At 35.1% G+C, this 72,089-nt stretch overlaps 1 protein-coding gene across 1 annotated transcript; it reads left to right on the top strand.

Annotated features, from left to right (window-relative positions):
* Positions 1–12,030: 12,030 nt before the first annotated feature.
* LOC150094893 (G1/S-specific cyclin-D2-like) lies at positions 12,031–65,241 on the top strand. Its single transcript, XM_090411342.1, has 5 exons — positions 12,031–12,464; positions 18,276–18,491; positions 34,084–34,240; positions 60,535–60,683; positions 64,201–65,241. The coding sequence occupies exons 1-5, from the start codon at positions 12,264–12,266 to the stop codon at positions 64,387–64,389; spliced, it is 912 nt and encodes a 303-aa protein (XP_090267468.1). The 5' UTR covers positions 12,031–12,263; the 3' UTR covers positions 64,390–65,241.
* Positions 65,242–72,089: the final 6,848 nt, after the last annotated feature.

The raw sequence follows: 72,089 nt of genomic DNA, 5'->3' as shown, positions 1-72,089 counted from the left end.
GAAATGACAATTTTTAATTAAAAACCTGTGTTTTCTATCAAAATTACTTCTTGCGTGAATTTTGGGACACCCTGTAGTTGCAGACTGAACCTGGACTCGTCGTGTACTAAAAAGTACACGAGCCCAATCCTTATTTGTCCAACTGTGGTGTTCCTGTGCCCAAATTCTTCAGGCTCTTTTGTGATTTGCAGTAACTGGAATGCAAACCATTGGTCTTCGAGCATAAAATCGTCTTTATGCCATAAACCTATGGCATAAAGACGATTTCGTGCTGCCTGTGTCGATACCAGCCTCCCTGTTGCTGCGGCAAGTGCGCTTCGAAGTTGTGTTGCGTTAAATGTTCGATTTCTTCTGGCAAGTAATGACAAATATTGATCGTCTCTTGGAGTTGTTGTGATGGACGACCTTTATCTTGTTTTCGGCAAACATTTCCCGTCTCCAGAAAGCGATTCCAAAGTCGCGAAATTACGCTTTGAGATACACGATAAGTTTGAGCGACAACATGCTGCTTTTGTCCAGCTTCTAATCGACCAATGGCTCTCCAAGACACGGATTCCGGGATATCATGTTGCTCTGCCATTTTTAACAAAATAATAGGTGGTAGGTGATACAAGTTTACGATTGAAGTGATAATTATGCACTGTGGAAGTGAGCGCAACAAGCCCAAATCAGCAAGCCACACAACAAGCCCCACATGCTAATACGGCTAAGACACGTTTCGATAAGGCTTAACATGATTTTGTACACAGTTGCGTGGTCTACACTGTTGTATATTAAAAAATATTTTAAAATAAATGTGCTACATTTGTAAATTATTTTGATAACTTTATAATTTACAAGAAAACCAAAATATTTCCCTAATTGCTTTGAGCAGTGTAGATTATTGTAAATAAAATGTGTGCAAAAATAACATTCCACAGATAAAAAATAGTTTTTGTATCAATTCAACAATCTTGCTGTTTCTGTGAACTCCTTCGGGATTTCAAATGCGTATAAAGTCAATAAATAAATAAATTTCGTATGATGATACAACGGCCGTGAGTCCCTTTTACGGGAGGTACGGCATTATCTTAGTCCCCCCCCCCCCAATTTTATCCGGGCTCAGAACCGGCATAGCTGACGAATCATATGGCTGGGACTTAAGTATTCCTGACTGTAATCCGTGTGTGTTTACGGGGCCGGTTTGCCTGCTTGCGGGATGAAAAACTCCAGATAAACTGGCGGAAAAAACCCTGCTGTCCACGCCCAAGACCGGCTGACTTGGTTATGATTGAGGAAGAAAGATCCTTAACTTCGTCGACGGGAATCGAACCTAGGACACTCCTTTCGCAGGCATATGGTTGCGAAGCACAAAGCCAGGGTGACCGCGCGGACTATAAAGTCAATGGTAAGAGACAATGGAAAGTAGTCGTTTTTTGTATTAGCTCAACGTTTCAGAATTATAAACAGTAATGGAATTAAAGTAGCCTCTGCTTCACACATACCCGAATACAAGAAGGTTATAGATGCTCAAGCATTAACTTAACCAATTACATTCCAAGATTAAGTTCAGCAGATCAGGTCCGTTCTAATTACGTAGGATTTCTTCAGGCATAAACATGCAAACTAGTAGACAAACAGTAAAAACTAATAAAGGTGACAACCACTATGTAGTTATACAAGATTCTAATGGTTTTAGAATATTTTTAATTGTGCATTGTTGCATTGCATTGTTGAGCACGTGTGCATTTAGCAATTCGCGTACACGAGTTGGCTAATTATGATTTGGATGTATTCCATCAAGTTAATAACTTGGGTTTATATTTAGATGTTTTGGATCCAATGTCATTTCTGAGGATTCCTAAATTCGTCTCTCGGTTATGTCATAGCAACGGTATAATAATTCAGATTTATCCCATAACACTTGATTCTCATTGATGAAGTGTTATGTGGGTCAGCTGAAGAGAGTATATATGATGTCAAAACTGAGGCTTCATTGGTAATCAATATCTCTGATGTTCTTCAATGCGTTGCTGAATAGATTTTTCCTTCTATTTATTGCACCATTACTTGCATTTGCACCACAGTTGACAGACACCTAGATATTTAAGTGGACCATGACGATATTTTGTGGATCGGAGTAGTGATAGAGTGATAAATCTTCTACTTTCCTCGTCATTAGAAGTATCTCGAATCTCGTGTTGGCTAAGCAGTCTTGAAACAAAGCATTCATTATAGCCATCTTCAAGAAAAAATGTTTTATAAATACTGAAGTTCTGTATCTAGCTCATCCTTGTCAGTAATGAGGAGATGGGATTTTGCTCCTATTGTGGAAATAATACCCCACCAATTTTTGAAGTCTGTAATGATGGGAAGAGGAAGTTAGATATCTGTCAGTGAGTGTAGGCTTTCGAAATATAGAAATTTGCCAGGTTCCTTGATTAGTCGAAGATCCAGAAACCGTTAGATTCTAATTCATGGGTGAATTTTACGTTAGGGTGTTGGCAATTAAGGTACTCGTGGAAATGTAAAAAATTGAAAGTAGTCCATGGTTCCAGAATATATCGTCAAAGAATATATCACCAATGTACATTTTCCACAATTTTGAATTATGATGGTATTCTTTTAGGATATAAAGATTTGCTAAAACTGATGAAAGAGGACTGCCCATGGATTGAACAGAGTTCTATTTGTATGTTGTTGTTATCTTATTTGAAATATCCAGTTTTTACAATTTTTTAGTAACTCGGTAACTCGGATCACTGACGAACAGCGCATATACGGTAGTAATAATACAGTGTAATACTGTAATAATAATATTAATACTCTTGTTCTGTAATAATGAGTTACAGAAACTATTATGCTCTCTCTTTTTTCAATTCAAACAAAGAGAACATAAACAGAAAATAGTCTAACATTAATCGGAAGATGATGATGGAGATGGTACTGGAGTGGATGAGGGAGAATCAGGATTTGATTCTGTTGATGGAAGAGGGGAGCAGAGCTTACCACTGAAGTCGGTTTCTTGAAAAAGGTATCTAGGGTTGTTTGCACAACGCCTTTTTCTTTTTTTCATCATATAACCTTGTAGCAGCTGATGTTCTCACTAACTGTACGCTAAACGTTTAGTAACCGCTCAATGTTAGGATCTTGCTCCTGAAGTTTTGCAAATCCTGCTTGAATGAGACGAGCGGCCTCAGCCATTTTTTTTTTTTTTTGTCATAAACTTTCTTTGTTCTGGATCTTCTGATTCTTCGTCGTGTTCTTGTGTTTCTATCAGCTCCTTCTCTATCTCCATAAGGTCTTCAATAACCAATGAAGACCTTATCTCCATGAGGTCTTCATAAGTTATTTCTTGTGAATGGGAGTCTAGTAAGTCAGTGACATCATTTTCATTGATGTCCAATTGCCGTGGAAATGCACCGCAATTGGACATCAATCAGACTAGCCGCTAACGTAAAGATGGTGCGCCAACGAACCGCTTACGCTATGCGGATTTCTTTACATACGCGAAGAAACTAGCTCCCGAATTATTAATTAATTTATTAATTATTCTTATGGGAACGCTGTAAGTCAGGTCGTCCGTAACCCACGGACCGCCTGTATGTGTGTATGTCTGTATGCTTTTCCTAAACCTCCGTAGCTCAGTCAGTATAGACGGAGCTCTTTTGTCGTAAAGACCTGGTTTCGATTCCCGTCCATGATGTGAGGAACCTTTATCTGGTCTCTTTCGACTAAAGGTGAGTTAGCCGGTCTCATACTGAGGCAGGGGAGAAAAACCCGTGTTTCATCCGGAAACTCGGGTTTTATCGTCCCCCAGAACAGGCAACCGGCCCGTGGACACACACGGCTACAGACATAGGACTAACCACCTTATCCCTTATACGGTAGCGATTAAATGTAGAAAAATCCCCAACACCGCAAGGTAAAAGAGGAGGAAAGGAATAATAACAAGAAGATATGCTTTTCTATAGAAGCACGTGATTGTCCGGCTAGCATATATTCTGAAGATATACATAGTTTCGTTTATTCTTAGATCCCCCCCCCCCCACACACACACAAAACCGTCGCATTCACTTATGGAGAAACCAAGAATTTATGAAATTTATTCAGCATGTGATATTTGCTATATAGGGCAGAAGGGTCAAACCGGCAGAAATTCACAAAGGTGAACACATGAAAGACATTGAGAAAAAAGTAACCATGCAAGTCAGGATTAATATTCCATACCACGAAAGAAAACCCATTTTGTCTGAGAAGAGAACAAAAATATAATACTTTGCAACTGTTAACAGACAGCTGCGTAAAAAGATTCAAAAGCGGCGGAATGATACATACATATACAAAATGATATATATTTATACACACACCATCGATACTAATCAAGCAGTTTAACATGGATGAAATAAGCCTACTACAGATGATATATTAAACTTACTAACAATGAGCTATTTATTTTAATACGCGAGTCGCGTATTTCCAGACATGAATTGAAAAAGCAAATCTTCCCCAACAGATGCATATTTTTATTCTTATTTAGTTTCATCTGTCTGCAGTTATTATTGAAATGTTCATAGAGACAGTGGCATTTGATGTTTGTATATATATATTTGGCACAGTATCATAATATCGTGTAGATATTACAATATTGTTTGTAAAGAACGTTAGCAAATGCAGTTATCGGGTATTGGGTATAATTTTATTTTTAATTTATATACCGAAGCGCTGAAATTTTGATATGACGACGTATAGTTGTCCATACGGTGAAAAAAAAAAAAAAAAAAGCCGAAGAAGATTCCAACGTTTGACCCTTTTATTATACATAAATTAAAACGCCCCAAGTATCAATACAACAAAATAGCAACTGAAGCTTAACAACGATGTGCAATAAGTACTAAGGCTATATTATATATTAGATCATAAATTCCCACATTATAGGCTTAGCCAAGAGCTGCAACACGGCCACTAACTGATTTTGCACTACTTATCATTATTTTCGATTTATTTGTTAAATGTAATAAATTCCTTGATGTCAGTACATATCCGAAAATTAACTGACCACGAGAGTAATGTAACAATCGTTAGAGATATTTCATTTTTGTTCGTTTTATTCAGAGGCATGAACTGTCTTTTTTGCTAGATGCAACACGGATTGACCATAACATAAATCCTTAATCGCTGTTACAAATTATGTTTATTTTATAGTGTTTTTTATGTGGCACACACACACACACACACACACACACACACACACACACACACACACACACACACACACACACACACACACACACACACACACACACACACACATTCAAAGTATGCATTTTTTCACTTATTAAATGCGAATGAATATCTTGCTTTGCGAATCAATTGGAAATTGTCCCTCTTCAGATGGAGAGAGACAGCCAGCCTTCGTTATAGTAAAGATTTTCGTAAGGTTTCAGCCAACTTTTAAAAACATTTCTTGTTTAAAAGTGAAATTTCATATATATATATATATATATATATATGTATTTTTTTTTTTTTTTTTTTTTTTTTACTGCTTGTCAATCAGCACTGAACAAGAATTTAGTTTGTTGGTTTAGAATTAGTAAGGCGGCAACAAAGAGCAATAAGACGTTATTGAGCTATGCCTATCAATTGTGTGTGTTCGAAGGCTAGTTTGTTTGTTTTGAGAGTTAAAAAAAGTTTCTAAGAAGGAAAATCTCTTTTATCACCACGTTGAAAAGGTTCTGTTGAATATTTCTGTTGAAAAAGTTTATTTTGTTGAACAAATTCTGTCGAAAAATGTTTATTTAGGTATAAACCTTTTCATCTGTAACGGCAGCTAAGTCAGAAGCTTATAGTAAAGAAATTATGACTTAATTAAGAGCCATGTTCTATAATGCGAATTCTTTGAATTCGCATTGTAAAATGTGAGAGAGCTGAGTTTGGTCGCGAGGTTTAACATCAGATTATGACCACTCTAGAACGCTTGTAACAGATATACTTGATTCTTTGCTGGACATTCTTATCTTAGTATTTGCATTTCTGCTGGAAAAATCCAGGCTAAAATAAAGGAATTTAAATGAAAATTAAGAATAAATTTTTCTAAAATAAATGAAAAATTATCTCTATAAGAAATGTTTCAATGCTGCTGTCAGTGAAAATATTTGAATTAGAAGTGCGAAAACAATAGCCAAGCCAGCATCATGAATTTAGAATAGGATTACAAAGATAATCCTACATGGTATTCTTATAATGTCAAACACAAGAATAAGGACTATGTAAAATGTGGTAAGAAGAAGAGGAAGAAATCTGTATCAGGGTACGATATGAAATGGGTAGAAAACAACTGCCATCCACGAGTTTACTCAGAAGAGTTACTGGTAAAAAAAAAAAAAAAGTATTCGGAAAGTGGTCATGATTCGTTATGATTTGGAGTTTTGGAAGTTAAAATTTCCGAGAAAGATGATTTCGCTGTAAGCTTCTAAGAAGCCAAGAGTTAAAGTGAGTCGATAGCGTCAGAGAAATGACGGAGGATAGCCTTTGAATAGCGGTTAGTAGAAAGCTATTCCTAAATGTCCAAAGGTTATTCCATTGAACTTAGAAAGAAGGTTAAGTAATTTTCTATGCATAATCAATATCATTTTGTTTGGTTTTTTTATGATTGCTTCAGATAAAATATAATTTGGAAAGACACAGAATATGAAGCGATAATTTTTTCAAAAACGTTGTAAGGAATTACATTCTAGCTATCAAAGTAGGCTCAACCGCCCCTTCCCCCCCCTCTCTCTCTCTTCCCAACATCAACAAAACATTTCCTTGAAATACATGAAAGAGAGCTGCAGTGAGATGAGATTATTATTCGCTAACTTGAACTAAAAGTCACCTAAAGCATTACCTTCTCTCGCAATGGACTTTAATGTGCTAGTGACTAACTGGTTGGGATTCTCCACGATGCCACGAAACCCTCCAAAAGTTATGTTAATATTACAGGACCGAAGGAATGAGAACCGAATTAAAAAAAAAAAAGAAAGATAGGTTTGTTCTGGATGCTAATGCTATTACTTCCTGTTTTAAGTCACAAAGTAGCGATATCAGCCTAGAAAGAAATTCACAGCACTGATCAGTACCGTAGCAATATTGAGTAGTGCTGCATTTGTTTGTTTGCATTTGTTTCCCGCAAGGTAAGACCGGCCAATAAGACCAGCTGGTCTCAAGTCCCATGGCCAACACTGAAATCAAAATAACCATCCATAGCTCAGTCCGGTATCGAAGATGCCCTTTGGCTGAAAAGACCTGGATTCGAATCCTGTGAGAACTCGAACAGTCTTTGTAATGGATTTTGGAGCGAAAGGAGTTAGCCGATCTCATATGAAGATTAAAGGTGTTTTTTTCCCTCCAACAAAACAGGCAAACCGGTTGGAAGAACCAGTTAACAGACAGAAATGCATTAATAACGTAGTGTGCAATGGTACAGTATGACGATAGGTCCTGGGATTCCAATGATGAATATTTTGAATATTAATAATAATACCTGTTCTTCTATGCGAATGCCCGAAAATATCTTCTATGCGAATACCCGCAGAGAACCTTGAAACTCCGAAAAGTTTCAAGGTTCTCTGCGCGTTGATCGTCGCAGAACAACTGACACGATTTCCACTAGTTATGGGCATGTTTCAGAAAAACATCTTTTGACGAATGACAAAGATTTCTCAGGGGTTTCTCGACTTTTGAAGCCGACACTTTCGATCGAGAAATCACGATTCTCAGCTGAATTTTCATGAGTTTATTGGTTGAAATTAGCGAACACGTGCTTTTCTAACCGGTTTTGCGGGGAAAAAAGAAAAAAAAAAAGGAAATCCCAGTTTCAGGGAGGAAAATCCATGCCACCTTCACATAAGACTTGGTAGCTCACTTTCAGGTGTAAAAATCTCTTATTGGTAAAAAAATTAGATTTTTGCATCCTAAATGAGATTCTAACCCCAATATTTTCAACCTAATTTTTAAAAAATATTTTTTATTCATACCTACTTATTTACATTATATACATGTGTACATATCGGCATATAAGTATCTTCACATAAGTTATACGCATCTACATTGTAATCTTATGAAATGAAACTTGACAATTTTACAATTCAGTACAATAATTTTGTATCACTTTACTTTCACTTTTTATTACTTCTCAGAGAAATGACATATTTTATGATATTTAGGCAACAGTACTATAATTTCTTACGTTACACATTTCACTCTTAATATCTTTATAATGGCATAATACGGAATTCACATAACAGAATAATAACCATCACAGTAATCGTTTGCAAATATGGTTCATAGTTACACAAGGTAGTTAATATGATTACATGCTGCATTTTACATTTTATTATATATATTTTTTCCTTTTTTTTTTTGTTTTTAGTTTGATAAAGTGTTATTATTATTATCGTACAGGCAATGTGCGTTTAGACTATTCACATACTATATTTTCGGTTTAGTACAGAATGTTATATAATAATAATAATAATAATAATAATAATTTTATTATTATTAAAATAAGCAATATTTTTTATACAACTAAGATAAGGTAACATTATTTCGTCTCTACAGGGATTAAGTGTACAACTCTGAATGTATTATTTTTATTTTATTTTATTTTTTTTTTTATAAATATACATTTCACAGAGAGATTATTATTATTATTCAGGCTATTTACAATTATACGGTTAACACATCTTCAGTCTGTTCGAAGAGTTCAGTGCTAGTGCTAAGTGAATAATAGCAATATTAATAACAACTATGATGATGGTGATTATGAGGACTAGTTGATTGAGGCGGGCTAATCCCACCTACTTCGAAGCTAGGGTTAGCTTTTATGAAGCGAGTGGGATTAGTATACACTATTTATGTTGTTTGGTCTTTTTATGGATGGAATGTAGGCGTTGGATGCTGGTGGTTTGTGAAGTGAAAATAGACGTTAACGCTATATTAACTGTGTTGGTATAGCTTCCAAAGTTCTTGTTTTAATGTTCTGTAATTGTCTGTGTTTTAAACTTTGTGATAGTTGTTGAGTAGCATGGGTATGAGATGTGATCTCACAGAAGAACCGTATGAGTTGTTGAAAGGTCTAGGGATGTAGAGAGTTGCTGTGGGTCGTGTTATGCGATATGCATCTCTTTTGTTACGATAGGTGATGTTAAAGTAATTCCTTAGTAACATTATGTAGTTTTTCAGATTTTTAATGCTCAGAATTCTATGATTCGTACATGAGTAAAAATTCACAGATACCGTGATATAGGAGTTTTTTTTTATGTTATATGGAATCATGTCTTTTACTTGGAAAAGTTTTTCTGCAATGATGCGGAGTTTAGTATGTAAGTATTCTATATGCTTTGTCCATTCACAGTGGCAATCTATGTAAAAGCCAAGGTATTTTGCATGTGTTATGGGACATTGACAGCTATTTTTGTTGTTAATGGAGCGGTATGTGTGACAATATAGCGATAGTAGTGCGGGGCGCATGATTACAATTGAGTTTTGGTAGAAGTAATTTGCGATTTCGTTTAGGTCTTGTACTTTGGAGAGAGCAGTGTTGATGTCTATGTGGACGCGGTGTCGTCTGCGTATTGATATATTTAACTTCGTGCAGCCAGGTTGTACGTCGTTGATGTATATGTTGAACAGAGTAGATAATAATATAGCGTCTCTTGTGGGATACCATGTTTTATTTGTATCTTTGCTGTTGGAAAAATCAATAAATCACCAAAGAACAAAACGCAATATACTCACAACAGGCTATTGAGACACTACCAGTTCATTCGTACTACGTACGCTATTGTCTTGAAACCGAATTTTCACACATCCCGATTTGTGACAGAAGATATGGTCCAAGGCTGTTCACCATAGAACAATCGTGTTTTACTATACTTATCTTTATTATCTCAAAAACAGACTCAAGCTACCGGTTGATAGTAAAACGTTTGAAATATTTATTCGTTTCTAAGGTTTGGATTGAAAAATATAGATTTAAGATCATAGTCGCACTTCTATTGTTATATCATTGAAGAAAATAAAAAAAAACCTAAGCTACAAGGTTAGTTCTGTACGATATCACGAAAAGCATTCGCACATATTTTTTGGCCATGTCCTTCATAGCTGGAAAAATGCGGTCTTGTTGAAAGTTTCATTGCTGTTGTCCAATCCAGAGTTTTCCATTAGATGAAAATGGAACGTTGCAAGGTTTCTTTGGTCCAACATATGCTTTTCTATTCATCAAGAGTCCACTTTTGAGGACAGTAAGATTGAAACCGTCACCGATTGTGATCATGGGTTTTCCGCACAATTCCTGTTGCAATACTCGCAGAGACGATTGTACTACAGGCCAGTTGAAATAAGGCGTTTGCTTTACACCTACTCAACATCTAGGAACTAAGTACAGGGCAGTTCTGTTTATACCCATCAGTTACTACAATTCCATTTATATCATACTTGCAGACTACGAAGGCATCGAAATCAGCTCACACATTTTCATTTAAACCCTCTTGATATTCGACAATTTCATAGAGGAATGTATCATTTCCAATATTCTGAAATATGTATTAGAGCGAAAAATTTGTAGCAACCAGAATACAAATCTTAAGAAGCTGAGGCCATATGAAATCCTATTTTCTAAACATTTAGATTAGGCTCTAGCAAGTCAAATTATGCTTAAAAAATCACTAAGTTTCGAAAAACAGAAAGAGGAAACTGCAGTGAATGGTTTTCAAAGGATCTTGAAGTGCGACAGTTGGGGTTCAGTACAAAAAAAAAAAAAAAATCATATCATAAAGTTTCCATCATTTATCAGCTGTTGAAACAAATTTCCTCGATCTCTGGGACAGGATCCCATTACTAGAAGGGATTTTGTCCCTCTTCTAGGTGTAATTCAATCTCGTCAATTGTAGCTGAACACGTCTGTAAGGTAAAAATCTACACCATAGGGTATAATTTGACATTTTGGCCAGTGTTCAATCATTTTAATGTGGTCAGGGGCAATCTTCTAGTCCAATTCAAATGAACGGTAATCTGGCAACACAATTCTTAGCTGTCAGCAAAACTCTCTGTGTTGGATATCATTTTGCGCCAGTGAATAATGACCTCACTGACATGGAACTAAATCTGAGAATGTGTAATTCTTCCACCTCTAAGCCCCCCCCCCCCATTATGACTCTAATTAATCTAATCACATTTAATTAGCAATGAAAAAGGAAATTCGTAAATAAATATTTGCTCACACATTAAATTAGCTTAACACTAGAGGGCGTAAACGTCAGCTACTCATGCTACAGTATTAGAATATAATTAAGAGTAACATTATGCAATTCGCAATGTCGTTTTATTTTTTAACAGTCGTCTGGATATTTTGAAATACTTATTATCAAAACAAACAAAAGAGGTGAATTTATTTTTCTAAAACTCACGTGGGAAATGTAATCTTTACGACATTACCATTATATTTCTCGCGATAACTATGAAGGAAAAATGTGTTATTGAGATTCTTTGAACCAGAAAAGGTAGGGAAACGTTTCTAGTATAATTGACAACACAAAAGAATGACGGAGTCTTGACACAAATTAATCGTTTCTGAGAATATAAAAGCTCAAGCAGAAATACTTTTATTGTAGGATATGAATGGCTAACCAAAAGTTATTTTCAGTTTTCAAGCTTGCGCAAATGAATGCAGCGCACTCTACAGAGTAAAACGGTGTGATCGTTTCTCCCACAGACACCTGTGAAAAAGCACGCGGCTTCTCCCAACCCTCCCCGCTATCGAGGGTGAAAAGGAAAGCTATCCACCTGACAGTGAAGACACGTATATCGGCGCTGGGCACCTTCTTGAATGAACTAGCCACCGGCATCCAGAGTAGTTGACGGACAGCCCGATGGGCAATAAGGAACGCCAGTCACTGGTGGGTGGGGCTGAGGAGCAACTGCGCAGGATAAACTGCCGTAGCTGATCAGCTGGCTCAGGGAAGGCAACACAGTAACGGCAAGTGTGTCGCTGGAGTAGACGCTGTAAACAAGTGCAGCAGCAGATTCTTTGGCGCGCGCATGTAAGATCTGCCGACCCTGGTCTGAAGGGTTACTTGCCCTCCGTCTTCTGTTTTTGGTATACGTGTAGATGACAGTAGTGTGGGTTTTCTTATCGAGTTGTTGATTTTTTTCTTTTCTTAAAAAAAAATGTCACGTTGCGATAAGATGTCCAAGATGAGTAGTGGTCATCGCTTGTAAATAGTCCGCCTCGTTTTTTTTCGATCATGGAACTGTTTTGTTGTGAAAGTGAGCCGAGTTTTGTGAGAAGGGCCTATGAAGATCGCGTGTTATTAGACGATGATAGGGTCCTTCAAAACCTTTTACAAACAGAAGACAGATATACCATCTCGTCATGTTATTTCAAGTGCTTCCAGACAGGACTAAAATCGTCCATGAGGGAGGTCGTTGCTAGGTGGATGCTAGAGGTAAGTCACCATACTCAGACTAGGTTTTAATAATAAGAAAAATGATTAGTATAATTTGTATAATACCTCGAATCTATTATATCTAGCCAAATCTAATTCATATTCTTACTATAGTTATTAAAATCCCCTGAATTCTCTGATTTCTTTAGTTCTCAAATCCCAGTTGCAGATAATTCAAAAAATTATCTGTAACAATTACATAAAGTCTCTAGCCGTTTAAAAATATATGTGTATAAGTTTTAAAAGAGGTAAACCGTGAGTAGACATAACTATACATAAAAATATAACGGAAAAATATATGTGTATATTATATAGGACTTATATTTGTTTCATCTGCTATTCAACTTCAGATAGCACGAAACTCAAGTCCGACATGTTGTTTGCTAAGAAGTTTGCGACTTAAGTCGCTCTATGGCATTAGTAATTAGTCGATATTAGACAAGTTTGTGTTACGAACGAACATAACTATCGTTATTTAGTTTACACAGTTCATATTATGGAGGTCATAAACAGTGCCATCTTCACGCGTAAAGATGAATATCTAAGTTATAAACACAACATTGTATTATAAACATAACATTGCGTTTCGGTTTTTCCAAAATTCTGTTCTATTGGTTTTTTACATGTTTAATTCTTCGGAAAAACTTATAAATATTCTTCAAAATATTGAATTATAAAAATTATTATTCTATGATTAAAATTGTTGTTAATACATTGCGGTAACATTCAGAAAACTATTCAGGCTTTAATAAGTGGTTTGTAGACATGCAAAAAATCCTTTTTTGATTACAGTTAGAATAACATTTGAGTTTATCTAAATTACACTTCGTTTCAAAATGGAAACTCTGAGTTTTGTCGTTTAAGTAATTTTTTTCCCCTACATAATTTACTACTTATTATATAAGAAAAAAAAATCGAACATATTAAAAATTGTTGATATCGTCTTTGTTAATATTCTAGATTTGTTTCATTCATTGAAGTTAGAAAAAGGTTTCGAGAATGGAAAATAACATAATAATAATAGAAAAACATTCACGAATAAAGCAAAATGATATTTTCTCACGGTAATATGTGTGGTCTAAAGGTCTAAAGTGGAAAAAAAAAAAGTCATTGATGTAGTGTTCGTCTAAGTTGGCGGGTCTATCGTAAGAATATATTAGTAAGCAAAGCATTTTTGGGGAAAATATTATAAGAATTTCCACTTTGTTATATTGACTTTGTTTTAAAATTATTGTCTTCTACTTTCTTCATTATTCCTTTGCTCTGAATCTTCTCCCACACTATATTATCAAAAAAGTGTACTGTGAACTTCCAAAAGATTGAAAACAACTCATGTAAATATTCCGATGTGTGATAACCAAAATTCGTCTAAGTTCCTAAAATCTTCTGATGAGTCCGCAAACTTGTGCCATTCTGAGAAGACATTCATCAATGTGATCTTTCAGGGGTGAAAAGGGGAAGACATAAGTAAAGAAAACTATTATCTCTTCATTATCTTGGCAATGGCAGCCGGAAACCTGGTGATTTTTGGACTCCGCTAACATAAAGTTGTATTTGTTGACACAGCGAGGTCAATAAATAATTCTTCTAAAGAACATGGGATACTTCTATATAGTAGTCATAAAACTAGGTCACTGCCAAAATAATTTAAAACAAAATTATTCCCAAATATTTTTTTTAAAGTTAACTTTTTTCTACTCCTATCTTTTTCAACAATCCTCATAATGACGTCATGCTAAAATATAAAATAATTCATTGACAACAATGAATTACTATTGTTATTATCAGTGAATGCCATCCAAACCTAATATTAAAAATTATTTTATTGTCATATAACAAAGAATGTTTATCGAAAGTGGAATTATATTAAAAAAAAAAAAAACGCTCACGCAGAAAAACGATTAGGAATTATATCCCAGAACTAAGCGAGAGAAAGCATAAACTACTCTGAAATGTCCAAGGATTTTTTCGGTGCCTTTCGTTAAAAAAAATAAAAGCTACAAATACTTTCAAGTCCATATTTATTTTAACTGTTCATCAACTTCCAGTTTATATCGATCTATCACATGGAAATCCGTGTTTAAAAAGAAAGACGTCTTGTACCGATTACACGAAAAAGCCGTGAGACATAGAAGACAAAGAAAAAAAAAATCATCCCCCCCTCTAGAAAATCCATCAATCAACATATAAATCCGTCTTTAGTGGTCCGGGAAAATACTTATTTGTAATTATGGCATCGCTAGAATATTTATGTTGGCGTTAAATAGATACGTTTCTAGAGAAACAGCCTAGTGGAGGGAAAGTGCTCTTTTCAGCTGAACAAGTTCGGTCGTTAAGTCATTTATGATTCTGCTGACATGTATTTTACTCAAGTAAAAGAACTTATGTCACAATACTTTTTCTCTTTCATTTTTAATAGATGACATGTTTCTCGCATGCTTGCTGTGCCGTGGGAATTTCTTGAATCTCATATTTGTCGAATACAAGGAGTCCGATGTTTTGTCATTGGGATGTTATTGAACCATAAAATTGAAGAGGCTAATTTTAGGCATTAGCACTCTCAAATATCCTCCACTTGTCCATTTTCTTTAATGGTATGTGAGGTCAACAAATTTTAAGTCTTCAACAAATAATAGTTATGTTATACGGAAACTTGCAGATCACTTAAACTTTCCCCGTGGGTCTGCTAGTGATTAGTCGGTGACAAATTAATCTTTTTCAAGTAATTAAAACTATGCCTTTAGGGATAAATGTTTCCCCGAAACCCTCAGACTCGGGAACCGCCTGTTGTTTTGGCACTTCATTTGCCCGGATTATGTGTCCATTAAACAATCGTTTCCTAGGAATGGAGCAGGGAAACGGACAAAGAGGGAATGAAAGAGAAAGAAAAGAGGAGGAATATTTGAAGGTACAGAAAAATAAAAAGAAAATACATAAAAATTCTCCGAATAAATAACGAAATTCCTGAACTATGGAGAATGCAGTATCTGATTTTTTTTTTTTTTTTAATAACTAAATTGAAGGACGATTTTAACTAAATTATCAATTTATCTAATTGGGCATCAGATTACATAAGAAATTATTGAAGTTTAATAAATAAAAATCTTATAGCTTAATAATCACAACGTTGAGTTACAGATTATGATATACTTTTACAAAGAAGGAATTAAGTTTGAGTTTCAGTATTTCATGTGATTAAAATAAGAACACGTATCCAGAGTAAAGAAGTTAATTGAAAATAAAACACTTCGGTTCATGTTTCATAAACCACCGGTAACGAATGAATAATGGAAAAATTTTTTAAATAAAAACGTAACTGCACGGACTGAATTTCCTAGGAATGTTCGCGAGAGCGTTACGTTTAATATCATTGCACTATTAGGATTTCCATCATTGAGACTGAGATTTGGATGAGAATAAAAACGCAATGGCGGTTCTAGTTTATCTTTTGGAGAAGATAAAAGGAACTAGTTTGGGTTAGGGGGATGGATCTCATTACGATACGAACAACAGAGGTTCCCTGAATATAAGAATAGATGAGCGATGAGAATTATTTGTTCTCCCAATTGCAAAAATTTGGAGGGAAAACGGTTAACGATTTTCTCTATAAGTTTTTGGTTTTAATCATTCAGGGAAGACCGTTTCTTACCGAAAAGACATTGTTGAAGAACGGAATTTAGAAATTTTGATAACTTCCTATTGAGTGAACATCGGCATGTCGAGATTTACGCGGATTAATGCTTTCCTGATAGCAATTCGCAGTACCATATTTCTGTGAATGGACTGATGTCTATGGATATAATTGGCAGGGGAAGTTGGTTTGCGGACGTCAAGAAAGAATAAATTATTGCTTGTTTATGTTTCTAAGGTAAATTTGATTGTAGGGTGTAAGTTATTTATTTTTTGGAGGAAGACTCTCCTAGTTCTTGAGCCGAGTTCTTTCAGGTGGCGAAAATATCACCCATAAATTCCCAAAGAACTTCAAAAGATCTACAATGTCCGATGGGAATTGATAAGATAGAAGTTCACGGGTGTCATTAAGAGGAAAATAATGGAGTAAGTTGATGTCCAAACTAGCCATTAGATCAAAGAATCACTTTTAATTTATTATCGTTGAGACGAAGTCATTTTCATAAAAAGGAGTATTCGTAAAAGAAGACGGCAACAGGTTGGAAAAGAATTTAGAAATTTTGATGACTTCCTATTGAGTGAACATCTGCATGTCGAGATTTATGTCGTTGCAAAAATCCTGGCTGGTCTGCCATGATAAGTTTTAAGTGTTTGAACAGCAACTAGATCAAGAGAAATGACGTTATCCAATAAAGTATGGACGGTATTCAGTTAATGGAGATCCTATAATATCAACGTTGATATAATTTCGGTGAACATGCATTGACATTAGTGACAATTTTAAGTTAGAGAGGAACATTAAACTTTGGTGTTTAAGAACCATAGATAAATTGACTGAGCGTAGTTTATTTGTCTTCATAGGAAAGCTGAGAGAGAAAGAGATTGCGTTCAATATTACGTAGAAAATCTATGCAAGGGAAACATTTTGGAACTGTTGTAAACTTATGTACTCGGGCCAAAAGATTTAAATTCCTTCTATGTTAGGGGCCGATTCGAAAGAATGAGAACTCATTTCTTGTTGGGAAGTTTGTTATAAAGATTTTCAAATTTATTATTGATATAATGAATACGTTTTTTAACAAGTGGTATTCTAGATTACTTAGAATCATGTACAAAATTGGGTGGTTTGTAATCTAAGGTTTGATAGTTCGGGTTCTAAAATGAAAATTCTAGAATTTCCAGACTGAGACAATTCCCAAGTTGGTCGCATAAAAAGAATGACTTGCTTTAAGGGGGATATTATGTGCACCTGAATATTTTACTGTTTTTTTTTACTTCTAGCGAAATCATCGGAAATCATGTTGACGAAACGTATTTTTGAACGCCGATCCTATATCGAATTAAATATACGTCACAAGTTGGGCTTAACATGGAGTTTATAACACTGTCCATAGGATCTAAGCTTTTAAATAGAAACACCTATAAATCTGAACATATTTTCATAGAAAGTATTAAAGTTTTTCATCATCATCCAAATCTCAATGATAGACAGGCGCTCTCGCAACTACACACGAAAAGATATTCTCCACGCGCTTACATTGTTGTTTTTGAAATTTTCATTATTTATTCGTTAACTTTGGTTTATGAGATATAAACCGAAATATTTGTATCTAATTTCTAGTTTTAATTAACTCCATTAATGGAAATACGTGGTTTTATTCTAATGAATTTTGAACAATATTACGCCATCAAAGAATTCCTGTTTAGGCATACCGACCTCTGTATACACCTATCATTGCGTTTTTGCAAAAGGTAATCACTTTATTTCTTTCAATATTTAAGGAGAATCTAGCTGTGGTATTTCACAATTGCAATGCGCTTTTATCATCTTATTTTTGGTCTTAATAACACCAAAAATAATGTCTTGGCAGAGATCTCTGTAATGAACTAGATGTAAAGCGTGTGTGCAGACATTAAATTACAGAGCCAGTAATACCGATAATAATTAAAAGAAATGATAACAGTCAGTCGATCTGATTACCTCACTAAGCCTGACATTTGGTTATTCTACCATTTAGGGACAGGTTAAATGTAAATTGGAGGTGTTCCAAATTTTATCTTGGCTTTAGAAGAATTAAAATATGTAAATGAACATTATTAGGCTTTGATGTTTTAAAAGATCTTTGGAGCAAGTAATAAGACAATAAAACTAAATTGTTTTCATTTTTAAATGTTTTTCAGGTGTGCGAAGCTGAGGAATGTGCAGTGGAAGTGTTTCCTATGGCTATGAACTGTTTGGACAGGTTCCTGTCGGTAGTAAAGATCAGGAAAAGTCAACTACAATTATTAGGAGCAGCCTGTCTATTTTTAGCATCCAAATTACGGCAAAACGTGCCACTTGTTGCCGAGAGGTTATGCCTCTACACGGACAATTCCATCACCCTCCAGGAATTATTGGTAAGTACGGATAAAATGTGGTCAGTTGTTGGAAAATATTAAGAGTGAACTAATACATTCAAGATCATTGGCGTCAGTCGGGTTTGTTCTCTGCTAATTTATGTTTTAAGGGGAGGAGGGGAATAATATCAGGGGCTTATGGTAGGAAAAACCCATCCGTCTGCGTATGAGAGATTGACAAATTCTGTGAGTTATCAAAAAATTCCTTGTTTTCTTCGCCACAAACTTAAATTTTTCCAGCTAAAAAGCCCGTATTGATTCTGAACTGCCGTAAGATAAAAATCATACATCCTTTGTTTTTAACTTCCTAATTCTTGACTAAAGAACTAGATAATGAATCGACAAATATCAATTTTTGTTCTGTTTAAAAGCAGATTACTGACCAGTAGAGAAACCGGTTGACGTAAAGACCACATGTAGTGGAAGAAGTGCAGTCGGAAGAAAAGAACTAGGTTCGATTCCCGGTTGAAAAGCGAGAACATTTGTGAACACCTCTTTTTCAGCTGAAGGATCTCCTTCGGCGGTGGCAGAGATTTTCCTCCCGGGAATTACATTTCCATCGTCAATCCCAAAACAGACAAACTGGCCAACGAACACACGTCGGCCAGTTTGTCTGAATAATTTCGACTGGGTGCCCCTTCAATGGAGAATAATAACCAGAGATAAACTACTCAAGAAAGTAGGATAAATATCGTTAATGATAGCTAAGGAAGGGTAATGCATGAAAGTGATAAACATTTTCTCTAAAGTTCTCATGTAACCTAGGGTTGGACTTCAGAATGAGTTTCCCAAGTAAAGGTTAAACCTATTAGTCCGTTATTTTATTTATTTATGTTTTGTTATCATGATTATTTCATAAGTCAAACAGCAAGGTAGAGAGTTGCCTTGGTATTAGTCTTTCATTTAGTCTGCTGATTGAATTAATAAAAGACGGGGAGTATACCGAGTTCGTTGTCTTTTTAAATAATGCGATACTTAGGCAACTCTAAAGCTGTTTCGAACTGGCCGAAAAATCAACTCACTACTGAGCGATACGTTACATTAATTAGCGCATCACAATTAAAATAATAATAATAAAAAAAAAAAAACTAGGAGAAATTCTTACAGGCGGCTATTAATTAAATGCTCCCCAGAATAACTGTTGCTACGGAAAGTAATTGTTCTCAGCACGTGCTCCGGTTTAGATTTCATTAGCGACATACCCCTACTACAACGATCTCGTCCGGTGAGACAAAGATCTATAGGGTTCTGTTCCCACGATTATTGTCGGGGATTATTTAGGATTTAAATTACTTAAAGGTTAAGCAATCCTCAGATTAGGCAATAGGGGAGTTGTTCCGCGACTTCCTGTCACAGCGTCTCTCTTTCCGCAGTTAGAACCACTAGAGACACAGGGGGGTGTCTGGTAACATGCACTTGCACAGTACTTTCACCGAGATTTGGGGCACATCCAACAGCTCTCTCTCTCTCTCTCTCTTCCACTAATACCGTGGGTGGACCAGCTGTTTGAACGCTCCGTTCATAGCCTAATTTAACATTGACACCTAGTAACAAATGTTGGCTGGTAGCCAAGAAGGGTTACTGTATACACACACACACACACACACAGACATACACAATGTTAACAACTGAGGTCTATCGGTATAGGCACATTTGTAACTATGTATCACAACATAGCCATAATAGTTTTTCAACAATGGGATGGGGATAATTACGTCACTCTCCTGTGGGTTAATGTTTACATACTCGTACACACACACACATATTCCAAACACTGTATGTATGTGAATTGCCTTTCGTTGGCGATACTAGGTCGTTGCCTACTTGAAGGTATCGTGAGATGTCTGCTTCGTATGCTACGTATCGCTACTTCGAGTGTAGTGTGGGTGGGATGACGTGAAGGTTTTTTCTTAGATTCATTGCCTTTTTTTTTTAGTTGTTTTTGTTTGATTCGCTATGCTCCCAAGGTCAGGCAATCCTTCTGTAACCCAGACATTGCTAGACGAAGGTTATAATTGCTGACCTCCGAGTTCTTTGACTTCGCCGCCGTGATAAAGTATATGTAGCTTTGTGGTCACTGCCGAATGGAAACAGATCATTTATTTCAAAACGTTGGTGGCAAACCAAATTGTTTAACTCCTTCGTCATCCTTTAAACATCAAGGAATGAATCACATCGAAACGAATCGTAAATTTCTTTTTTTGTAGTTTCTAGACCCATTCAATTCTTCCACCCTTCCCACCCAATGTATTGCATTGACTTGCATGCAATACGATGAATTAATAATAAATTCACAGATCATGACAGTCGAACTTCTTTATATATTAATTTCCCAAAGAACTCCAATAGTTCCTATAACTGCATTTCTCCCACCTTCCCATTGTTCCAATCACGTGATCTTCCATGCCCCGAAGCCACGTTTAAGAAATTAGTGGTGCAGTTTAGCATGAATTCTGGTGAAAAACTCTTGCTGAGTGCAGGGAGTGGTCCGTTTGTTTCCACTAAGCGGAAACCATAAAACTCGAACACATGGGGTATATTGTTCCGACTGACCATGCTGGGTTAACCAGCATGCCCAATTGCAATTGTTTAGTTTCTTCTTCTTCCTTTCCAAGCTTATAAGCCAAGTGGCCTGTTCCGGACTCAGTTCCATCTTTTAAAGTTTCTTCTTTTTAAATACAATTCCAAGCATTAAACTATCCAATTGCAGTTTAGAATGAGAGATGTTGATAAGTTTAAACTAATCCTATAGAAATGCATTTAATATTTTATTTGCTACGATATCGCTTAATAATCTTTGAAACTGATTATTATGAATGAAAAATGTTTATAAAATGTTTTTCGAATATATTAAGCGATACATATGGATCATTTTTATTTAAATTTACGTCTTGAAAGAGCAGTTAAAAATAGTAAAATTATCTGGTTCGTTTGTTTGAAACAATATTTTTCTGTTCTTCGTTATTTTATTTATTTATGTTTTGTTATCATCAGGTTTACGTTTCGTATTGCTATTTTATATAGAAATTATATTTAAAAAGCAAGTAAAACATCTGATTTGTTTATTCATATCAGTTTCAAACCTACGGTTTTGTTTTGGCGCTAGTAATTAAGTTTAATGAGACATCAACATTAAATTTGCGCCTTGGTAGGGCATTCGGAAGAATAATTTGCCGAGCTCCATTTGACTGAAAAACAAGACCTGGGGATCAGTGATGTGATGAACATTGATGAGGAACTTGGGTTTAAAATTGTGTGAGATCAAATAGAACCTGAATTTGTGGGATACTTGAAACCTATTTTAATTGATGTTACATCGGATGTATTTTAAACTTACCTACTTATATAGAAAGTTAGCTATAAATGAAGTACATATTTGATATCCTCATGAATAAAATCACTGAAGACCAACTTAATGTACGTTATTGAAATTATGCCAGAGGAATGGAAGCTAGTATATTATTGTCTGTTAATAGGGAACGCTTTGTTTTGCAGAATGAACAAATCCGAGATTCCGGAAGAATATCGAATTGTCTTTATTCTACTGACATCTTAACTTTGGTGGATAATAACTCCTGGCACATATTGTACAGCTATGGCAACGCGTTGCATGCAGTTTTGTATCATTCGGCATAATGGAGATATTAATCCCGGTATTTGATTTAAACTAACATGTGTACTACAATACAATATTAATTTTGTCTTTTTAACTCACAGACGTCGCCTTTGATGTGTATACTTTATATAACCACACAGAAGAAAATTTAAGAATGTAAAATTGGGACTACAAACGAGGTGACTAAGAAAGTGGATCTTTTATACCATTCGGAAAATGGTCATCTAAAAGTACAATATTTTCAGAAATTCGGAGAAGTTCATGTCCCATCTATCCGGAAAACGATAACCGGACAACCACAAGATAGAGCAGAGAATAACTGTCAAACACTTTGAAAAATATAAAACATTTATATTTCAAATGCAACATTATTTTGTAGAAACGATGTATAAGCTATTATTGGCAACATTTGATGTGAAACAAGATTCCATCTATCTCTCCCTTTCATTCATTATAATGAACAAAAATTCTTCTAATATTGAAATAGTTTTGCTATTATTATGTGGCGCCTCCAGGGAGTTCAAGGACTCATCGAGGGAGGACACCTACTCTACATCTCTCTGTCTCCACCACTCAATCCACCAACTACAACTAACCGAAACTGAATCAATGCCATCTACCACTCGTCACCACCACTAGTATTTCAACAGACAATCACAACACATCCATGCCCACGACGGGATTCGAACCCGCAGCCGGAGAGCGGATACGTTAACCCCTCGGCCAACCAGGCCGGCAATTTGTATTAATTTGCAACTGACTGATATTCGTAGAAGATTAAGTATTGTGTCTATTAGAATAATGCATTTAAACAGTTCATTGGTTTGGGTTTCACTCTGGATTTGACTCATTATGTCATATTGATATACGGTATTTTTCGAGAAATATTATTGCGATGATCAGTAATCCAAAGCCCGGCACTTCCTGCTCTTTCGGGGATCAAACTTAAAGTTGTCACTTGTAAACATATGCTAAAACATTGCCGTAGGGTAGTGTGCCCTCCCACGATGAGTCCTTGGACTCCCTGGAGGTGTCACGTAATAATAATAATAACAATAATAATAATTATGCAGTGACTGATTTTTCCAACAAACGCAAGAGCAGCGCGTTTAAATATTCGGACTTAGGACTTCATTAACTACGGCTGTTAAGCCACTGGATTAATGTATGATCACTGCGCACGTTCTCCAGCATGTTTTCTGGTTTGGCAGAATGAAAAACACCAGAGTTCCTGGTAGGGGGAACCCTACTACTCCCAAACGAGACTGGCTAACTCACCTTCAGATGAAAAGTTGTTAAAAAGGTTCCTTGCATCCTGGGAAAGATTTGAACTCCGTTTTTTCCAGCCGAAAGAAATGGTTTAAAAAAAAAAAAATCACATCATCCCGCTTTTATGATCCTGCTTTTTCCAAGAAAAATTACCACAGTTTTTAAGTCGGTCGCAAATTTAATACTTATCAGTGTTTTTTTACCATCGCTGTGACATTTTAATTTTAGATCTTTCCTATTGGGCTTCCCGACAGTAACGTTTGGTTCTGAAAACCATAATGGGCTTCCCGAGAGTAGCGTTTGCGCCATACCGAAATGGTTCTGAAAACCATAATTATAAAATACCGTTAGTAACCTAAACTAAATATTTCATTTGTCTCTCTCTCTCTCGGAATGATAAAACACAACATCATATTATAAATTTTTATAAAATAATTATTATGTTATGATTAGAGTAAACGCCAACTCAGTACAGTCTGTAATAATCATGGTTCGGAATTGAAATACGTATAAAATTATTTTTGTTAGTAATAAAATATGCGGCAAAATACCGTTTAAATCATTAAAAGAAATCATTGTGTTCCAACAATGATGTGACACAAATTTGTGTTACAACAAATCAGGCTGGCAGAAAACTATTAATACAACAAATTTAAAATACTCTCACATGAACGATTTGTCTGTAAATTGATGTAATCCGACTATAGTTATATACTACACTGATTTTCACGGTTCCCAGACTTATTATACGTGTAATAAAACTTGTCATCGGTTAAATATATTCGAGTAAAAAAGTCTCTGTCAGACAGATTAGGGACAGGTACCTAACAACGCCAATCGAGCGTTGTTGTGGAAGATATTTTCACAGCTCTCGAAGTGAAAAAAGAAGGGGAGCATCAGCACAGGATATATCATTTTCGTTGATATTGCCGGCCTGGTTGACTGAGTGGTCAAACGGCTGCGGGTTCGGATCCTGCCGTAGCCATGGATGTTTGTGATTGTCTTTAGGTGGGAGATGAATTTCATTGCCCGGTGTGAGACCACTACACCGCTTACTGGAGGCCTGAAGTGGCTTGAAAAAGTTTCATGTTTTAAATTGGTTTATCGTCTCTAGAATTTTAAATATTATAAGCGTTAAGATGACCCGCTTTGTATTCTATTTTTCATTGTCCGGTGTGAGACCGGGCAATGAAAAATAGGACTTGTTTCCATTTGATAAAAGACAAAATCGGTTCGCAATGTATGATGAAAACAATAGAAGTGAACTAAAACAGAAGTTGCGAACATTGGTTGGCCGATCTCCACGTATTTAACACTCGTGTGGGGATTAAACAGTTGCATGCAATTTGTAGCTATGGGTATTTGGATGCGCGCGGGCCTATATCTTTGCTTATATTTTTTGATATATTCTCACGGATCGGATTTAAACTGTCAGCATGTTTTCCAGCTTGTGCATAGATTGGATCCACTTGACTTAACGTAACGTATGTTTACAATCGAACCTTACAAAAGACATTTCCGAATCCATAAAAATCTGGACTACGATCACTAAATCCGATTTTCGTTCCCCCCCCCCTTTCTCTATTCAACTCGGTGAATAAATGAAATTTCTCCCACATCCACAAGAACCTCTCCCTTATGAATTCTTCGATTCCCTTCATTTACCTAGGATGCTAGTTGTTTTTGACCTTTCCTTCCCCCATCTCCTACTTCGCTGTCTTCCCTTCGGAAAACAAAGCGCAAGGAACGCAAAGCGGCTTGTGGTCCCACGTTCACTTCTGGAGCCCCCCATTCATGGTTCTCGCCCGTCGCTATTTTCCGAACGAAACAAGTGAACGTCCAAGTCCGCATAGTTTTTTAGTCCTACGGTTTGGGGTTACTGTTCCGAGGGTCACAGGTTGCAGTCGCTTTCTCTTCGGTAGCCGTTATAATCGTCGGACAGCGGTTGTCAACGTTCAATAGCAATACCGGAAGTGGGTCTTTGAGCCACTTGAATGGCTCTGTTCCGAGTACAAGACCCACCGAATCGCTCCCCGTAGAATGGCATGCGTCGCTATTGAACTCCGCAGCCGAGTATCATTCCTTCATCCCCGCCATTCTCCGGCCCACTGGGACAAAAATTCAAACTCTGTCTGGCATGTGATGGGTTGGTCCCTGCGTGGTGCGTCACGGACGGTATAGCTTAAATTACAGTCGCGGCTTTTTTTTTAAGGATATTTTCTGTTAATAGCAATGGGACATGTTTTATAGGGTGCATAAACACGAACTCTTGTCTGCTTCGTCTGCGGGGGGGGGGGGGGGGAGAGAACCTGCCACAGACTTTTCCAGCCACCGTAGTTCAAAATGATGCCCCAGTTCGTTTGCAAGTCGAAGTAGTTCCGATTCTCTTAACAGGTGTTTTTTTTTTTTTTACAACTTCACCTGTAAATACTTGCCAACTTAATGTCTACGAAATTGTCCAAGTCAACATTGATAATTGAGACCAATTTTTCTATTGACTGGTTTGATTCTAATAGCGTTAAAGAGTTCATCAAGGCCAATATATAAGCAAGGAAAAAAAAAAAAAACCCATAAGGAATAAAAATTTCAAGTTTTGTGATATTAGATTAGTTCAAATGATCAGAATATTTCGTATATTTCTTTTTTAATTTTTTTAAAATTTCTTACTCTTAAATATTTATTTTTTAAAAGATTTTTTACATTTTTTTTTAAAAATTCGTTTCTTAAATTTAAATATTCTTAATCACAAAGCTATGCTGCATATGCGCCAGACATTTTCATTACCAGGATAGGTAGGCAGGCACAATGCAATAATTTTTGAAATATATATTAACTCCCACCGTAACTTTTCTTTTATTTTTTGAATGAAATAACAATGAATAGATTAATGAATAATAAAAGTTTATTCATGAAATACTAAAAAAAAAAGTCCGCACAGTTGCGAAGCGCATAGCCAAGTCCTAACTTGGCTATTCGCTTCGCAACCATATGCCTGGGGAAGGAGTGTCCTAGGTTCGATTCCCGTTGCCGACGTGAGGAGCTTAAGGATCTTTCCCAGACATAGCCAAGTTAGCCAGTCTTGGGGTTGTGGACAGCAGGGTTTTTCTCCCCAGTTAGCTGGGGTTTTTCCTTCTGCAGGCAGGCAAAACGGCCCCGTGAACACACGCAACATTGCAGGCTTAGGACACACCGGGAGGCATAGGCCTGTTACAGAACTATCTTAAGCCCTTCTAAGTCGCACCCTCGGGACGGGTGCGACTTAGAAGGGCTTAAGATAGTTCTGTAACAGGCCAGTAGGCCTAACACGTAGAAGAGAGAAGAAGAGGATAATTTTAAAAAATCATGCCTGTTGCAGTTCAGACAAGATAAACAAGTGTTTGCATTAAAAAATCCAAGTCATTGACATAAACTTACATCCACTTTGACCAAGCTTTTAATCGATTTTTTTATGTGACCCCCCCCCCCCCCCCAAGTTTACACAATTACAAAACCATTTTTCTCAAAGGGGACCACTTTAGGTCTCCAATAAGCAGAGTGGTGATCTCAAACCGGGAAATAAATCGTCTGTCATCAAGACAGTCACCACATGCAACCAACAACTTGTTGATTGGAAAGCGGACACGCTAACTTGATCAACTATTGCCAAAGTGCAAGATTTGACCAATAGCTACGTGCAATATTGAGGCCGAGTAAGGAAATGCTTGAGAGAAAAATAGATAAAAGTTTTCGAGTAAACCTGAATCTGAAGCTCTGATTGCGTAACCATAGTCTTCTTTATGACCCAAGGACTTAATCCCTTGAGATTCCCATGCAAATGATTATTTCGATGCCACAGTTCCCTTGGCAATTCATGATATGTGGTCTATCAACTACTTAATATTCATTTGCCTTAAAAAATTTCCACCCGTCTTTAACATAGATCTGAACCCAGATCTCGTCCCTGTCACAAATAATAAATCAACAGCAGAATATGCGATTTGCAGACACGATAAACAGCGACTCATTGCGATCAGCCAGACTGTTTATATTTCTACTTTTCGACATGTTATCGGTCGTTATCATTGCATGGAAATATTCTCTCTCCTAACCTTCCAGGAGTGAGCAGGAATTCGCGTACCCTTTCATTAAATATTGCGGGACCTGTTAAGGCAGCCTCCCCCCATGTCCCATACCCACTTTTTAACTCTTTGTCTTCTTTATAGCTCTAGTTTAGTTTCCCACGCAATCACCTTGCCTGATATAACTCTTCTTTCTACCCCTTCCCCCCACTGTAATCTCGCGAATTACACTATAAAATAGCATTTCCATGGTTAAAACGATGAAGGCGAATGACAAGACAATAATTGTGCTCTCACCATCAACCCAGGATGTGACAACAGCTATTAACGTAATCGGCTGCGCAAGGTTTGTTGCGTCAAGGCTAGTGGATCACGCGATGTTCTCAAGTTAGCAGGCCACGTGATGTGGATAACAATGGGAAAGTATCTGCCTTGTGGCAACCGTTTGTTATCGTTCGTTCCTGGTGTGTGTGTGTGTGTGTGCTTGATATGGCCGAATAAAAGTAGGTGTCGTCTTTGGTGGTGGGGAGTCATACGTCACTTATGTTTAGTTAGGAAACCCACAGAGAAACGGACACTGCATGCTTGATTAATGGTTACTCGATTAACAGTGATTTCGTGAGTACCTGGAGTTCCGTTTATTCTGGTTTCCATGATGCATACCACGCTTTGTTTTTATTAGTCCTCAGATAACTAAGTCATTTTCCTTTTTTTTTTTTTTTCATTGATTTGTTCAGCTGATTTTTTTAACAGTTCCCTGTTTCAAAATGACTTAATAAATAAGAAAAAATGTCAGGACTAGTAAATATTTTAAAGTGTTTTAAAATATACATATATACTGTATATATATTTAGAAGCGACCATGTTGCTTTGAACGAGGATTAAAAAACTGATAGGCCGAGAATTCCGGGCGTTGAGTGGTTAGCTTATAGGCTGCGAGTTCAAATCCCGTCGTGGGCATGGATGAGCTTCATCACCCGATGTGAGACCACCACCCAGCTTATTGGAGGCCTGAAAAAAATGTTGGGTCTCTAGGGCAGGATTTCTGGACTTTGTAAACAATCAATAAAAATATAATTAATAAAAGAAAATAGAAAAACTCCTTTGCAAACTCAAGTACGAATGTGCTATAGGTTTTCAAAAAGCTTTCGGGAGTGGGGGATACATAAAAAATTCTCCAGGCAACTAAAACTATGCAGCGCATGTTAATATGTTCTTTAGACCGAAAAACTCCAGTTTCGGGGAGAGGAAAAAATCCCCGCCACCGCATGAGACCGGCAAACTCTGAGTATGGTGAAAGAAACCTTAACGATAAATAAAACACAAATTACATATTTGATTTTTTTATATGATGATAAGAATATATGTATAATATAATGACAAGTTTCTAGAGGGCTTATGATAACTGGGAGGCGCATGTCATTTTGCGGCATGGGTTAAAATAAAAATAAAAAAAAAGATTAAATAAACAACATCACGGCAGAAGTGGGGAAAAGCCCTCAATGCCACAAACTATTCAAATAATTGATACAAAACAACAATATATCTTCATTATTGTTTCGCAATTTCCAACAATATATATTCATTATTGTTTCCGAATAGCAAAACAATGCATGCTTTAGCGCATTATTATGCGATATTATATTTTTTACATTCCAATTTTAAATTGTTATAATTCCTAGGTGAAGTCTTGCCACCTTACAGAAGTTGGAAACTGAAAATCACGTATTTGAAAATAAATAAATTAATTAAATTAAACAGAACTCATATTTCTTAATGATTTCAAAACATTATTTAAAGAAAATGGTGTATTAGAAGCTACTTATAATTAATGAAACCTGTGTAAAATTTGAAAATTTTCTAATTTAGAAAATTGAAATAAATAAATTTACTATCATTCTATATTCTAATATACTTGAAAACTTACGTTTAAAAGAAATATCTTAAAATCAATTGCAGATTGCCCTGGACGAACAGGGTTAACTGGGATATCAACAGATATAATGAATATCTGATTGAATTGACGCTGAACCGACTGTAATATGAAAGGATCAGTGATTTTATCGCTTTTTTTTTTTCTTTTTCAAACGACAGAAAAAAGAAAGAAATAAGCAATGAAAGTCGGAAAATTTCAAATATAGATTCTACTCTGAATTTCTGGAAACGAATTTTAGATTGGCCAATAATTTCCACCAAAAATAAAATTAAAAAAAAACTTTCGTATAGGCCATATTGAAATTAATTTGATTACACTCCATTTTAGAATGCACAATTGTGCATTGATATGCCATTAATATTACTTGGAGAATAACTTGCGGACTTGAAAAAAAAAAGAGCTATTATTCTATGATGGCCTATATATTCGCGATATTGGTAAAAGATTGCGCTACGCAAAAATCAGCCAAAATTATTAGCCAATGATATCACGTCAGCTCAAAGACACAAAAGAAGGAGTTCAAGGAATTTCAAGGGGGAGGGGGATAGGATGCTGTTAGGACACTGCGAAAAGTGAGGCACAGTCTCTGTATGGGAAGGTAGCTGTACATAAGTTTGTGTACACGTTTGAAATTAATTCGAACTTCAAGTGGCTAATTAGACTACTGCGTCCATCTGTAGAAGAGGGAGTGTTTGTTATGCTAAAGGAAGAGCAGTCCAAAATACCTGAATTATTTTATCACAGTCTGGTGAAAAGTGTTTAATACGATTCAGATTGTGCGCGTGGTTTCTCTAAAGTATAGTTTTGTCCAAGTCCAAATAAAAATTCGGAAATCTCAATTGCAAAAATGCTTTATTCTCATTACAACCTTAAATCATTAATTGAAAAATCAATAGAAAAATATTCAGTGGAATAGGAATGAGCAGTTTTATTCTATGAGGAAGAACTTCATTCTCCATTCAAGATATTGAAAACATCAAAAGAAAAAAAAAATGTTCGAATAAGATTGGCATCTGGGCATCGTTAACAACTGATCTCTAATTAAAATGCTCTCTCTTTCTCCGATTTCTTTTTTTTTTTTTTTTTAAAGGTGCGCATTTCTTACTCATAAATCGACTATACTAGGATTAGCTACCCGCTTCATTTTGCTCTGTTTTCACTGAGGACCGGGAATAGGTCAAGACTATTTGAAGGAAGTATTTATATATTTTAGCTCACAGTGTGCGGTATGGGGGGACGAAGATAAAAATACTTGAGTTTTACATGATATCCACCGATAATATCCTGACGATAAGGGGAATGAAAAAAAAAAATGGTTCTGTTTATCCTTCTGAAGCAGAATTCTATACAGAACGTTTTTTTGTTTATATTTTTATTTATTTTTCCCGCGACTAGCACCTTTTAGTTTCGTAGACATGTAGCGCCATCTATTACAAAACAAAGATACTAAAAGAACATTTATCCTGTAAACAAATAAACAAAACAAAACCAAATAATAATTCTAACTTTCAAACGAATAAAACAGAAGATTCTAACCCATTGAAAATCACGTGCATTGATCTGCTTTTTAGACATACTTGAATTTCGTTTGTTAAAAAAACCAAATAGCGTTAATTCGACTAATATTTTAAATGCACTGTCTTTCATCCTGAATTTTATGAGTTTACGGCATCGGGGTGCTTTGTTGAGTCCGCTCGTTTAAGTGGCTTCGTTAGGTGTTCTTAATGAGTCCTCCCGTGTGTGTATGTGTGTGTCTGCGTGGAATACAAAATACGAAGACTATTGCCCAAACTTAAGAAGTCTTATGACCTTCTGGAATGACGCTTCAAGCGAAATCAAATGGCCTTCCAAGATTGTTCGTAGGCGTTTAAAAGGCGCCGTCCAGAGTGATGAAGCAGTGGAGTTCGTAATCGCGTCACATGGTTTCGAACGGGGAGTTGTAAAGGCAGAAATCATAAAAACGATCCAATGAGACATCTTTTCAGGTTCTCAGAAATATCCCCCCACTTGAAACACTTTCGACACACACGTACAAAAACTAACCAGTACAGCATTTGAAAGAATACACCTTTTCGTTTATAATTTACATCAGATTCTCATGTTAAAAACCTATCTGTTATTTAAAATATACTAAATACGCAACCATCGTTAACTGGAATTATCGTAACCAACTTTTTTGAAAGTCGGTGAAAACACAGACTCGATCAAGGATAATTATTTGAAATACAGAAAACGAAAATTACATTTCTTTTCATTTCAAGGTGATGTGACGTCATACACCTTCTATCAATATAATTTATTGTATTTCTCCGGAAATAATAATGTAAGTTTCATCATAAATAGACATAGTAATATCATAACATAAAATACCACGATATAGAATTAACATCTGAGATAATTTAAAATATTTTGATTATTTCTAAAAATAGTGTACATACATTTAAGCTTTCTTTATTTTAATATTAATAATGGCATGACTAGCTAAAATTCTAATTTTAAATACATAAACCTTTAAATGTTCTATATCATAAATTTATATATAAAAATATAAGAGTTTAGATGTAAAGATCTAAAATAAAAAAAAATTCTAATTTTGTTTGTTGTTGAATTTAAGCATTGTAAGAATTGTTTTTACAAATTCTCAAGTACTGTATGAAATTATATATATACACACACACACACACACATACTTGTGTGTGTATATATATACACACATACACAAGTATATATATATATATATATATATATATATACCGCTTATCTACGAATCCACGTAACTGGATTCCGTATAAGTTAAGTCTTTATTCTGTATATGAATTGATTTGTTATATTCGCATGTAATTAAATATTTATGCTTTTTCCGATTCCCTACGATCTGGGAGATCCGATAATAACACCACTTCTACCCGTATTATTCTTAGTCGATACATAAGCATTGCGTTTTAATAATACGTATTTTGTTTCAAGAAACACGTATGTCATAGGAATTCAATTATCCACCAAAAAAAAGTGTCTTTAAAATTAAATAATAACATTTTCTTCAGTACTTACTGAAGGAGTTTTATTGATATGAAATATATTTAAAAATAGAGGTATACACTTTCACCTGGGGTGAAATAACTGAACACAAATACAACTGTTACCGGAAGACCAAGAAAGAGATGGCACGAGACCGGAACAGGCCACATGGCCTATATTCCATGTTAGGAAGAAGAAGAAGAAGAAGACCGACAAAGGTTAACATAGGTTAAAATCGAAAGTTATAATGGTGAATGCAACTTTTTTTTTTTAAAGGAACTGTTCAACAGGATTTTACTAATATGAACGCAAAAGAAGGGCATCTGAATTTAAACTGCATATAAAATGATGATTTTTACGATTTGACAAAAAAAATTAAAAAAAAATCCGTCCTAAACAAAACTTCAGAATGAGGAGGGGGAGGAGAAATACTGAAGATGTAAGAATTAATAATGAACTATTATCGTGGATTTTTCATTCGTTCGTTCACTTCAGATCTTCGTTTGCACCAATTTTCGTTATCATTTGTCATACATTTTCCAATCTCCTTCCAAGAGAAATTTCTTACTCCAACTTGCATCCTGACTTCTTTGATGTTCCATTTAGCATTACCTTTTAAACCATCTCTTTTTTTAAGCTACGATATCTACTTTCCCCTTGTTATCAAGACATTGAGAGCAGACCATATTTCTTTTTCTCTTCTTTCTTTTTTTCCTTCATAAAAATTCGTATATATTGGATTGGTTAGTTTAGAATTACCTTTAGCGGATTAATGTAATATTTAGCCTATTTACATACTTTCCGAAAGGCAAAAACTTATTGTCCTCTTTTATGATTGAATAATTGAGCCTTATTTTAAAAAAAAGTTTAAAAAATTCTCTCACCAAGACGTGATTTGAACTCTTTCGCTCTCCAATGCAGATGACGCACCTCGAAAACTCAATCACTCGAATATCTTTGTTAGTAGCCTGTAATCATTTAAGGACATAACAAACTGGAATATTTTTAATATATTAGCAACAGAAATGCATTTTAATTGGATTGTTTCAACCGTGTTGTGAGTTGGATGCTTAACTACCATCACTCTCAAACTTTTAGTATGTCCTGTAAGATATATTTTGACAAAATTAACAAAATCTTGGCAGAATGCAGATAGAGCACACACCGCATTAAAAACTATTGTAGAGCTACTTTTATTCTTTACGTTCTTCAGAATTCAACGGACTATTTTCAGAACCATTCACAATTGTTGGGGGCACTAAAAATTATTTATATTATGGGTAATAAAGAGCAGGATTTTATGTAGCAATTTTTTTAAGTAGTTTTTATGTTCTGTGTCCTCACCGACCAAGACACAACCGGAGAATTTTTCGTTTAGATCGAAATGTTTAATCGAAATCTTTAATGTCCAATTCTCCTCCTTATCTAAAAATCCTAAATTGGTGATAACTCATGTTACTCAGGAAGCATGCGTTCGAATCCGGTCTTTTTTATAGGCTTTTCAACTGAAGGCGCCTTCAGTTGAAAAACTAGGAAGCATGATCCTAATCAAGAATTGATCCTAACGAATTAAGCATTTTCTTCTAACATAAAACCACACAGTACTAATTATTTCTTCAGATAAACTGATATCTGTGTTTTATTTTAAACATTTCATAATTGAATTTAATATGAGCCATTTCTTTCATTTTTCAGGACTGGGAGCTACTTGTACTCAGCCGACTAAAATGGGATGTGGCAGCCATCACCGCTCACGATTTCGTTGACCAGATTCTTCGCCGTCTACCTCTGATCCAGGGTGACCTGACAGTTAAACGACACACACATACATTCATAGACCTCTGTGCATTAGGTTAGTACGGATTTTTAGCACTGTTAGATGTTAAAGAAACTTCTGAATCTTTAAAAACATTTTCAAGTTTTTTTTTTTTTTTTTTTTCTATTTGTTTAGATGATACGCCAAAGCCAACGTTTGGAAATTATTTAACTTGTGCATAATTTTGTGTTGTTAACATACTCGTAGGTTTCTTCTAGAAGTGTTTACGACAATGCCCCTTACCTTTTGAGATTTCAGCCCTACCGTTTAAAAGGCTACTTTAAACCACCTGTAGCTATTCAAGACACACAGGTGTGTCTTTTGCAATCCGTTATTTTGTCCGACACTAGCTTTTCAAGGTTGTTTTACCCTACGGCTGTCAAATCCATTCTATTGTTTACGGTAACAAGGGTTTCGGTAAGCCTATGACTGTAGCCGTTAACCTAGATTTACAGTTCCTTCAGTGGGAGTTAGAAAAAGACAGATGTGGGTAACTAGGAGCTGTGAGTATTGATTAATATACCTGAAATAGGTAAGGAGTTCAACTTGAACAATGTCTACAAGGAGCTCTCCTATTATTTGCTGTGGAAGTCTCCAAATTTTCTGTACAAATTTTAACTACAAAATTTATCGTTTAATAACTCTGTAGAGCCCTATGTAAGGAAAATGTAATAAAAGCACAAATGACGTGTAACTTATTCCCTAAGTCGTAATCTATCTTCAAAGTGTTTTGATAGGCATGCATATTGTTTGTTTCTACTAGCAGAATAAAAGTAAGAGTAGAACACATCAAAGTTTAAACAGAAGATTAAAATCATACAATAAATAGTCTAAATGCACTGCATGTTACAACTAGAAGTTTATTTTTAACAAATGTACGCGCGATTAATGGAAATTATACGACTTTCTTCAATTTTAACTAGTGCTATATAGCCTGTCTTTTTTTTTTTTTTTTTTTTGTTAATGAATATCAATTTTATGTAAAACACTGGACTATTCAGTTAAGGGTTTACATTTATAATTTTAATCGCTGACTTCATAACTGGAGAGAAGAAAAAAGAAGTGTCCCAAAACCGAAAATTCGGCTCCAGTTCTGGGGGGGAAAAAAAAAAAAAAGCACCAGTTTATCGTTATGATGAACACATTGCTGGTTTTCGACACTTGCATAAATAATACATCCTCCAATGCCGCGTAATCATTTGTCGTGAGATGCAAGATTAGGGATTGAAAAACTATGAAATAACGTACTAATCGCATTGCTGCTTAATAAAACACATGTTTATTCTCAACTTGACTCATTACGTTTGTTCATTCTGAGTCACTTGGTTAATACTCGTTCATTCTTCTGTGGTGGATTGATTTCCATTTTTTTTTAAAATTAATTAATTAAAATTATTCCGGTATATAAAGGCTAATATGCAATGGATTGAATTATTTATTTGTTTGATTCTGCGACCATTTTTTACTTTTTTATATATTTAATTCGGTTATTATGAGCATTCACTGACTTTTGTATGTGGACTTATACTCTATACACTGTTCTGCTCTCTCTCTCTCTCTCACGCACACACACACATTACTATGAAACCGTTTCAATCTATAGGTGAAAACTAGCGCCCATTGGAATAACAGCTTCTTAGCCTTGGAAGTACATGGGCGACGACTGCAAAAAAGGTCCCGCCAAGGCCGTGAGAATATTATTTAACTGTTCCGAAACAGCATGAAAGTTTTAAGGTCTTCTAACGTAGCGACAGCAATGTCCAGAGAGAGAGGATCCTTTATTGTCCCCAAATTTTTTACTGTTTACTACTATATCATTTCCTCCCCCACCACATACTATTGACCGCCTCCTCTTCAATGGTTTCCTCGAATGTAAAACTCCTTATCACTCAATGAACTGAGATGCTCATTGAGAAACATGGAAAGTTAGCGTGCTCCCAGCTGGCGAAACTGAACTTTGACTTACCTATCGGATCGACGCTGCCAATACTTGAGAATATGACAATCGACGCTAGTGATACTCAAGAGGACGGTGGAGGCTTCTAGGCGACAGACAGACATGCAGTTAAGTTCCATGCCCCTAAATCGGCGGGTTTTCGGGTGTAGTATAGTGATGATGATGATGTAGTGATTGGCAATGGTGCGGTAACCGCTCCTACAGACCTCATTGTTACTCCAAGGTTGCAACGAATGGGAAGACAAGTGATCCCACGAGAAATAAAAGTTTTCAGTGTCATTTTTTTCGGAATTTCGTGTATATATAATTCTGTCTATCTTTTTTTTTAAAGTAGTTTTGTTTAGTTCGTTGTAAAGAATGTGTTATTTGTAATCAAAGGTATATATTCATGAGCGGTTCGATAGGGAGGCCTTACTTAAAAACCATGATTGGAATTGGATGAACGAAAAACATTATTCGTGAGACCCGCAATGAATAACTGTTAAATTACAATAGTGATTAATATAACAGTAATTATTCTACAATACTGCTTAATCTACAACTTACAGCTGCTAATGAGCAGTAAGCAATTGTAAATAAGATCAATGGTCGATATATTTTTATTTTAAAAAATAAATTATGCATAATAATAAACAATGAATTTTTCCATTGTATTTATTCTTTTCTGCATATGTCCGTTAGAGGGCGAATACAATAAGACCTTTTATATCCATATTGATTTTATATTAATTGTATGTTTATTGCGTAAATTGCTCATCTATTGCTTCAAAATCATGCGAATTTGAAAGACATCGAGAACGTCATGTACGCAATAAATATAAAATTAATATGGAAATAAAAAAGGTGTCTTATTGTATTCGTCATCTACAACGAGCATATACAGAAAAAAACATAACATGGAAAAATTCATTGTTATTATGCATAATTTATTTTTTAAGCGTACACACTCTGGATAACAACTGAATACTGAAACGTTAAATGTATTAAGGTAAATTTTTCACACTCCACAACGAAATAAAATAATAATAAAATAAATAAACAAGTCAGAATTGGTCGTAGTAAAAACTGTAAGTTCTAGGTTTTTTTTTTTTTAAATTCAAGAAAGCGTTACCAGATCCAGTATGCAAAATCACGTATAACAAGTACTTTTCAATTCCATTTTTCATATCTTGAATTATTTTGGAGATGAATTGTGACGTTGGTGTGGAAAGAAGTTTGATTAAGAAGATAGTCAAATTTGTCGCATATAAATATGCTCGTTTATGAAAGGAAATTAAAAAAAAAAAAAAAGAAAGAAAGAAAGAAAAAGAAAAGAACTATGCCCGGAGTTTAACCTGACAGCTACAGCCTTACTAAATAATTATAATACTACTAAATGCGTACTAAGCATGCAACACCCTCCAGAACAGGATGTCCTAATTAGTTAAGTAGCAATGTCACAAACGCCAAATTACTATAATAGAAACTTAGAGAATTGAAATTTAAGAGGTTTGACATTTTTTTTTTTTTTTTTTTTAAAGAACATATTTACACAGCAGATAAATTCCTTACAAAAATATACATATGCAAGAAATGCGTACCCTCAAGCACGTGTTGTTTAGTACCAATTACGAAAGCGTTGACAGTCAATCAAGCCGATAATTACTCAAGTGGTAAAAACAGGGGATTGCACCGATGTCTGGAACAGCGGTTAGGGCAACATATTGTACCAATATGAAGCTGCCTGCTGGCTTGGCAGGTATTTGTAATTACCAGTTAGAAAAAAGCGTCCGAGGGCAAGGCTAGGTTAGTCATGTTTCAGCCTATGGCGGACCCGAAGAAAACTCGCCCTCCCGTCCAAGCGGCCTAAAATTACAACGTACATACCCGGCTGTAGGCCATCGGGTTGGTCATCTCAACTGTTATTGTCCCGTTAGGTCTTTTTTTCCCCCCCCCCCCTTACTTTTTTTTTTTTTTTTATATTTTATTCTTCCTCTTGATCTCTTTAATATGCCTTAGGTCGCCCTCATATCCTTTGCGAAGACCGAGAGGGAAGGTCGCTCTCAGATGCTGTAAGAGACGGCAGTGGTGATTGTTAAAGAACGTAGTCGTCAACATTGCCACATAAACCTGTCAGCTGGCCTCTTATTACAAAGCCGACCACATTGTGTTCGAGGCTATGGCTGTAATGCCCTATTATAAACGTCTGGGCTGTGGTGGACTATCCAACATGACGATGTGATTTGTTTGCCCAATCTTTCAAATAGTCACTAGTCTTAACAGGTTGCTGATACTTTCGCACCTGTTCATTTACACATGAAAATAAACTTCGCACATTGAAAGACTCGTGTTATTCTACTACTAGAAATGAGTATGGACAGTCATACGAAGCCCGTGGTAATTTGCTAATTTCTGGGAAAGTAGTTTTTATGATTCGAAGAACAATTAGCCCGAGATCAACACAATGAAATAAATGCTCTCAACATAAACAAAGCTACCTGTTTTATATGTTTGTATAAAGAACTCCGTATGTAGTTCTGGTCTTTTCAAATCAATTTATAACTGACTACGGAAGATAAATGCGATTTTGCACTGAACTGCTGCTCTGCTAACGGTTTGAGTAAAGGCTTGTGTGGAGGGACATCAAAATCACACAAAACAATCAACAACAGCACAACCTCGTTAAACTGATTCTTAATGAACTATATTGCACAAAAATGCTGTAAAAAATATATTAAAATGAGATTATTATTATTATTATTATTACCTTAACACTAGAACTCAATTAATTTGCGGCATTTCGTGGGATACATAATTTCAATGCAATTCGTGATATGTGCTAACCATCCCCCTCCCTTCCCCATCAAATGTACCTATGGAATAACAAATATTAGGAAGATAGCCCACTTGCTTTTATCAGCTGTGGATACCACACTTCAAGAGTGGGGACGTCCAACCGGAGGCGCTACAAACGTACCGCTATCGTCCGCGAGCGATAACCAGGCCTACAGCTTCCAGCAGATTAAACGTAACTGTCCTTCCCATCTTTGCCCCCACACCCAGGTGAAAGTTTAGCAAGAAATAATTCCATTAAGAACTGGATTCTGTAAAGATGATGGTAATCAATATTTAGGCTTGTCCATCCTGTTTTTATGATCTTTTACGGAATCAACAAAAGTTGAACTTCACTGAAATGCAAAACAAGCTACAAGTTTCTCAATTATGTATAAAACAAACAACAAAAACGCACATTATTTGTGTGAAACAATGAATTACTGAATGACAATTCTTTACTTCATTCTTAATCTAATTTTGAACCTAAATTATTTATATCCTTAATGAATTTTACGTACAAAGGAATTTGAGCTACACAGTTTTCCAATCAATCTTCTGATGTGGCTCAAAAATCCTTTGGATATTTGCTAAGGTAATTATTTAATAAATGAAACATTATATATTACTAATATATAATGCATCAAATTCAAATAGCAGATTACTAATCTGCTATTTGAATTTGATGTGACCGAGGGTAAATAAACATCCGATTGCTAATCATTATTTTCAATCTCCAGTATCTCATCAGCAGCAGTATTTATTCTGATACTAACATAAATTTAATACAAAAATAATAATAATAAATATTATCTATTATATATAGATAGCTTGAAAAATTTGTAAATAAAATACATAAAACACTTAAAGACTCTTAATTAGTTCAGACACCTTTTTTCTTTCAAGCTAATTTATATGTAATAAATATTAGCCTTGAAATATCTCTAACCACTCGTCGTTAGCGTATCCGCTCTCCAGCCAAAAGGCTGGGAGTTAGAATCCCGCCGTAAACATGAATGTTTGTGATTGTCTGTGGAAATACTAGTGGTGGTGGTCGGCGGTAGATGGCATTGGTGTAGTTGAGGTAAGTTGGTGGATTGAGTGGTGGAGACAGTTGTAGATGGATCCTCCCTCGATGAGTCTTTGGACTCCCTGGAGGTGTGAAGTAGTAGTAATAATAATAAATATAAATATACTTTATGTTGTAAATTGTTGTTGCGTAAAGTTCTTTGTAGACTACGGATATTTTCCAAGGTCGTTACCCCTTATTTGGATGAATTTTACATTTTTATAATTAGCCTAGAAATTGGCGTGATATATAATAATATTTAAAATCTGATTATTATTTTTTATGTGATTTTTCCCAAATTTAAACACAAACACTTTTCAAGACACGTGACCTATAATGTGTGGGGAATTGGTTTCACACTAAGCGATGAAAATCATCTAACATTTATCTACTACTGCTATTGAGATAAATCACAGAAACAATATACTGGACATCCTGTTTTTCTTTTAATTACTTAATTTCTTACAAAAATATTATCCTTTAAAAAAATAAATAACTACAATTTTAATGCGGATTCTGCTAGTTTACAATATAAACAACAAGGAAGTGCAACAGAACTTGCTTTTGCTTTCCTTCCTTCCTTCCTTCTTCGGTGCAGCAGTAATCACCATGGGAATATTCTCAATCAGAACTAGGATGTGCCCCCCACATCTCCTGGAGTCCATTTTCTTATCTGCCCCCCCCCCTCCTATAAGCTCGCACTGAATGATCTCAGTTTATCATCGTGTGTTCTCAGGCCGACAGTTCAGGGTCGTTACCCCTTTGGCGGTGAAGTTGAGTAAACACAAACATACCACCTTGTAGAGGTGATAAGGTCGTATTTTACATTGTATCTGTTTCTGTGCTGAAGAATGCGAAGAGGCTGCTGATGTTCGATCTAATAAAAGGATCACACAGGAGAAAAAAAGCTGGCGATAAATTTCTGTATTAGAGAAAAATAATTGAAACCAAAACTTCTTTACAGGTAAAAGAAAACGAAATGATAAAAGAATTACCCTCCGAGAAGACCCCGAATAAAATACAGAGGTCGTTACCATAACCGGACCAGATGATAGTTACGATGTTCAACAGATTGTTCCGATTTCGTAAAAGAGAATCTTTCGGCTTAAAATCCGCTCCCGGATTTAAAGCGAAATAAATTTTATTATCGAAAAGCTCCGTGATATGCGACATGCATTTGTAGCAAACCGCGCACTTCACATTTTAACTCGATCCTCTCTTTCCTCTTTGAGAAGGAATCAAATGCACTTTCCTGACGTTCAGTTATCCGAGAGGTCAGTGACGTGGTGCTACTAAAATCTGCACAGCACGTGACAAACAGTCGTGGTAGCCAGACACTGCACGTGATACCTGCTGTGACGAAACGGTTATGATGTTTTTAGTGTTTAGTCCAGGCGCCTCTACCGAATGTACGGCGCCAAATCAGGTACTCGTGCAGAGAACGAAAACTATCTGCTACTCATCCCCCCCCTCTCTCAGCCCCACTTCCGTCATCGAATATTCGCAAAAATTTCGATTCTCTCACAACCGAGCCATGACCTCCGCTCCTCCTCACTTTCTCATGCACTTTTGGCTCTTATTTATGAGTGTCCACTATTCCTCTATGGTTCAATGTCCTTTCGCAAACACAGCCGTCTTGACTCCGGGTTTCCGCAGTAGTAGTTTCCACAACTTTCTATCCCACACTAGTGATAGCGTGAGCTACTCACTCATCTCTCGACGAACAAACACTGACTGACCAACAAAATCAAAGTCATAGAACACATCCTTTATTTATGACGTTTCTGTCCACTTCACACATTTATTACGTGAACATCAGGTGGTCCAAATCAGCTGAAACAAACTCTGCCACCAAAATAAACTTCCAAGTTGATCTCCGGACTGGTTTTTTTTTTTTTTTTTTTCCCTTAAATGGTATTCTCATGTAACAAATTATATTATATGCCAACTCGCTTAGTTTTGCTTATTTCAAAATATTTATTTATTCTTAAAAAAGGTGTTTAAGAAATTTGCATTTTTCAAATAAACTAAAATAAGATTGTTCAAATAGTAAGATTTTTTGAAAAACAAATAAAACATTGAAAAAAAAATTATAATATTATTTAAATGATGAAGTTTTGAATCTTCTATTTAGGAACTTTTTCAGCAGTACTTTAAATAAGTATGAAACTCAGACTACCGTAAAACTGTGCTTTGCAACATAATTATTGTAGTGATATCAATCACTGTAAGAGTCTAAATTTTGGGCTTATGTGCTATCCTAACCTATTCCCTCAGCCACACGGCTGATGGAGGTAGCTATATGTTATATGATATGGTAGCTATGTGCTACGATACTAGGGAGATGATTATGAGCAAGGTGGTTTCCCGTTGCCTTCCTTTGCCGTAGTTTATTTTATGACTGTAGTCGTGTGTGTTCACGGGACCGGTTTGTCTGTTTTGAGGGATGATGAAAAACCAGAGTAACCGGGAGAAAAACCCTCCACCTCCGTATGAGACAGGTTAACTCACCTTTAGTCGAAAGAGACCGGATGAAGGTTCCTCATGTCATAGACGGGAATCGAACCCAGGTCTTTCCGACCAAACGGCTTCGTCTATACCGGCTGAGCTCCGGAGGCTCCGCTTACGTGCTACTGACTGTTTATTCGTTCAAATCTGTAACATATCATTTTCCAATGTTTCGAATCGTTTGGCATAATTTTGCTACTAAAAACAGTCCAATTAAAACCGAAACTGAGGCGACTGGACCAAATGTCAGTACCCGTCCAGCCAGAAAGTTGTTATATGCGTATGGAAGTACAAAGCGAATCTAAATAGATGCTAAGACGTTTTGGAAAATCTACGTAAAAAGATCTTTGAATTGTATATAATGATTTTTTTTCATATATGAAAAACAATACAAAATAAATTGATATCAAATATTATATACATTTCCTATTTTATAAACAATTTTCAAGCTGTTATAAACAAGTATGGGGATTATACGAATGAACAATGAAACTCATTTTGTATATGCGTATGGAAGTCTCCTGTTTTCGATTATCTTAGACGAAAGCTTCATGTGGTTTGCCAATTGCAGGTAATTTGTATTACCTACCCTTAACTACCAATAGTGCTATAGGTTTCCAACCGCTCGAAGTTGGAAATGGCACTGTGCACTTATTATTATTATTATTATTTTTTAAGTGTTAGGTCGTTGTCTAGGATTACATCCTTGGCGTGATAGTCAACAACAAGGTAATCTTTTTCTCATTCGCCTAGAGTCCAAGACCTTTGCTTTTGATTTTCAAAGAATCTAAAAATGCGAAAATATTTATCAAAAATTATTATTGTAAGGATTATACTTCGAGGCTGCACCACATGAAGCAGTCAAGACCATGAGGCAAGTGTATTATTATGTGTGTCGTTTGTGTGTGTGTGTTTTTAGTGGGTTTGTCTGTTTGGTGGGAGTGGAAATCCCAGTTTCTGTAAGCAGAATCTTGCCAAAACCTCTCTCAAAACCGATTAATTCTATATTTAGTTGGAAAGACAATATAAATGGTTCCTTTTCCCGTCCTACTAGGATTCGAACCAAGTCTTTTACCCAGTTACAACCATCATACTTCTGAGTGAACTTCGGAGACTCCTTTTAATTCTCGTCAAAGAAATCGTTCATCTCGGCTGCCCCCCCCCCCCCCAAACACTACGTTAAGGTTTTATCCTTTATATATATATATTTTCCCCCTCCGGGTAAAAGGTAAATTTCTCTTCAGACAAGTTAGGATTTAGGACACTCGATCTCGACGTTCCATAGAACCAACCCTAACAGGAGAAAAAAAAGTTATTATAAGTATCTTAATTAATTAGCAAAAATTTTCGATATTTCTCTAATAAATAGCTATCTTTATAATGAATATTTTTTATCCATTTAGTTTAAATTCACAAAAAATAACGATTTAGAATGAAAATTATTTCGGAAACATAAATGCTATTTTAAAAACAATTAAAAATCTTCCAGTTCTGAAAACATCGGCTGCTCACTACGCTTATTCTTACTGAAATGTCTCATAGATTATATTGGGTGGTAAGAGGTACGCCATGTTTTGTTTTCAACTGAGACGTTGAAAACATTCCTAAAATATGCTTGTTATTAGTCGTTTGACATCATTATGTTTTCGCTTTCAACTTATTTCGCTAATCTACCGTTAGTGGCGCTGCCTAAAGAAACACGAGAAGAGAGAGTGAATGGAGTCTGCTGAGCCAGTTATGAATGAACAGGGTGGTAGACGCACAGATCAGGTTCACGTGGTAAGAAAGAGAGAAAAGGCGGGTGGGGGGGGGTTGAAGGAAGGAAACACGATGGTAAGAGGGTGCTTGAGGTGATTAGCAGTCACCGGAGGGAAGTGAAGGTTAGCGAAATGGCGCCATGGACAAAGTTCAGAGAATGAAAAGTTTTAGTGGAAGGGGCAATAGCTTAGTGTCTGTTCTAGTCTGCAGAAACATGAAACCTGGGAATTATCGAAAGAGGGCAAAGGAACGCTTTCCATACCAAATCATTAGTGCATTATCAAACCGATTTTCAGAAAGGCAGCTTCTTTCGCGACATAAGTATTTAAGTTTCCGTGAAAGCTGCATATTATGTACAATTAGCATCTAACCGAGAATATAGGATCGCGAAGTAAAAATCACCTCTTCGCCATCTAGCGGAACTACTATTTTTTTTCTCTTCCCGTTGTTTTCCTAACAAGGTTTCTATGGGTTCAGTGAAAGCTCTCAAGGGTCTCACTTAATTCTCTCTTTCTCCCCATGCAACAAACAAGGGATTTCACGGAACAGTAATTAATCCCCTGAGCTTGCAGGACTTATGTAATACTAAAATGTGTTGAAACCCGATTCCCTGATTATATAACAGCTTAGTAGTAAAGATCCCCCTGCCCCGAAAAGGCACAAAGTACATGGATCAAGCACATGCACTTGAGGCATGTCTAAGATTTTTGACTCAACTTCACAGCAAATGCAAGGAGAAAAAAAATGTTAAGACGACAGATGTCATTGTTGTTCCTTTAATAAATCCGCAGTTGCGTTGCATGCGTCATTGATCTAAAACATGATTTAGTAGCCATTGACTAATTATGGAGAATGCGATAAAACTAAAAAAAAAAAAAAAAAGAATACGTGGATACTAAACATCAATAAATTAATCTCTTTCTTTCGTATATATAATAATAGTTTTTCTTGTTATCGAATAGGAGGATTGTAACATCATACTTCCATATTCTTATAACAATGAATAAGTTCTATTTGAGATCAGTAAGTGTTCGATATGATACGAAAGATAATCAATGATTTTTGTTCATTTAATTGCCATTATTGCAAGTAATAACAATTAATTACTTTGTGTCCTACTACCTAAACAGATGGCCCTTTAGGAAGTGATAATTACCTTTTTACGCGACATATGATTTTTTTTTTAAAGCTTAGTGTATTTTCCTAGTTATAAGTTTCGTAAAGATACACACGCAAAGGGTATTTCTCTAACACTGTAGCTGTTGAATTAGGGACGCAAAGATTATTAGAGCATCAGTTATATCTTCCGATTGTGTTCTTTTAGTTAGTATTTTTTTGGGGAAGTCGGAATTTCTAGAAATTGGAAGAAACACTTCATTACTGGTTATTTTGATTATTACTGATTATTGAGTTTCCGGGAGGAAAACTTTTCCACTCCCGTGCGAGACCGGTTAACTCACTTTCAGTTGAAACGTCCTGTTAAAGGTTCTTCACTCCCTGGACGGGATTTGAACCCAGGACTTTTCAACCAAAGTGAAGCGTCGAAAGCGAATGAATTACAGAGGTTTTGTTATATATATATATATTTCCCCGATACGTTCTGGTAGATGGAGCACCGATTCTGAAGTAAAAGTGATTGTTATCTAATATTTTTGACAAAGAAAATTCGCTGGTGTTGATCCGGCAATCGCATAAATCTCTGATTATCCTCATAAGGAGCATAAATTTGCGATTCATCTTCAACATAATTATGCTTATTATGAATGTATGAATGATGTCTGTGAACTGTGTGTGTGTGTGTGTGTGTGTGTGTGTGTGTGTGTGTGTGTGTGTGTGTGTGTGTGTGTGTGTGTGTGTGTGTGTGTGTGTGTGTGTGTGTGTGTCAAAAGACAGGGAACTTAGTTTCGCCTGTAAACGAATTAGAACATTGCTCTACTCACGGAGGTTACCCTAGGTCTCTCATTTAGGCAATTACATTTGGTCACCTCAGAGAAAATCCAACCATTTGAAAGTTGAGTTTTAGATAAGGTTTCCATTATTTTTGATTATCCTCATTAATAGAGAACAACTGTTAAAAAACGGTTAAATGAAATACCCGGAATTATTAGCTTTGACACTAAAACAAAAACAAGCAGACTCATCTAACAATGCGGAGTACGCCAGAACATTCTTCAGAAATCAAACGAGGCTACTCAACGGTAAACTTCTACATTGATCTATCAATGTTTCTTCCATTCCACCAGCGTATTGTGATGAACATGTTACTCATGCCTTGCTGTTCCCAAAGAACAACGCTGAACGAACGAAATGAAGAAAAATTAAAATAACAAACGATTAATTGTAAAGAATACGCGGTGAATCAATTAAACAAGAAAATTTAGCTTTGCTATATTGTCTTTTATTAGTGATCTGATTACGAATTATAATTTTTTGGTTGTCTTCAACAAGCCAAATTAGAAACCTGGAATACCTACAATATACCGCATCTCAGAAATTTACCCACTCTATTCACAGAATCTACCGAACTTTCAAGACATAAAAGATTTCGCTTTGAATTAAAAAAAAAATATATATTTCAGGAAGGATTTAAAAAAAAGTATTCTGATGTTATAGTATAGTGGAATTATTCACAAAAAAAAAGAAAGAATTTTTTGGTTTAAATTTGTTATTTGTCAACAAATAAAAATAAAAGAGGCTTAAACCTAATAACCTTGGCATCAGGAAAAGCACATGGCTTCTGAGGGAACATCATATCTGACTGGAAACGGTATATATCCTCATGATTTAAGAATGTACTTTTTCTTTTAAAAATAATAATGTAAATATATTTTAAATCATTTATTAAAACAATATTTTTATATCTTATATTCTAAGATTTTAAAATACTTCGGATATATACTATTAAATGATTAATATCACAATATTACAATTAAAATAAAAAAATTAACAGAAAGTTCAGAATATAATTCTCGGATTTTTACTTCAGATAACAGTAGAATTCATGGAAAGTGTTTATGATAATAAGCATAATCGATGAATAATGAAAATACCAACATACTTCAGAGCAGTTTTTCTGGGCATCCACAAATATACTCATCTGCTGACGATACGGCAATAACTTTATTAGCGTACTGCCTTTACAGGTGTGAGATAGATGTAAGAAGCATTCACCTGTTGTACTTTGTAAGGTGTGAATCGGGCTGTCAATCAGCAGCCCCATCCATCAACTCTCAGACTCACTTAAATCTAAGAGTCGAAAGCGAAAAGAGAAGTGAAATTTAGTAGCTTGTAATTAAAGCCCCCCCCTTTTTTTTTTCTTCTTTTTATCCCCCCGTTAGCAACGCTGCCTTTCCTTAGCTTTAAATGTCATTCGACAAACATGCCGACCAACATTCCGTAGCTGGTTTTGCCTCGTCCGCGCAAATCGTGAAGGTCAGTGCGTGGTTTGAGGCAACTTCTACAAGCATTCATTCACCCCTTCAGGAGTCGGAAAGAATTCCTGTCTCGAGATAGTTTCTCCTTCAGGGTAAATGCCTTTTCCTCTCATTAAGCAGCCGATGCAAAATAAATATTACCAAATAAAACAAATCAGACTTGCTATTTTATTTTAGCAGAAGTCAAAAGGGAATTCGGTATTCTTGATGTCCTACTAAATCGTATTCAGCATACATTAAACAATTTTAACTAAGTTTTTGTACAAAAAAAAATAAATAAATAAAGCATCCAGCCAGTCTAATGGAAGATAAACCGCGTATGGAGTTTCCAGTTCTGTTATATTTAAATCAGTACACTAAAATCGTATAAGAATCACAGTAATACAGCCAGAGCAATAACATTCATTTAATAAACTCCACCTAGTGACTAAGTGCTTAATCATTATATATTATATATAACAAAATTCCTTATTTGATATCAAATGGGAATGATATTAAAAATACTAGATTTTAATGAAAATTAAAATCTGATAAAATGATCTTGGAATAATACATATAACTATCTTTAATTGTAGTTAATTATATGTTATTAAATTTTTAAAAAAAGAAGCGATACATTATAAAAATCTTAATGTCTTTTGCGGCAGTTTTCTTTTGATGCTTTAAAATAATTATATTGATTTAATGAAGGAAGAGAAAGTTCACCAGATGGAGCCACTTGTTCCTCATTTGGATACTGTTATAACATGCGTAGGCAGTGTTATCGAATTCCTGGACCTCTGGCACCTTCGGCAACTTGCAGGAATGCGGCTCGAGACGGCAGTCATACCTGTGTCTAGGCATTCTTTCTCATTGGCGGTAAAACCCCTTCATCCTAACTCTCCCCCCCTTCCCGTTTATACAGGGCGGAGAGGGTTACCAGCCGTTTCATTACCTTTCGCTGTCTAGTTCATCAGTTTCCATCGTGACTTAAAAACCACGTACGTGTTTAGTCAGACACAATTTTACCCCTCAGCTTTTTCCCCTCCTGTTTTTTAATGTTTGTACGGGGTGGTATCTTGAAGTATTAGTGAAGTTTATGTGTGATAAGTCTGGTTGGTATCTTACTAGTTCTATGCACTTGACTACTTCTACCTTGAACAATGACATTGCCAACTGACATTGCAAAATAGCCAGTTAATCACATTTACAAACGTTTATTGTGATCCGACTTAATGCCACATATAGAGTCAGAAACACATTTAAATGGATGCGAAAGATCCATTTTAGATTAAGCATTCTTATGCTGTCTTTCTTCAAACTAACAGTTGTAGTAATCTAATTAATTTAAACAAATCTTAAACATATTCAACTGTTCTTGTTACAATTTATAACATCGACATAAAATAATGAATAAAAAGTAATCAAAATCCAAGTATTTTAGCAATACTTTTTACGTAATAATATCAGTAATTTTTTTCTACTGTCATTCTGGTTTCTAAATTATTTGAGAGTGGAGGTTTTGGTAGAGTTTTTTTTTTTTTTTTTTTTCTGAACGTATTTCTGCGATCACACGGGAAAGCGGAGATGGATTTAAGGAATATTAGATCTTAGTTGAAGAGAAGAGTAAGGGGGATAGATAACGTTTTATTCCCCCTCTCGGTCTTGTATCATTAGTCACTTTTTGAGGCTTCATTAAAGGGTCGCCGTGGGTGGGAGTCAGAGGCGCTAATCAGACCTAAATGGGAGGAAACATTGACGTGGTAGCCGGATGTGTTGATGTTGGGTGGGGACATGTCGGAAAGATATGGATATTGATTATCTCTAGGACATGATATTAGGCCACGTAGATCGCTACTGATGTGGGAACCTTCTTGAAATGTACGCTGTCAGTAATTCGGGGGTTGAAGAACTCTTAAAATAATCGTTTCGCTGTGATCCACGTTGTCTTGGATTCATTTATGAGGTTGGAGTTCATTCAAGCTCCTGTCCTGGTAGCTTCGATGCAATCACTCAAGTTCATAGGCGGAAACTTGTTCGAGTGAGTGATTGCCCACCAATAACACCACGTTAAGGGACTGAATAGCTATAATATGGTGTTATTATTATGTTATTTTATTATCAGCTGGCAACAATTGCCATTTTTATATTGAAAGGGCGCAGTAATAACACTCAGAATATGCAGTTAAATTGATCGTTTTTCGGGATTCACAACGTATACAAAAACTGACGGTGGTGAGTTGTGACAGGCTTGTTATGAAATTAATATTAAGGTTTTTGAGAATGCTTTTCCACGTTAAAATCGAACATCGACTATACATCTAATACGATTACGACTGATTAAGGTAAAAAAAAAAAAAAAAAAGCGTTCAACATTATTTTAAACAATCCTTAAGTCCTTAAAAGGATGGGCTTAGATGGGCGAAGTAAGAATGCTTTTCATATTCCTCGTTATCTGAAGAGGACAGTGAAGGATAGGGTGTAATTGAGCTATATAAAGCTCTGATCATGGCAGGAGGGTAACAGCAATAGCCGAGCCTCAGTTAGAACTTCATTGGCTACAGCATTGCCATCCATTACCCTTCCAGGATACCCATTTTAGTCGCCTCGCACGACATGCATGAGCTACATTGGGGCTATTCTTATCCCGGCCACCACACGGGAATGCTGGTCGCCCATTCTAAACAATACGCTACAATTTTCATGTGATATATGTCATATGGACCAAAATTTTAGGTGGCAATGTATGAATTATGTTATAAAACAATATAAATAAACTACTTAAGAATTAACTTATCAAATGAGAGTAATATTATTTCTGTCTATTTTTCTTATGAAATTCTAACAAAATTAATTTACTTTTAACTGGAATTACCACCGACACAAGGAATGCTACCTCGCATAATAATATTATCCGTTAATTTTCCGCTAATTTGCCTATTTGCCCGATAAAGAACTGCTAGAACTCTTTGTTCAACAAATATGTCGTTTTTTGGATTAATTTTTTTATGTTAGGTATTCAAGTTATGCAGGGACTCTAGTTGGGCGAATTTTCTTCAAATTTGGTATTTATAATTCTTAAAAAACTTTCGCGTCATTAAGCTTCATTCTCTGGCCATGTTATGTAGCGTCGCGACTGGAATTTTTGAATGTTATCTTCGTTCAAAACTGGTTGATAAAAATCCTCGTTATCTTCATTATGATTTTTCTATTATTATTAAAAACATTCGAAATTGAACAATAATAATTACTCTCGAATTTAATGAAATTTGTTATTTAGAATCGCTCTTAAAATTTGCCATTTCACTCAGACTATTTTAATTTCAAAATGCTGCCAACAGTACATATGCCGGTTTTTTTTTGGTTTTTTTTCCCGTTAAAATGATTAGTCGAACATTTATTTTGGTCAGCTTGTCCTCCTGTCTTGCAGGATGAAAAATCCAAGTGCTCGGGAGAAAAAAAAAATGGAGTTTCACCTTCATATGAGACAGCTAACTCATATTCAGCTGATAAAGCCCTTATAGAGGCGATTTGAGTCAAACGGAACCTGGATATTTGCCATCTGAATGGTATCATCGGTATCGACTGAGCTATGGAGGCCCAGTTACTAATATACAGTAACTGAGCCTCTATATTGGTGGGAGAGCGTAGATGCTTTCAAAACAAATATTTTTGGAACTGCTCGGGTATCCAGAAGTTCCAATGTATCATGGAACATAACTGCCAGGAGCAGGATCGTGTTCTATGATAATCACACATCGTTATACTCTTAAGAAATTTAGATTCTCGTTTGTCCTCTAAAGCAGCGCTTCCCAAACTATGGGCCGTTAGTTTTGTTGAGGGGGGGGGGGTGAAATAATGAAAACACATTTTAAATGTTTTAAGACTAAGTGTGACATGTCAAATGTGTCTGTAAGATGCTAAAAATGTAATATTTGCATTTGATTTTTGCAATATTCGCTGTGTATGTTTTGTATTGAATATAAATACAGTACAACAAATATTATAATAATATATGTCTGTAATACGATTTTTTTTTTCTCGGCCGGGGGCTGTGAAATATTTTAATTTTTCCAAGGGGGCCCATTACATCCAAAAGTTTGGGAAGCACCGCTAAAGCATGCATGATTATTAACCTAATATTTGAATCGCATAGTTGTGGATAACAAAGAATATGATCAGAACATGGTTTTCAAATTGAATATGGTTGTAGTTCTAAATTGAATTTTGATTTTCCTAAAATAAAGCTCTTTGGAATAAAATAAATTTCAACATAAAACTGTTGTCGAAAGTACTTCTTAAATTCGCTATGATAACCTTGTAAAATATATAAGCAACTGACGGGACAGCTTTGATCACCGCTGTCAAAACGCAATAATAACTTATATATATGACAAGCAAAATCTAGCCTTGTCTAGCGACTGAATGAAGAGCCTTGTACTTGGTCGATTCTGCTCTTTGTTGTTTGTGTATGTATACAGCAAGGAACTTGTAAAGGATACTCTCTTCCCACTGTGTTTTGCCTTTCCCATATTCTGTGGTTGTGATTATATCTGGTTGCTGTTAGCGGTTGTTCGGCAAGATGAAACACCAAAGATTAACTTTCTCCTGGCCACATATCTTCGTTGGACAGGGTCATCGAAAGCACCGGAAGGTCAACTCTTGGACACCTACAGTTATCGTTGATTTGTACCGACTGATGACCGCTTGAAGGCCATTGGTTGACAATCGGGGAGTCGGTTGCAGAAGGCGAGCGTACGGAGGTCAGAGGGGTTACAGATGGAATGGGGTGGAGCCTACGCGCGTGAAGCATGAAGAGGATAGGCAATTGCACTAGCCCACGCAGGGAGAAAGGTTCCCATGACCTGGAAACGCCGCTGCAGACCCCAAAAGAAGAAAGCTATATAAAGACTGCAAAGTTGAATCTCTGTCTGTCTTCTATCCCGTCAGGGGGAGTCTAAGCCTTTTTTGGAGTTCTTTGTCGTGAATTTCTACAAATATATTTTGTAAATGCGAATAAATAGAGCCGTTTCAGACACAGTTTATTATAAATGTGCTTTGATTTGGACGGTTGACCGTACTCCTTTGTGCTCGGTATAGGCATTACTTTACTTATACCGAGACATTTGTCTGCCAGTTAAAAGATATACAGTATATACACAAGCTTCTCTTTATTAATGATTAATCATTTCAACCTATTCTACCAGAAGAGATGAAGGCAGATTAGAAAATTCTAGCAAAAACTAGAATATAAAATGAAGTACCGTGCTTATTATACGGCACTCCAACCTTTCAAAACTCTCTTTCTCATGTCACTCTAAACAAATAGAAATAGCTCATTTTCAAAATATAAAATCGTCATCATATAATGTAATTAATACAACGTACGAACACCAATGCTATCAGTTATCAGAAATAAGGATTAGCACTAATCCAAAACACCGATTACCGAAAAAAAAATCATTAATTTCATAGTTATCGACGTCGAAATAAAAGATTCCTAAAATATCTACGCAATCCGTATGTTCACTGAATAGTTATATACAACATGGATTTATTAATTCCTTTCGTAATAAATCCAGCGTTGTCTTCATTTGCTCCTTTTCTGTATTATCTTGACGGGTTTTTCACCTATATATTTTAAATAATTATAACGCGTCCTTTTAAAACCGACGGTGTAGGTGCAGGTCACGTGAAGGTCCGGTTTACGCCTACCTATCTCACGTGTGGCCGCGAAATACCCTGGGAAACTCGCGGCCTTGGCCTCCGCGCTGACAACCCCATGCCCCACCATGCCGCTGAGACAGTCTCCGTACAAATGGCAGTGTGCCAGGCACTTGTGTTACCCGGTATGTATGTGTGTGTGTGTGTGTGTGTGTGTGAGAGAGAGAGAGAGAGAGAGAGAGAGAGAAGAGGCGGGGAATTCCCAGATCCTTTTGTTTCTTGGGCAGCTACAGGTATTAAAAAAATCTGTCTGTTCGTATGACTGTTTTTTTTTTTTTTTTTCATTTTCGCAGCCAAACTCATACTCTGATACAATGTCTCCCCTTTAAATAAGCTGACATTGTGACTACCCAGCTTCTTTGACAGAATAGTAAATATTTGGGCGAGCTAGGCAAGTGGTTCACACACATATGACAAGCAAGTTGAATAATGTGCCTGCTGAGAGAAATGTTTGGAATAAATTAGCATGTTTAAGTAGTCATCTTAAGATATGGCTGTCACTATCCCCCCCCCTTCCTCTGTTAGTTTGATTTACTTCAACTGACAGAATTAATGATAACATTATCGGTAAATAACAGCTTATTGTCAGAAAAACAATTTATACTTGCTTTCACCCCTTTTTGGATGATTATATTGAAATTCATTTATACAACGATAAGATATATATTGGCATGAAGCTAATTTGAAACGATTTTAGTCAACGTAAGTCGAAATCCGAACAGATTCAGCAAGCATGATTTACATATGCGCGTATGATGAAACAATTCTGTATTATATATTTTCTAAGATAAATGCATTTTATCTACTATTTCATTCAATCTACCTCGAAGTAGTATCCTTGTTATTTGATATAAGCAAGTCCCCCTCCCCCAAAGTCTGCATCAAATGTTGTTTTAAACTTAGCGGGTATACCTCACGCTGTGCGTTTGTTATTGTGATGGTGCCGTCTAATATTTTCTTCATGCCAATTTGAGTTCTGGAAAAAGAAAACAATGGTTATACTTTTATGAACAAAACTTGTGACACTATTTGCACAAGATAAAGTAGAGTGTGAAGGAGCATTGTAATGGTGGTGAAATCCATCTTAAGCTAGCCATTTTTCGCGTAGTTCTCGTTCATAGATTCGATTGCTGATTCACAAATATATAGGTCTGTTAACATTTTATGCACATACTGTTATTTGAAGAGTCATTGTTTTCATTAATCACACTTTATCACTTCTCAAGCTACACATCTGAAAATAACTACGATCCACTAGGTTCTACTCTACTTATTCCTTGCGGAGGAACTCTGTACTAAGTGCAGTAGTGTCATCTAGTGGACCATTCGGATTATTGATTTATTTATTTAAAAAAAAAAACATACATGGATGGCCTCATTGTGTCAGGAAGGAGGTTTTTACATATGGCAAGCATTTTATAACCCTGATGTTAGAGTTATGTAGCAGTCAGAAGTAGGAAAATAATGATACAATAGTTTCCCTCACTGCAGTTTTCTTTCGGTGAAGTAAAACTATTCTTTATGACTAATGCACTTGGTCATCTGAGACAACTTTCGTGAATACAATTCCGTGATTGAGTTGGGTGGTATCTGATAAACTGGCACTTCTTTCTGTTTGCTCTGCTCAAAAAAAAACCGGATTTTTCGGTTACAACAGAAAACGAGAGGGACTTTCCATAGACTTGGAATTCTAATAAGATCTGGAGTTAGAAAATAAACAATTATCCTGAAAGAAATTATTTTATCGTTCATGTTAGGTGTACATATTATCTTTGTTGAGACACCGATATGTTTTTCAATTTCTTCCGATTTTTAAACTTAAAAAAAAAAAGAATCCAACGAAATGGATCACAAGGATCACGGTCACATGATCTTCAAGTGAACAGCAACTGAACATTATTCCGTAAAAAAAAAAAAATAGCGATGTTCTTGTTAACACCTGCACTTGTTACATCTCGCTTACTTTCGACTAAAGCGACACCTAGGTTGCCATTGTTTAACCATAGGACACACACACACACACACCACAATAAAGGCGAAAATTTCCGAACGGAGCTGACAAGGGCAGGGTTGAGGGCGCGAGTCAAGGGCCACCGACTTCCAAACGGCGGGTTGTGTTTTCTCACTGTCTGAATCACAGGTGCGGAGCAAGGAAATAAGAGCTAAACAACCCCACGGGTAAGGAGGGCCAGTTTTCTGTGCAGCTAGGCCTAGTCTTCTTAAAGGAATGCAGCAGGGCGGGTTGCGAGGCAGGTTTCCTGAATGGAGTTTCAGGACCGACTTGTTGGCGGGCTGTGTGAACTGTTCGTCGTGGTATGCATCGCTCTGCCTTGTTCGCACGTTGGCCACGAAGCGCCGCTTACGGTCTGACGGTTGCGTAATTAGTTCTGACACACTGAGCTAAACTGTACGCCGCCTAGCTAGAATGTGACCTCTTCTAAAGGCGTTCATGAGAGACTGCCTGAACAAGAGTGGATCCCGCAAAGTTTAGATCCTCTTATCACCGGCCTTGATGGAGGCACAACAGTTGGGCAACTAGAGGGTCTTTTCAATTCGTTTCTCACTCGGGGATTTCATAATTTACAAGTTTACATATTTACTTTTTATTTATTCATGCCATTGTTTTGAATGGTCAGGTAGTTCCGGAAACATTTGCAACACAAATCTACAAATTCTTTGTTGGGGTTTGAAGAGGAAAGAATCGGACAATTCAGAAATGTCTTAAGGAAAAGAAAGGGGGGGGATATACAAAAGCGTAATCATGAAATAATGGAGAATCATGACTGTTTTTTAGGTGGGCGATAGTTTTACATACTGACAAGGGCATTGAATTTTTTTCGGTTTGTTAACGTTCATTTTCTTATTAATATCATAACTTCGGTTTTTCATTGATAACATTACTTTTAATTCAATGTGTATAATTTTCATTTTTGCTATTTCATTAAAAATTTACAATGGTGATCATCTCCTGAATTCCGTTGCAATCAGAAAGAATGAAGAAATCAGAAACTGGCCAAAAAAAAACAAAAAAAAAACGACTGTTATATGCATACTGTTTTGTTAATGGAATTCTCCTGTACCTGTAATATTCCGTTAAAATATAATATAAATAAACTGAAATTTTGTTGAATTATTTGGCAAATTATAAATTTCTAAGAACTCAACAACAACAAATCATTTTTGCAACTTGCTAGACATCCTGACGTAAATCCTGTTTTTTTTTTTTTTTTTTTCAAAATGTGCTATCTGTCTTAATTAGTCTTTATAACCAGCTTCGAAATTGAATATAAATGAGAATACAGAAAATTTCTGAAATGTATAGTTCTAATAAGTTATTTTTTACGGAAAAGCTATTCAACACCAGATGGCAATTATCTACAACTACTTGTTGTAGATAACTGCCATCTATATACATACTTGATATCCTTTGTCTAAAATTCCGTAATAAATGACTTTATTATGGATTTTACTATAAAGAGGAGTAGCATGGTGGTAAAATTAGCACCGTAAGTCATTTTATAATACTTGTACTTCACGTGTCTAGTAAGCTATCTTCGCTATTTAAATATGGTCTACCGGAATTGTCTTATGAAGGTGCATTATGTACGAACATTATATTCTCTAGAACTATACCCATAAAGAAGGCTTAGTTGTAGATGGTTTGAGTTCGTGTTAGTCAGAAGGTTGCCCAATTTTTTTGTTACTTTTACATTTGAAAAGGAAATCGAGATACATGATTCAGTTTCTGTAAAACTCATTGATGTACAAAGATGCTTATTATTTTTTTATTTTAACAAATCAAAGGGATAAATTTGTTTGTGCACCCTACTGTTACGTAAATCCAGACTTTTGAAAACAAGGGAGTGACTTCGCTAGCATTCAAAATCATTTGACATATATCAAAGCAAAAGCCAACAAATATCATATATGCTTACCATATTCATAGCGTCTTTGGAAATTCTCTTTCCTTTCTACCCTCACTTTAGATATCCATCATAATCCAACAACTACAAGTAATCATCACGGTTACATTACCATTACAAATTCCAAGTGGAATCTTTATAATTTTGATGTCTCTGGGACACATTTGTGACAAGTGGATTCCGCGTACCAAAACATTTAGGAACTACTACTGACCCACAGAAAGGGTAACCAGAACATTAACTGAATGGCCATAAGAGGACTTCTCAATGTTCGTGACCGGATGCGAGCCTCAGTGCTAAACTTGGTTAACGTTATTTCCGGTAAAGAAACTACGACAATATATATATATATATATATATATATATATATATATATATATATATATATATATATATATATATATATATATATATAAATTAAGAAACGATTTTGATCTTAGAAAAACAGGTTATTATATCAATAATCTCTAGAAGTAAGAGAAAAGTAGAAATTGAAATTTAATTATTAAAACGTATCACAGTTAATTAATCTGAAGCCTTTTTTTTTTAAGTTCATTTAATCGTGGAAATGCAAAGCCTTGAGCTGAAATACTCGTGCACAACTATCGTCTGCTTTGCTTATTATTTTTCTTCCCACTCACAAATGCGGATATACGCATTAGAGTAATGCGTCAATAGAGTAATCAATCATAAAATATGATTATATATTTTTCTCGTAAAAGGCTTCGATTCTGTAGCATTTTACATCAGTCATGATGTCTAACTTGACGAGAGGCTCTCGGGAAAATGTAACATTTTTAGATTAGAAACAACGGGCTTCAATATATCTTAACAATAATAAATAATGATTCAAAAATCATTTTGAATTGGACAAATTAGCAAACAACTACTTATTGAATATGATATAATGTATAATCTAGTTGAATTATAATTTCAGTGACAATGTGGATATTATTTATATGTAATGCTAAATTCTAAAAATCTGGACATTTGAAGGGGACGATCTGAAGCTCAGTGAAGCTATGCGAATATGACAGAGGAAGGCATCCAAAAGTTCCAACAAAAAAAAGCACATTCTTGACTACAGATTAAAAATAATGTTTTCTTTCTTTATTTATTTTTTTTTAAATACCAAATCCCAGCACTGTTTCATATACTCAATATCGCTACGTATTTTTTTAAAAATAATATATTCTTCATAAATGTTACATTTTTTTTTTGGAGGGGAGGGGGGGTAAGAAACAGTTTGACCTATTTCAAAATTATTATGTGTTGATATTAAATTGGGTGGGATGGAACAAAACGTTCCTGCTGCCCGCGGGTGATAGTTTGCTCACTTCTGACGAGGTTTATTGCCTGTTATTATCACGAAAAGAGACATTTACAGGTTGCCTTGCTTCACTGATTTCCGCCCAAGCTCCGTTCTCTTCAAGTGTCTTATTTTTGCAGCCTATATTTCGATCCAGCATTCGAGAAAATAACAATCTCCATTAATACAGGATCCAGTGTTGTGTCCTATGTATATTCGCATATGGGAGATTATTACTCCCCCTCCCCCACACTTTCCTTGGGGTGACATTGATAGTATTATTGATATGGAACTTTTGGTACTTAAAAAAAAAAAAAAAAGAAAAAAAAACTATATTTTCCGCATCAGTTAAATTTATTTATTATTGAAGCTTTCATTTACATGTTTATCTGTATGAAAGGCGCCGAAATATTAATTACAGTACTATCCATTTAATATTTTATTAAGGCTACAACAATCAACGCTGATCACAAAAGTATTGCCACAGTAGCTGTGGTTTATCGTATATCTTAGCAAATGGATGAATGCTATTTTTTGCAGTTGTATGATTTAAAAATAATGATAAACCAAACTTTTCTTAATAATATTTCATTGACTATCGCTATCAACGTCAAATAACGTATAGAAAACTCGATGGAAATTTAAGGTATCTGTCACGTGATGTAAGGCTGCTGATGAGGGTGTATTTGCGTTACGTTTTATCTCTGCGCGCACAATAGTTGATTAGAATGTGTGACATTCGTTTTTTTTTCCATCCAATTCCAGTTAATCAGTCTGGAATAAACTCAGATGATTCTCTCACAACTCAGCAGTGTCGTGTAAAACACACACACACATGTCAATTAGATTTATAATTCGTAATAAAAACGAAAAATTTATTTTATTTAGCCGAACATGAAGAAATTTTTAACTCTAAAATTGCAACTAATGTATAGAACTACATAAACGCATAATTTGATTGATTATATCCAGTTTGAGAGTGGAGGATTAAAAACATTGCTGATCCGACCATATTACAGCATTTGCTATAAAATTCTTCTCTTAGGTTATATTTCTAAGCAGTAGATCGCATTATTTGAAAAATAACATCCTTTGAAGTGTGATCGTGCCCTTTAGATTTCAGGCTCCATCGAAAAATGACAGACCATTCATATGAAGTCCTGTTTCAGCCTGAGAAAAAAACTGTCAATAAAACCTTTAAGGAATAAAATCACGTTTCTGAGAGGAAACAATGAACAGAACTCAGCATTTACTTGGTCTTGGGTGACATAAAAGATTAGTCAAAAGTATGAAGTGCATGCAGATAGGTTTTTGACTTTCATGTGTATATTACCAGTTCGTTCGTTCTGCCCAGGGCATACTGGAAATTGGTTTTGACATCATGACAATGCTCCTGCTAACTCTACTTTGCAGGGATTTCTAGTCCAAAACAACGTAAGCGTTGTTCCATTTTTTCCCCCCAGATCTGGCGTCCTATCCTAAGACTTAGTCGGCGTAGAAGAGAATGAGTTCGTTGTGTCAAGTCGAAAAGTAACTACTTCGAAGAATACTACTTCACTTGCTGGAGGCCAAAACAATTTTGTTCGTCCTCCTAGCAAGGACGGGCCGGCTGATGATACTACCGAGAATAAAATCATATGCAACATTCTGTAGCTGGGCCCTTTTTTGGACTCCCGCGTTCCATCAACTTTAATGGTTTTCCCTTCCCATCGTCTGCTCAGAAGAAAATATAGTTCGATAACTTTTTATCACACTCTGCATGACTTAATACCATGTAATTCATGCCAATTATTCTGTACAATATCACTGTTCGGCATTGTATACGAGGCATTTTAACAAAGTCATTCATTTGTTCCAGACTTCAAGTTTTCCATGTATCCGCCATCGATGATAGCAGCATCCAGTATAGCAGCTGCCATAAGGGGATTGTTACGTTGGTTAGACAGACAGTGGGCTTCTCAGAGCGAACTCCTCAGTCGTTTAAATGAAATAACGGCCATCGAAGTGGTAAGTTTCATTAATACTTATTTTAACTTAGCATTTCAGTAGTTGTTAAGATGGTAGCGCAGTAAACTCGATGGTCCCAAGATGAGTTAATCAAATTAGGCTTATCCGTTTTTCTTTGAGAAAAAGAGATGACGAAATAGCATATTTGTTACGAACGTTTTGTAAATCATATCACAACAATAACATTTTTTTTTTGTGAAATGTTGTGGTTTGTGGAAGGTTACCAATTTACGTAATTCGAGGGGAAGGTTTATAATTTGCAATAAAGGTGAGGGAGTTAAAAAAATCACTTTATTTACTATCCTTATGAGACGAGACAGCTGTGTGCGATTTTACATTAGTTCAGAAACAACTGAGACATCGTAGGTTCGAAGCTCTCTCTGCTCGCATTCCATTCCCTGTCCGCACTTCAGGGAAACGTGCTTACAGCCTGGGAACGATAAATCTTAATCGGCCTTGAAGAGGGTGTAGTCCCTTTAGCTATTTGACGACATCCGCTAATAGAAGAACAGTTCGCACCATTTTGTCATAGATTTCCGAGAACTGCTTAGCTCTAGGGTGGTCTTAGAGAGATTGAAGCATCCTCCCCCCCCCCCCCCCCTCTCTCTCTCTGTGTATGCGTATGTTTGTCCTGTGTTTTGATTTCTTTTTATTCTTGTCAACCGTCAGCGAATGACCTATTTTAAAAACGGGACACCTAGCAAAGTTTCTTGTCAGATAAATAGCTTTACAAACGACATAATTAAGCAGTTAATTAGTTCTTTTAATTACACTCTCATACTTACATAGGATCGTATCGTATCGTACCCGTTATTGTTATTTCATGAAAAATGTTGTCCCACTCAAGTAAAGAAACGAACTCGTATCAATCATTTCCAAGAACAGTTTTTCTATAAATTATTAGCTGTTGTAAAATGGATGAAGCTTTGAGATGACTTATATGAGCATTGTCATAAATATTTTCTTTAGATACTGTACTCTTGAAAAGCGGTAGCATTTATTACTATCTGAATTAAAATACCAAAGATAATAGGTAAATAAAAGTTACATTTATAACTGCTATTACCCAAAGAAAGTAGACTGAATGCTTTCCCCCTATTTTATTATTACTATTTTTTGGAAGTCTGTAGGCCAGTGTATGCAATAGTTAAGTTGAAAGATTTTGAAGACTTCTGGAGAGGGTGACATAAACTGACTGCTACCATCATGTTCCTAAACCCTAATTGGTATTATTTTTTAAATAGTGTGAATTATACTGTTGAGTTTTCTTAGATGTGAAGCTAAAAATCTAAATTCCAAGAAAATACCCTACTTGTTTGTGCAAAAGAATGACTCAGGAAGAGGGAGAGGAGAAGTTCTTCTGGTTGGTGACTAGCATCAAACCTATAGCAGTCTTTCTTCTGGCTGTCTAACACTTGGGAGCCAGAAATGCTACGTCTACATATGCACCTTAACATATATATTTTTTAAAAATGTGGTTTCTTATTGTTGTTATTTGGGACTGCAGTAAATGTAAGGCTATGAGGCCTTAGTTGCTTTGGCTGCAACATAAGGCTGATATTATGTCTATCAACTCCATGTGTTTTTTTCTGGCCAGGCATGTCTATAAGATAAAAAAAACCTTTACATATACTTTTTCTTGTGAACATTTTTCTTTCCTAAATGGAAGGCTAAAAGAAATCACATGCATGCCTGATCTTAAAAGTCTGTTGGACTCAAGGCTGGCACCATCATTTCAAGATTGAATTTACAGCTTAAGTGCAAGGCACTGAATAGCAACTTGACATCTGCATTGTCCTAAGATTAGTCTGGATGTGTTCTCTCTTTCTCTCACATACGAACACAACACCAAAAAATTCACATGTGTGCCAGAGTAGAAAATAATATTTATTTTAAAAATATTTCATCTTATGTATCATAAGACAAAATATTTGCAAAATAAATATTATTTTCTACTGTGGCACATGTATCAATGTTTAATTATGGAAATTCCATGTGTCTTGATATACAAGAAAAAAAAATTCATTCTTTGTGATTACATATCATAGTATAATTATGGTCTCAGAAAACTTTAAATGAGGCCAAACTTCTAGGCAGAGAGGGATGAAGGATTTTGTTCATGAAAAACTCAAGTAATGGATAAATAAAATGTTATAGATTGAGGAAACAATAATTAATCACGTTATTATACTTGCTAATAGCATCATCATCAGAGCACAAATTACAGTTGTAGATGCAGAGCACCCAATTAGAATGCTATTTAAAAAATTCAAATGAACTGAAAAGGAACTATCTCCCACATCTTTGGAGAATGCATATAGCCATACTTGGAGTTAGGAGAGAGCTTCATTGCTAATGCCAATTCTAAAAATTGCCTCTCAGTCCTATAGTGAGATCTGTGCAGCTCGGTTCTCTTCTGTGTGAAGAAATATTCAGAGCATGGTCTGCCAGTCCTGACTTGCCATAATTGCAGATGTAGATTTTTTTTTTAAGATAAATGTTAACAAATGTCTGTCCAAAAGTAGGCCAAGCTGCAGGTTTGGAGGAAGGGGGGGAATGCTTGCAAAGCTTCCACATTTAGGGAACTTTATATACCCCAGGAGGATGCAGCTAATCCTTAGGAGAACAGATGAAAGTAGCTAGCTTGTGTGGTTTGAAGGTGGCATGGAACATAAAGGATGGAAAGTTTTGTTGTGATCATGTGCGTTTGTTGTAAGGGGGATGGTGGGGTCATGTATTTTGTTTATTTCATGCAGGCTGTAGCCATTAGCTAAAAATGTTGCAAAGGTAACAGTTCAATTTTTAGAGCTGTCATTTGAAAAAACAGTCATCTTGAGCATCCTGGGATGTATAAAGCTGTGCCCAGCTTGGCCTCATTGGACAGACTAGTAGATCAGTTAACATCTATCATCTGTTAGTATTTATCATAAAATGAAGAATTCGATATTTATAGTTCAAAGAAAAAGATCAAGGAATACAGAGACAAACAGGAAGTGTATTTATACAGGTCTGGAAAGGTATCATCAACTACTAAAAGAAGCAGATAAATGTAGACTGGGGGGGGGGATTCATTATGAAAGAGAAGGGCCAACAGATCTAGAACAGACAAATGCCTAATCTTGGAAGAAGAGAAGTTTTTGTTATGGTTACTAATGACATTTATGAAATACTAAGGATTCAACTCTTGAAGCCTTTTACTGCCAATCACAGAGAAGGTTGAGAAAATTTGTTAATAACCTCAATTAATTAGGGTTACTTAAAAACACTGCATTTCAGATTCCCTTGCTGGTTGTATACTGATATTAAAAACTACTTCCAGGCTTTCTAGCTCTATAGGATAAATATTTTGATATGTCAACCTATTTTATTTTTTACTCTTGGTAACACAGATATTATATATATATATATATTTATATCAGTATATAAGAATGTCATTAAGAAGAATAAAATTTTTTTTTTTTTTCTGTAAGTTTTGTTACAGCTTTATGTGACATTTATTCTTTTGTTTCCATTTCAGGACTGCTTACGTGAATGCTTAGAGCAAATTGAAGAGATGATCAATTCACACAGGGTGATTGCTCAACAAGCAACACTGGCAGCCCCTTCCGGAATGAGGGAGAACCATAAGCTGGGCTATTCGGGAAACGTAGAGACTGAAAGCATGCAACCAGAGACTCCGACAGATGTTCAAGATGTACATTTTTAAGCTTTGGTTAGTTGTGCTGGGTGATATCACGTGACCATGGCGTGCTAGTCAAATCAAGAGTACAGTGAAATAAATAAATAATGAATCATAAGTTGAAGAACCAAGGAAAAGGGGGGGGGGGAAACGATGCTTGCAAAGCTTCCACATTTAATAGCAGTGAGGCTACTGTAGAATTAGTCAGCTTAAGAGTCACATTTGTTTTGGCTGAGTATGGTTATAGGTTTTCAGCCATATTAATCTTCTTTTTTTTACATGGTAATGTGTAATTCTGAGCTTTCATATATTAGGCTCTGTGGGTGCAAATGTGGAGATCAGCTCCTTCAGGACTCCATTCCACAGAACAACATAAGTGTAACATCAGTTCCTAAATTGTTATCATGGCAAATTATTATACCAGAACAAAATCTGAACATTTTGGATTTTGTGATTAATATTGCAGTTTTGGAAGAAGCCTGTACTGACTCATGTTCACAGCCAAACTACAACAATAAGAGGAAATGAAATTATAGCCTTACTGACCAGAAGAAAACATGTTGAGATATAATAAACAAACATATCTAATCTCTCTGTTGATTCATAAACTTGTCCAAGAAATTTTTTTATGGTTATTCTTTCTGCTTATCAATATACGTATTCCATTCTTGCTGGAAAAGTTATGCTCCAGAGTTTAAACACTGACAAGTGCATCAAATGCATATTTTGTCAAGTCAATATTTTAGTTATCTACAAATTCCTTTCATATAACTAAAATCTCCACAGAATTTAAGATATTATCATTAAAAATTAAAGCATTAAATTTTCATAATGCTGTAGTTTCTGTTCATACTCTGAAAAAGTGCAAGAAAGGCATTATTAATATTGTAATACTTGGTATATTTTTGGATACAACTGCACGTGATAATAAGAATTTTATAAAGGTTGCACTAAACTTTTTTTTTTTTTTTTTTTTTTTAAAAATGTGATATTTTCACTCTGCTTAATCTAATTCTGTATCAAAGAAAAAAAAAAGACAAATGAAACTGTCCATATGTGAAAATGCAATTATATATACATATGCGCGCGCGCACACACACACACACAAGGTTTCATTTATATTATTTTGTTACGATAAATTAATAGAAATTTCAAAACATTTCTTTGTTCACTCCAAGTGTCCTTCCCAGATTTATTTTTCTTCCTCATACTCTAGATGTTTATTACGCCCTGCTTTGTTTTAAGAACTGTACAGCAGAAAGTTGATATTTTAGATGTTTCTAGAATGCCTTGAAAGAAGCTTTTTTTTAACAACAAATAAATGGGTCTAAGAATTAATTGTTGCAGAACCTGTTATAAGAAGGTAGGCATAACAATTCAACAAAAGAATGGATATCATGTCAGCCATTTTATTCAGACATAATCAGTTGTGGATAATCCTAATTATAATAATGAAAAAAAAAAAAGAAAAAAAGACAGCACTGTATAGTACCTCTGTAATATAGTTGGATGGACTGATGCATAATATACCCTTCAGAAAAGACCCAGATTTGATTTCATTGTTGACACGAGGTCATTTGTTTTAAATAAGAGTTTTTCAATCTGCAAACTGACGAAATGGCCTGAGATCATACTGAAATCAGACAAGAACATTGAGCATATAATGGACCTGATTACTGAATAGTGGTCTGTCTCTCATAGTCAATATCAATGTCAGTGGTCTTAGTAACCCGAATTATAGTCTGCAATACTGAAAACTTAACTGGCAGAGGAATCCACTTCAGGACCCCCCCCCCCCCCCCCCCAAACAATGCAGTAGATCTACTGTACCCAATTTTCTACAACTGCAGATTTATATAATATTTTATAAGAAGAACTAAAAAGGATCAAACTCTGATCAAATGAGATGCAGGCTTACTAATATATTATGTTGCAATTGCATCAACAAAAGCTTGAAAACTTTAATGTTAGCCAAATAACTGGAATTTAATTTGCTTCCCCCCTCTTAGTTTAATCTTTATTCATATGTTTTTATTATGTTTGCCTTTGATCCAACATTTAGTGCCCATTCCAGTATTTGATTATTCTGAACAATGGAAATAAAGTAGTTGAATGTTCATGTAATTCACTCATGTTCTTTAGTAGGATCAGGCACTTAAATCAAATGTTTGGTTCGAAGTGTGGCAGACAGAAACAAGGCAGAAGCCAGTATTTTAGATCTCTTGATTATGTGTGTGCATGCACGCATTTCTTGCCACCTTGTCTATTGTGCAGAATGAAATATATTTTTTGGAAAGAAAAAACCCTTCCATCTCTGTGTGAGAATGGTTAACTTGCCTTAAGGTGAAAATGTTCACATAAAGGTTTCTCACAGCAGTTAGAATGTAGCTGATTATATTTTATAGCTTTATGTTAAAAGGCATACTGAAATATCCAGAAGGTAGATGCTTCTAAGGCTAAGATCAATCATATTTTTTATAATAAGAGAAGAAAGAAACATTAACTTCTGAACAAACAAAAAAATCTTGCCAGCATATTCCCCCCCCCCCCCCCAACATTTCTCAAGTGATTGTTTATACTGCTATGTGTGTTTTTATGTTTACAATTAGCAAGGTTTTTGTATTCTTCCAATAAGTCCAGACCATTTTCTAAAATACTATTTCAAACTTAAAAATATAATTTTAAATCTGATTACCTGAAATATTTTAAATCAACTGGTTGTGAATGAAGCCTATTATTCTGAAGAACTAGTAGTCAGCAGTTATTCATATGTTTTACTTCTCTCTACATATACAAAGAATACAAATATGTATGTGTGTGTGTGTTGTAAAAATATATAAAAAAAAAAGATGAAAAGAAGATTAATATAGAAAAGATTTCAGATAAAGTGTATAGTTAGTTGCAAGCAGCTTCAGTCTGTGAATAAGGTTATAGTTTTTGTATGTATATTGTTTTGTAATTATGATCTGTAAGTATTTGATTTCCAGGAACTATTCTAGTTGTTTTGAGTGGTTAGCATTCCCATTTTCTCATGCATGGAATTATGGTGAGAATAAAGGATTTTGACAATAAAGGCTTTTGTTTAAAGTACTTAAACTATCTTCTCAAGTTTGTAGCACTGATGTTTGAGTGAAGTTGCCTCCATTTCATCATAGTGGCCATGTGAATCTTAACAAAGAAAAATGTGCTGAGAAAAGACATAAAATAAAATGCAAAAAAAAAAAAAAAGGAGGTAAAAGTGTTAAAACTCTTTCAGTGTTATACAGAGGATTTCCATTCTCCTATGTTTTTGTTTGTAATGGTGTGTCTTCAAGTCAAAATGTGCCGTTTACTTGTGGAACATTAAACAAGGACAACGATTTGTACAAATTTTAGTAACATATTTTGGACATGGAAGCTCAGATAAATATGGTATCTGAATGTCCAAAACCAAAATTGGTGTAATGAAATACATGGAACGTTACAAACACCACTGTTGAGAACCTTTGAGATTTGTTTTTATCTATCTACTTAATGTGTAAATGCCAAATTGTACTGCAGCCTTGTTTGCAAGTTAATGAAACCCAATTTTGATGTTTGAAATATGCAATAAAATCTTTTGTTAGACTGAAAGTATTTGGATAGTTTTGTAAGTGTCATAAATGTGGACAAGACTTGACTTATAAGGTATTGTGTTAATTTTTTTTTTCTACTGATATAATATATATTAACAAACTGGAAGCAACTAGATCTGGTTGCATCAATACCTATAATGTTTGTTGAGGTGTCTGCTAAGTACCTCCATTGTTTGCCAAAGCCTTCAATCATATAGCTATAAAAATTATGGCTTCCGTTAATATCCATCATCCTGTTTAACTAGAGTGAGTATGTGGAAAATGAAATTACTAATCAGGTCAAAATGACTTAAAACTGCAAGTATTGTTAAATATCACAAAAACGTTGTTAGAGTTTTATATTTTGTTTTACTTATAACCAGATTTATTGATTTCTGAAAACAATATGCTTATATCATTTAGTTAGAAATAATTTAGAAAATATTTAAATTATTTCAAATTTAATTTTTATTTTTCTTTCTCCAAAATAATACTATATAGCATGCTCTATATATGTTTAGCGCCCGATTCTTTTTTTAGAAATTTCTGTTTTGTTACTGCAATTACTATGAAGTAACTGTTGCAAAATCACCCATGTTTGTATTATGCTATTTAAATTGGTGTTTTTCAAAACTGCAACTCATGAAATACTGTTCACTGAGTTTTACCACTAGGTGTTACAATAGCAATTATTACTAATGTTGATATGTTTTTTTTTTTTTTATGTTAAATGAGCTTAAACTGGTTATATGAATAATAGATCAAAATTTTTTTCATTAGACTAAGGTCAAAAATGTTTTATTTTCTAAATCATAAGGGGTGGGGGGGGGTTGAAAAACACTAACTTAAATATTATGTGTATGCATTGCAGGTGCAATACTTATAACGTCCATAAATATAAGATTGCTGACACTGAGTTCTTTATAAGAAAAGAACAAATGAAATGAAGTTAAATTAAAACACTAATCATATATTCCATTAAGACATTTGGTCTTCCCATTTTCTGTTGAAATTTTCTTCTCACATTAAAGCAGATGCAGACATCTCCCGAGATTTTATCGCTAATGATCCAACCAATTCACATACTTGACTATTATATATTCTAATCCCTCACTCACTTCCTGTAATATTCTGAGTAGTTGATCCCTGCCTATTCAACTGAAAAAAAAAAAATAGTTGAACATGCAAAAATCATGGTTCTAGAATGAATAGATAAATACTGTATTTGTCCAGAATGACAATATGAGCAGTAGTAGTATCGTTAGAAACTAAAATTGCCATTGTTATCACATGATTTATATTTGCTCATTTTTTTTTGGGCTTTATGTAAATACAGTGGTTTCTAAAAAAGAAAAGTAATTCAAGAGAAAACAGCAATGCAAAAACAGACTATTAAAATCATAACTATAAACTGAAATTATAAGCTAATAGAATTAAGAGGTGCAAAAGTTATGGCAAAGTAGCTAAACTGTTAGATATAATCTTGTTCAAAGATTTTATATGAAGGCCAAAGCTAATAGCTCTTCTTCTAACATTTAAAATCTTCTCTTCTCAAAACTAAATTCACATCAGTAAGCTACATGAAGATTTTAGGTGGTTTCTCCTGCTATTACATTTCAATATTTTTAAAGTGCATTATTAATAAATAATGTATTACTCCTCTAATAAAATTTATCTGTTGATTGTATAACAAGAAGGTAGTAATAATATTTTTTTTTCATTGATTGATTGAGAATGCCTTCCTCCATTATAACACTTCTATGGGACAAAAATCCCCAAGATTCAACCACCTTTCCAAGGAATATCCTAGCTGAACCTTGGAATTTGCCTTAGGTAAAAAGCACTAAAGTGTGCATGTTGTGAATAGGATACTGTTAGCATTGAATTTTGTGTGTGCATGCACATGTGTGGAGGTCCCCCCCCTCTCTCTTACTTCCCAGGTGTTCCTGTACACATCATATTTTCCCATTGTATACATCACTGAGCCCAATACATCACTTCTCTCCTTGATCTAACACACCTCATCACGCCAGTTTCTTCCTCGATAATTATGTTCTTCCACAGAAATCGGTAAATACTTAAGGAGAGTCACAACATTTTTTGTTATAAATCTGTCCTTTGTAAACAGCTATATAATTAATTTTTTAGTATGAGCTAATTTACTCATACCAAGATTATCCATCCTGAACATGGCATGTAAAGAAGATGAAGATTCTTGCTCCTTTCTCAGTATATGCATGCTAGTTCATGTAATAGTGACAGTGGCTGTCAATAAATGCCCTTCTCAAATTTTATAGTTTTTGCAAGTAACAGATTCAGGATATTCAGAAAATAAAACCATTAGCATACCATGCAATTTCCTGAAACAAAAGATAATACTAATATGATTAGTGTTTGATTAACTAATAATGAACAGTATCAGTGTTCAATAATTTAATTTTAGAAAAAAAAATTAATAATTTCTAGAGGTTCTTCGAAGGCTGTTTTACTCAGAGATATTTACAGAAGTGGTAGCAAAGTTATTTGTTCTCAGAGTAGCTTTCCTTTGTCACTAATGTATTTTATTTTAGTAGGCAACACTGTAATATAAAGGATAAAGGCTTGCCTGGCTTTGCTGCTTTAGAAGGGCTAATTGTTTTTTTTTTTTGTTTGTTTGTTTTTTTTTTGAAGGGAGAGAAAGAATTAAGTCCTTTCCAAGCAACAAAAAAATAGGCATATATTACTATAATAACTCTGTCCATTAAATAAAAAAAAAATTAGTGACTCTGATGAGCTCACGAAATAAAATAGCTTTACTACCACTTCTATAAAAAAAGATTAATAATTTTAGTTTTTATATCACTTTTTCTACTGCATATATTTGAGTTCACTATGAGATACTGCTAATTTTCTAACAATTTTTGCACTTGCATGCATATAATGTAATACACTTTTGGGAGTCAACATTTACTCCAACATTTTCTTATATACCACTTTAAAGATGTTATTTTGTTTAAATGTCAATATTTCACCAATCCTAAAAATAACTGTTGTTGAAATCTTTTTTTTTTTTTTTAAACTAAATCAAGCATGTTATGGGACCATTGTTGATTGTATTATGGGACCAATGTTGTTAATTTACCTGTACAAAATTAAGCACATCATGGTATTACTAACACTGGATGCACGAAGCTAAACATGTTGTGGGACCACTTGTGTTAGTACTATATTTTTATACTAAGTTAGGCATATAAATGTGGTCCTGCATGAGTAATGATTTATACCTCATACACCTCAGGAACCACCTCTTTAACTAAAATTACAGCTGAAGGCTGTCATCAGTAGTCATTTTTTATCAGTACCCTGGATGACAAAGCTTGGATCAAAAAAGAAATGGGGACAGTAAGAAACAAGAGGTACTAGACAGAAACTAAACTTTTGGTCAGTGGATACAAACCACTTTTGATCATAAGCCATTAATTCATACACAATTTCTACAGCAACACTTCCTGCATACATGCTGATTTTTTTTTTTTTCTAATATTATTATTAGCAGCTACATTACGAGCGTGCATGTCGTGGGTTTTTGTTGACAAGTTAGAAATATATTAAATTTCTCGTATATAAATTTTTAAAGGACTAAATATGCTGATAAGTTGTATACACTTTGCAGTTTTTTATTTTAAAAAATTTTAACTTGAATAGCATATACTTAGCTTTCTATATAAAAAAAATTAAAAGGAAAAAACAAATTAACAAATGAAAGTCAGTCTTCATTTTTATAATATGAAGATGTATCTATACTAAAGAAGCGAAGTAATTTAATAATATTTATTAGTGTCAAGGTTGCTATATATATATTTGAGTTTATCCAGGGCAGACATAAAACAAAGTTTTGTCAACTTATATGTAAGCTGAAGACAAATATCAATATTCCCATTTGTTTCATCAGGAAGAAATTTATCCTCTATCTTATTAATCCCAAACTTCATAATCAAAAATTTATCCTGAACCATTTGCAAAGAAACAATACCGAAATAAAAATCAGTAGAAGTTATATCCAGTATCATTATCTATGTCTAATCATTTGATTTCATATTTACATCTTTGATCATTTGCTTCTCATCTATAAGTGCCATTGAGGCTAAGTGCCAA

This window comes from Typopeltis vanoorti, chromosome 21 (genome assembly GCF_054136105.1).
Source record: "Typopeltis vanoorti isolate ZY-2024b chromosome 21, IOZ_Tvanoo_1.0, whole genome shotgun sequence".
Classification (NCBI taxonomy): Eukaryota; Metazoa; Arthropoda; class Arachnida; order Uropygi; family Thelyphonidae; genus Typopeltis; species Typopeltis vanoorti.
This window is presented reverse-complemented; position numbering and strand designations above follow the sequence as displayed.

Excerpts from the sequence above, each read along its gene's own strand:
- LOC150094893 (XM_090411342.1), top strand. The coding sequence starts at position 12,264 with ATGGAACTGTTTTGTTGTGAAAGTGAGCCGAGTTTTGTGAGAAGGGCC. Across the intron at positions 12,465-18,275 it reads TTGCTAGGTGGATGCTAGAG|GTGTGCGAAGCTGAGGAATG; the intron begins GTAAGTCACCAT and ends AATGTTTTTCAG. Across the intron at positions 60,684-64,200 it reads AAATAACGGCCATCGAAGTG|GACTGCTTACGTGAATGCTT; the intron begins GTAAGTTTCATT and ends TTTCCATTTCAG.